The sequence below is a fragment of the Saccoglossus kowalevskii genome, chromosome 21, assembly GCF_978046115.1.
Source record: "Saccoglossus kowalevskii chromosome 21, keSacKowa6.1, whole genome shotgun sequence".
NCBI lineage: Eukaryota > Metazoa > Hemichordata > Enteropneusta > Harrimaniidae > Saccoglossus > Saccoglossus kowalevskii.
This window is the reverse complement of record NC_140661.1, coordinates 7,324,076-7,396,164: the sequence shown is the minus strand read 5'-3', so window position 1 is coordinate 7,396,164 and position 72,089 is coordinate 7,324,076. Positions and strand designations below refer to the sequence as shown.

The 72,089-nt window shown below is 35.3% G+C and overlaps 2 protein-coding genes across 2 annotated transcripts; one reads left to right on the top strand and one right to left on the bottom strand.

Moving 5' to 3' along the window:
* Positions 1-29,885: 29,885 nt before the first annotated feature.
* LOC100374439 (mitochondrial coenzyme A transporter SLC25A42-like) lies at positions 29,886-47,464 on the bottom strand. Its single transcript, XM_085494965.1, has 7 exons — positions 47,392-47,464; positions 45,449-45,845; positions 39,470-39,578; positions 36,787-36,970; positions 34,714-34,830; positions 34,156-34,307; positions 29,886-33,126 (listed from the first exon to the last, which is right to left on the bottom strand). Exons 2-7 carry the CDS (start codon positions 45,608-45,610, stop codon positions 32,807-32,809), a joined length of 1,044 nt encoding a protein of 347 aa, XP_085351091.1. The 5' UTR covers positions 45,611-45,845; positions 47,392-47,464; the 3' UTR covers positions 29,886-32,806.
* Positions 47,465-47,708: 244 nt separating this feature from the next.
* LOC100374593 (uncharacterized) lies at positions 47,709-62,146 on the top strand. The gene is made up of 4 exons (XM_085494828.1): positions 47,709-47,785; positions 55,370-55,510; positions 57,762-57,947; positions 61,850-62,146. The coding sequence occupies exons 2-4, from the start codon at positions 55,444-55,446 to the stop codon at positions 61,960-61,962; spliced, it is 366 nt and encodes a 121-aa protein (XP_085350954.1). The 5' UTR covers positions 47,709-47,785; positions 55,370-55,443; the 3' UTR covers positions 61,963-62,146.
* The last annotated feature ends 9,943 nt before the right edge of the window (positions 62,147-72,089 follow it).

The following is a 72,089-nucleotide window of genomic DNA, read 5'->3' as shown; positions in this document are numbered from 1 at the left end:
AGCTTTTAACTGTGGCACTTTTTAATATGATATCTCAGGTAACAATTCCAAATTAAACTAACAACTTTTCAATCGCTTTTCACAACTTTGTAAGCAGTTTGTTGTCGATTTTTCGGTTGGCTGTAGTGATAATCTGCTTATATATGATACATTCTCGATACATTTACTTAATATTTTGAAATTTAACTGCGGGGTTGTCATTACAATGACTTAGGTTAAATATACAAGCAACTCCGCCAACATTTCCTTTGCTTTTTCAAACTTTGTAGGCTGTTTTCTAACATTTAAAGTCAGCTCATGTGTGTATCTATGGGCTGTTTTCAACTGACTTTTATTAAAATTGTCGACTTTACAACTGCGCGTTTCTACATCCCAACTACTTAGGTCATATATATAAATACATAAACCAACTTTGTAATAACTTTACACAACTTTGCACTCACTTTGAACAACTTTGCTCGGTGATTTACAAGCCTAAAACCCACTGCGTGTCGACAGCATTTAACAACTTGTTATTGAAAATTAGAAGGAATGTGAAAACTTGTTTTTAATTAAAATAGCTACAAAAATCTACGATTTTCCACTATAAATGATTGACATCACAGTAAGAAATAATGCAGGAACGTTGCCTTATATATTTTCCATGTGTGTGATGAAACAAAAAAAATTCAACAGGTCGTTTACTCAGGTAGTCACCCGTTCAAGTACTAACCACGCCCGATAGAGCTTTACTTTAAACGTTTGCCGGTCACCAAACCAGACAGCTGCATGGATTATTTGAAAATAAGCCGACTTTGCGGCTATTTCATGTTTTTAACGTTTTGAAATCAATATCGCTGGCACAAGTACTCTCTAGAATTGACCTATGACCTTTGCATACGTGAAGTAACACTACGGTAATTTAACATCGATTTACGAAGTATTTATTCACATTTTCGAGCTTTTAACTGTGGCACTTTTTAATATGATATCTCAGGTAACAATCCCAAATTAAACTACCAACTTTTCAATCGCTTTTCACAACTTTGTAAGCAGTTTGTTGTCGATTTTTCGGTTGGCTGTAGTGATAATCTGCTTATATATGATACATTCTCGATACATTTACTTAATATTTTGAAATTTAACTGCGGGGTTGTCATTACAATGACTTAGGTTAAATATACAAGCAACTCCGCCAACATTTCCTTTGCTTTTTCAAACTTTGTACGCTGTTTTCTAACATTTAAAGTCAGCTCATGTGTATATCTATAGGCTGTTTTCAACTGGCTTTTATTAAAATTGTTGACTTTACAACTGCGCGTTTCTATATCCCAACTACTTAGGTCATATATATAAATACATAAACCAACTTTGTAATAACTTTACACAACTTTGCACTCACTTTGAACAACTTTGCTCGGTGATTTACCAGCCTAAAACCCACTGCGTGTCGACAGCATTTAACAACTTGTTATTGAAAATTAGAAGGAATGTGAAAACTTGTTTTTAAATAAAATAGCTACAAAAATTCTACGATTTTCCACTATCAATAATTGACATCACAGTAAGAATATGCGGGAACGTTTCCTTATATATTTTTCATGTGTGTGATGAAACAAAAAAAAATTCAACAGGTCGTTTACTCAGGTAGTCATCCATGCAAGTACTAACCACGCCCGATAGAGCTTTACTTTAAACATTTTTCGGTCACCAAACCAGACAGCTGCATGGATTATTTGAAAACTATCCGACTTTGCGGCTATTTCGTGTTTTTAACGTTTTGAAATCAATATCGCGAGCACAAGTACTCTCTAGAATTGACCTATGTCCTTAACATACGTGAAGTGACACTACGGTAATTTAACATCGATTTACAAAATATTTATTCACATTTTCGAACTTTTAATTGTGGGATTTTTAATATGATATCTCAGGTAACAATCCCGATTTAAACTACCAACTTTTCAATCGCTTTTCACAACTTTGTAAGCAGTTTGTTGTTGATTTTTCGATTGGCTGTAGTGATAATCTGCTTATATATGATACATACTCGATACATTTACTTAATGTTTTGAAATTTAACTGCGGGGTTGTCATTACAATGACTTAGGTTAAATATACAAGCAACTCTGCCAACATTTCCTTTGCTTTTTCCAACTTTGTACGCTGTTTTCTAACATTTAAAGTCAGCTCATGTGTAGGCTGTTTTCAACTGACTTTTATTAAATTTGTCGACATCACAACTGCGCGTTTCTATATCCAAACAACTTAGGTCATAGATACAAATACATCCACCAACTTTGCAATAACTTTACACAACTTTGCACTCACTTTGAACAACTTTGCACGGTGTTTTACCAGCCTAAAACCCACTGTGTGTCGACAGCATTAACAACTTGTTTTTGAAAATTAAAAGGGATTTGAAAACTTGTATTTCATTAAAATAGTTACAAGAATTCCATGAATTTCAACTAGAAAATGAATGACATCACAGTAAGAAATAATGCAGGAACGCTGCCTTATATATTTCCCATGTGTTTAAGGAAAAAAAAATTCAACAGGTCGTTTACTCAGGTAGTCACCCATGCAAGTACTACCCACGCACGATCGTGCTTTACTTTAAACATTTTTCGGTCACCAAACCACACAGCTGCATGGATTATTTGAAAATAAACCGACTTTGCGGCTATTTCATGTTTTTAACGTTTTGAAATCAATATCGCTGGCACAAGTACTCTCTAGAATTGACCTATGACCTTTGCATACGTGAAGTAACACTACGGTAATTTAAAATCGATTTACGAAGTATTTATTCACATTTTCGAGCTTTTAACTGTGGGACTTTTTAATATGATATCTCAGGTAACAATCCCAAATTAAACTACCAACTTTTCAATCGCTTTTCACAACTTTGTAAGCAGTTTGTTGTCGATTTTTCGGTTGGCTGTAGTGATACTCTGCTTATATATGATACATTCTCGATACATTTACTTAATGTTTTGAAATTTAACTGCGGGGTTGTCATTACAATGACTTAGGTTAAATATACAAGCAACTCCGCCAACATTTCCTTTGCTTTTTCAAACTTTGTAGGCTGTTTTCTAACATTTAAAGTCAGCTCATGTGTGTATCTATGGGCTGTTTTCAACTGACTTTTATTAAAATTGTCGACTTTACAACTGCGCGTTTCTACATCCCAACTACTTAGGTCATATATATAAATACATAAACCAACTTTGTAATAACTTTACACAACTTTGCACTTACTTTGAACAACTTTGCTCGGTGATTTACAAGCCTAAAACCCACTGCGTGTCGACAGCATTTAACAACTTGTTATTGAAAATTAGAAGGAATGTGAAAACTTGTTTTTAATTAAAATAGCTACAAAAATCTACGATTTTCCACTATAAATGATTGACATCACAGTAAGAAATAATGCAGGAACGTTGCCTTATATATTTTCCATGTGTGTGATGAAACAAAAAAAATTCAACAGGTCGTTTACTCAGGTAGTCACCCGTTCAAGTACTAACCACGCCCGATAGAGCTTTACTTTAAACGTTTGCCGGTCACCAAACCAGACAGCTGCATGGATTATTTGAAAATAAGCCGACTTTGCGGCTATTTCATGTTTTTAACGTTTTGAAATCAATATCGCTGGCACAAGTACTCTCTAGAATTGACCTATGACCTTTGCATACGTGAAGTAACACTACGGTAATTTAACATCGATTTACGAAGTATTTATTCACATTTTCGAGCTTTTAACTGTGGCACTTTTTAATATGATATCTCAGGTAACAATTCCAAATTAAACTAACAACTTTTCAATCGCTTTTCACAACTTTGTAAGCAGTTTGTTGTCGATTTTTCGGTTGGCTGTAGTGATAATCTGCTTATATATGATACATTCTCGATACATTTACTTAATATTTTGAAATTTAACTGCGGGGTTGTCATTACAATGACTTAGGTTAAATATACAAGCAACTCCGCCAACATTTCCTTTGCTTTTTCAAACTTTGTAGGCTGTTTTCTAACATTTAAAGTCAGCTCATGTGTGTATCTATGGGCTGTTTTCAACTGACTTTTATTAAAATTGTCGACTTTACAACTGCGCGTTTCTACATCCCAACTACTTAGGTCATATATATAAATACATAAACCAACTTTGTAATAACTTTACACAACTTTGCACTCACTTTGAACAACTTTGCTCGGTGATTTACAAGCCTAAAACCCACTGCGTGTCGACAGCATTTAACAACTTGTTATTGAAAATTAGAAGGAATGTGAAAACTTGTTTTTAATTAAAATAGCTACAAAAATCTACGATTTTCCACTATAAATGATTGACATCACAGTAAGAAATAATGCAGGAACGTTGTCTTATATATTTTCCATGTGTGTGATGAAACAAAAAAAATTCAACAGGTCGTTTACTCAGGTAGTCACCCGTTCAAGTACTAACCACGCCCGATAGAGCTTTACTTTAAACGTTTGCCGGTCACCAAACCAGACAGCTGCATGGATTATTTGGAAATAAGCCGACTTTGCGGCTATTTCATGTTTTTAACGTTTTGAAATCAATATCGCTGGCACAAGTACTCTCTAGAATTGACCTATGACCTTTGCATACGTGAAGTAACACTACGGTAATTTAACATCGATTTACGAAGTATTTATTCACATTTTCGAGCTTTTAACTGTGGCACTTTTTAATATGATATCTCAGGTAACAATTCCAAATTAAACTAACAACTTTTCAATCGCTTTTCACAACTTTGTAAGCAGTTTGTTGTCGATTTTTCGGTTGGCTGTAGTGATAATCTGCTTATATATGATACATTCTCGATACATTTACTTAATATTTTGAAATTTAACTGCGGGGTTGTCATTACAATGACTTAGGTTAAATATACAAGCAACTCCGCCAACATTTCCTTTGCTTTTTCAAACTTTGTACGCTGTTTTCTAACATTTAAAGTCAGCTCATGTGTATATCTATAGGCTGTTTTCAACTGGCTTTTATTAAAATTGTTGACTTTACAACTGCGCGTTTCTATATCCCAACTACTTAGGTCATATATATAAATACATAAACCAACTTTGTAATAACTTTACACAACTTTGCACTCACTTTGAACAACTTTGCTCGGTGATTTACCAGCCTAAAACCCACTGCGTGTCGACAGCATTTAACAACTTGTTATTGAAAATTAGAAGGAATGTGAAAACTTGTTTTTAAATAAAATAGCTACAAAAATTCTACGATTTTCCACTATCAATAATTGACATCACAGTAAGAATATGCGGGAACGTTTCCTTATATATTTTTCATGTGTGTGATGAAACAAAAAAAAATTCAACAGGTCGTTTACTCAGGTAGTCATCCATGCAAGTACTAACCACGCCCGATAGAGCTTTACTTTAAACATTTTTCGGTCACCAAACCAGACAGCTGCATGGATTATTTGAAAACTATCCGACTTTGCGGCTATTTCGTGTTTTTAACGTTTTGAAATCAATATCGCGAGCACAAGTACTCTCTAGAATTGACCTATGTCCTTAACATACGTGAAGTGACACTACGGTAATTTAACATCGATTTACAAAATATTTATTCACATTTTCGAACTTTTAATTGTGGGATTTTTAATATGATATCTCAGGTAACAATCCCGATTTAAACTACCAACTTTTCAATCGCTTTTCACAACTTTGTAAGCAGTTTGTTGTTGATTTTTCGATTGGCTGTAGTGATAATCTGCTTATATATGATACATACTCGATACATTTACTTAATGTTTTGAAATTTAACTGCGGGGTTGTCATTACAATGACTTAGGTTAAATATACAAGCAACTCTGCCAACATTTCCTTTGCTTTTTCCAACTTTGTACGCTGTTTTCTAACATTTAAAGTCAGCTCATGTGTAGGCTGTTTTCAACTGACTTTTATTAAATTTGTCGACATCACAACTGCGCGTTTCTATATCCAAACAACTTAGGTCATAGATACAAATACATCCACCAACTTTGCAATAACTTTACACAACTTTGCACTCACTTTGAACAACTTTGCACGGTGTTTTACCAGCCTAAAACCCACTGTGTGTCGACAGCATTAACAACTTGTTTTTGAAAATTAAAAGGGATTTGAAAACTTGTATTTCATTAAAATAGTTACAAGAATTCCATGAATTTCAACTAGAAAATGAATGACATCACAGTAAGAAATAATGCAGGAACGCTGCCTTATATATTTCCCATGTGTTTAAGGAAAAAAAAATTCAACAGGTCGTTTACTCAGGTAGTCACCCATGCAAGTACTACCCACGCACGATCGTGCTTTACTTTAAACATTTTTCGGTCACCAAACCACACAGCTGCATGGATTATTTGAAAATAAACCGACTTTGCGGCTATTTCATGTTTTTAACGTTTTGAAATCAATATCGCTGGCACAAGTACTCTCTAGAATTGACCTATGACCTTTGCATACGTGAAGTAACACTACGGTAATTTAAAATCGATTTACGAAGTATTTATTCACATTTTCGAGCTTTTAACTGTGGGACTTTTTAATATGATATCTCAGGTAACAATCCCAAATTAAACTACCAACTTTTCAATCGCTTTTCACAACTTTGTAAGCAGTTTGTTGTCGATTTTTCGGTTGGCTGTAGTGATACTCTGCTTATATATGATACATTCTCGATACATTTACTTAATGTTTTGAAATTTAACTGCGGGGTTGTCATTACAATGACTTAGGTTAAATATACAAGCAACTCCGCCAACATTTCCTTTGCTTTTTCAAACTTTGTAGGCTGTTTTCTAACATTTAAAGTCAGCTCATGTGTGTATCTATGGGCTGTTTTCAACTGACTTTTATTAAAATTGTCGACTTTACAACTGCGCGTTTCTACATCCCAACTACTTAGGTCATATATATAAATACATAAACCAACTTTGTAATAACTTTACACAACTTTGCACTTACTTTGAACAACTTTGCTCGGTGATTTACAAGCCTAAAACCCACTGCGTGTCGACAGCATTTAACAACTTGTTATTGAAAATTAGAAGGAATGTGAAAACTTGTTTTTAATTAAAATAGCTACAAAAATCTACGATTTTCCACTATAAATGATTGACATCACAGTAAGAAATAATGCAGGAACGTTGCCTTATATATTTTCCATGTGTGTGATGAAACAAAAAAAATTCAACAGGTCGTTTACTCAGGTAGTCACCCGTTCAAGTACTAACCACGCCCGATAGAGCTTTACTTTAAACGTTTGCCGGTCACCAAACCAGACAGCTGCATGGATTATTTGAAAATAAGCCGACTTTGCGGCTATTTCATGTTTTTAACGTTTTGAAATCAATATCGCTGGCACAAGTACTCTCTAGAATTGACCTATGACCTTTGCATACGTGAAGTAACACTACGGTAATTTAACATCGATTTACGAAGTATTTATTCACATTTTCGAGCTTTTAACTGTGGCACTTTTTAATATGATATCTCAGGTAACAATTCCAAATTAAACTAACAACTTTTCAATCGCTTTTCACAACTTTGTAAGCAGTTTGTTGTCGATTTTTCGGTTGGCTGTAGTGATAATCTGCTTATATATGATACATTCTCGATACATTTACTTAATATTTTGAAATTTAACTGCGGGGTTGTCATTACAATGACTTAGGTTAAATATACAAGCAACTCCGCCAACATTTCCTTTGCTTTTTCAAACTTTGTAGGCTGTTTTCTAACATTTAAAGTCAGCTCATGTGTGTATCTATGGGCTGTTTTCAACTGACTTTTATTAAAATTGTCGACTTTACAACTGCGCGTTTCTACATCCCAGCTACTTAGGTCATATATATAAATACATAAACCAACTTTGTAATAACTTTACACAACTTTGCACTCACTTTGAACAACTTTGCTCGGTGATTTACAAGCCTAAAACCCACTGCGTGTCGACAGCATTTAACAACTTGTTATTGAAAATTAGAAGGAATGTGAAAACTTGTTTTTAATTAAAATAGCTACAAAAATCTACGATTTTCCACTATAAATGATTGACATCACAGTAAGAAATAATGCAGGAACGTTGTCTTATATATTTTCCATGTGTGTGATGAAACAAAAAAAATTCAACAGGTCGTTTACTCAGGTAGTCACCCGTTCAAGTACTAACCACGCCCGATAGAGCTTTACTTTAAACGTTTGCCGGTCACCAAACCAGACAGCTGCATGGATTATTTGGAAATAAGCCGACTTTGCGGCTATTTCATGTTTTTAACGTTTTGAAATCAATATCGCTGGCACAAGTACTCTCTAGAATTGACCTATGACCTTTGCATACGTGAAGTAACACTACGGTAATTTAACATCGATTTACGAAGTATTTATTCACATTTTCGAGCTTTTAACTGTGGCACTTTTTAATATGATATCTCAGGTAACAATTCCAAATTAAACTAACAACTTTTCAATCGCTTTTCACAACTTTGTAAGCAGTTTGTTGTCGATTTTTCGGTTGGCTGTAGTGATAATCTGCTTATATATGATACATTCTCGATACATTTACTTAATATTTTGAAATTTAACTGCGGGGTTGTCATTACAATGACTTAGGTTAAATATACAAGCAACTCCGCCAACATTTCCTTTGCTTTTTCAAACTTTGTACGCTGTTTTCTAACATTTAAAGTCAGCTCATGTGTATATCTATAGGCTGTTTTCAACTGGCTTTTATTAAAATTGTTGACTTTACAACTGCGCGTTTCTATATCCCAACTACTTAGGTCATATATATAAATACATAAACCAACTTTGTAATAACTTTACACAACTTTGCACTCACTTTGAACAACTTTGCTCGGTGATTTACCAGCCTAAAACCCACTGCGTGTCGACAGCATTTAACAACTTGTTATTGAAAATTAGAAGGAATGTGAAAACTTGTTTTTAAATAAAATAGCTACAAAAATTCTACGATTTTCCACTATCAATAATTGACATCACAGTAAGAATATGCGGGAACGTTTCCTTATATATTTTTCATGTGTGTGATGAAACAAAAAAAAATTCAACAGGTCGTTTACTCAGGTAGTCATCCATGCAAGTACTAACCACGCCCGATAGAGCTTTACTTTAAACATTTTTCGGTCACCAAACCAGACAGCTGCATGGATTATTTGAAAACTATCCGACTTTGCGGCTATTTCGTGTTTTTAACGTTTTGAAATCAATATCGCGAGCACAAGTACTCTCTAGAATTGACCTATGTCCTTAACATACGTGAAGTGACACTACGGTAATTTAACATCGATTTACAAAATATTTATTCACATTTTCGAACTTTTAATTGTGGGATTTTTAATATGATATCTCAGGTAACAATCCCGATTTAAACTACCAACTTTTCAATCGCTTTTCACAACTTTGTAAGCAGTTTGTTGTTGATTTTTCGATTGGCTGTAGTGATAATCTGCTTATATATGATACATACTCGATACATTTACTTAATGTTTTGAAATTTAACTGCGGGGTTGTCATTACAATGACTTAGGTTAAATATACAAGCAACTCTGCCAACATTTCCTTTGCTTTTTCCAACTTTGTACGCTGTTTTCTAACATTTAAAGTCAGCTCATGTGTAGGCTGTTTTCAACTGACTTTTATTAAATTTGTCGACATCACAACTGCGCGTTTCTATATCCAAACAACTTAGGTCATAGATACAAATACATCCACCAACTTTGCAATAACTTTACACAACTTTGCACTCACTTTGAACAACTTTGCACGGTGTTTTACCAGCCTAAAACCCACTGTGTGTCGACAGCATTAACAACTTGTTTTTGAAAATTAAAAGGGATTTGAAAACTTGTATTTCATTAAAATAGTTACAAGAATTCCATGAATTTCAACTAGAAAATGAATGACATCACAGTAAGAAATAATGCAGGAACGCTGCCTTATATATTTCCCATGTGTTTAAGGAAAAAAAAATTCAACAGGTCGTTTACTCAGGTAGTCACCCATGCAAGTACTACCCACGCACGATCGTGCTTTACTTTAAACATTTTTCGGTCACCAAACCACACAGCTGCATGGATTATTTGAAAATAAACCGACTTTGCGGCTATTTCATGTTTTTAACGTTTTGAAATCAATATCGCTGGCACAAGTACTCTCTAGAATTGACCTATGACCTTTGCATACGTGAAGTAACACTACGGTAATTTAAAATCGATTTACGAAGTATTTATTCACATTTTCGAGCTTTTAACTGTGGGACTTTTTAATATGATATCTCAGGTAACAATCCCAAATTAAACTACCAACTTTTCAATCGCTTTTCACAACTTTGTAAGCAGTTTGTTGTCGATTTTTCGGTTGGCTGTAGTGATACTCTGCTTATATATGATACATTCTCGATACATTTACTTAATGTTTTGAAATTTAACTGCGGGGTTGTCATTACAATGACTTAGGTTAAATATACAAGCAACTCCGCCAACATTTCCTTTGCTTTTTCAAACTTTGTAGGCTGTTTTCTAACATTTAAAGTCAGCTCATGTGTGTATCTATGGGCTGTTTTCAACTGACTTTTATTAAAATTGTCGACTTTACAACTGCGCGTTTCTACATCCCAACTACTTAGGTCATATATATAAATACATAAACCAACTTTGTAATAACTTTACACAACTTTGCACTTACTTTGAACAACTTTGCTCGGTGATTTACAAGCCTAAAACCCACTGCGTGTCGACAGCATTTAACAACTTGTTATTGAAAATTAGAAGGAATGTGAAAACTTGTTTTTAATTAAAATAGCTACAAAAATCTACGATTTTCCACTATAAATGATTGACATCACAGTATGAAATAATGCAGGAACGTTGCCTTATATATTTTCCATGTGTGTGATGAAACAAAAAAAATTCAACAGGTCGTTTACTCAGGTAGTCACCCGTTCAAGTACTAACCACGCCCGATAGAGCTTTACTTTAAACGTTTGCCGGTCACCAAACCAGACAGCTGCATGGATTATTTGAAAATAAGCCGACTTTGCGGCTATTTCATGTTTTTAACGTTTTGAAATCAATATCGCTGGCACAAGTACTCTCTAGAATTGACCTATGACCTTTGCATACGTGAAGTAACACTACGGTAATTTAACATCGATTTACGAAGTATTTATTCACATTTTCGAGCTTTTAACTGTGGCACTTTTTAATATGATATCTCAGGTAACAATTCCAAATTAAACTAACAACTTTTCAATCGCTTTTCACAACTTTGTAAGCAGTTTGTTGTCGATTTTTCGGTTGGCTGTAGTGATAATCTGCTTATATATGATACATTCTCGATACATTTACTTAATATTTTGAAATTTAACTGCGGGGTTGTCATTACAATGACTTAGGTTAAATATACAAGCAACTCCGCCAACATTTCCTTTGCTTTTTCAAACTTTGTAGGCTGTTTTCTAACATTTAAAGTCAGCTCATGTGTGTATCTATGGGCTGTTTTCAACTGACTTTTATTAAAATTGTCGACTTTACAACTGCGCGTTTCTACATCCCAACTACTTAGGTCATATATATAAATACATAAACCAACTTTGTAATAACTTTACACAACTTTGCACTCACTTTGAACAACTTTGCTCGGTGATTTACAAGCCTAAAACCCACTGCGTGTCGACAGCATTTAACAACTTGTTATTGAAAATTAGAAGGAATGTGAAAACTTGTTTTTAATTAAAATAGCTACAAAAATCTACGATTTTCCACTATAAATGATTGACATCACAGTAAGAAATAATGCAGGAACGTTGTCTTATATATTTTCCATGTGTGTGATGAAACAAAAAAAATTCAACAGGTCGTTTACTCAGGTAGTCACCCGTTCAAGTACTAACCACGCCCGATAGAGCTTTACTTTAAACGTTTGCCGGTCACCAAACCAGACAGCTGCATGGATTATTTGGAAATAAGCCGACTTTGCGGCTATTTCATGTTTTTAACGTTTTGAAATCAATATCGCTGGCACAAGTACTCTCTAGAATTGACCTATGACCTTTGCATACGTGAAGTAACACTACGGTAATTTAACATCGATTTACGAAGTATTTATTCACATTTTCGAGCTTTTAACTGTGGCACTTTTTAATATGATATCTCAGGTAACAATTCCAAATTAAACTAACAACTTTTCAATCGCTTTTCACAACTTTGTAAGCAGTTTGTTGTCGATTTTTCGGTTGGCTGTAGTGATAATCTGCTTATATATGATACATTCTCGATACATTTACTTAATATTTTGAAATTTAACTGCGGGGTTGTCATTACAATGACTTAGGTTAAATATACAAGCAACTCCGCCAACATTTCCTTTGCTTTTTCAAACTTTGTACGCTGTTTTCTAACATTTAAAGTCAGCTCATGTGTATATCTATAGGCTGTTTTCAACTGGCTTTTATTAAAATTGTTGACTTTACAACTGCGCGTTTCTATATCCCAACTACTTAGGTCATATATATAAATACATAAACCAACTTTGTAATAACTTTACACAACTTTGCACTCACTTTGAACAACTTTGCTCGGTGATTTACCAGCCTAAAACCCACTGCGTGTCGACAGCATTTAACAACTTGTTATTGAAAATTAGAAGGAATGTGAAAACTTGTTTTTAAATAAAATAGCTACAAAAATTCTACGATTTTCCACTATCAATAATTGACATCACAGTAAGAATATGCGGGAACGTTTCCTTATATATTTTTCATGTGTGTGATGAAACAAAAAAAAATTCAACAGGTCGTTTACTCAGGTAGTCATCCATGCAAGTACTAACCACGCCCGATAGAGCTTTACTTTAAACATTTTTCGGTCACCAAACCAGACAGCTGCATGGATTATTTGAAAACTATCCGACTTTGCGGCTATTTCGTGTTTTTAACGTTTTGAAATCAATATCGCGAGCACAAGTACTCTCTAGAATTGACCTATGTCCTTAACATACGTGAAGTGACACTACGGTAATTTAACATCGATTTACAAAATATTTATTCACATTTTCGAACTTTTAATTGTGGGATTTTTAATATGATATCTCAGGTAACAATCCCGATTTAAACTACCAACTTTTCAATCGCTTTTCACAACTTTGTAAGCAGTTTGTTGTTGATTTTTCGATTGGCTGTAGTGATAATCTGCTTATATATGATACATACTCGATACATTTACTTAATGTTTTGAAATTTAACTGCGGGGTTGTCATTACAATGACTTAGGTTAAATATACAAGCAACTCTGCCAACATTTCCTTTGCTTTTTCCAACTTTGTACGTGTACGCTGTTTTCTAACATTTAAAGTCAGCTCATGTGTAGGCTGTTTTCAACTGACTTTTATTAAATTTGTCGACATCACAACTGCGCGTTTCTATATCCAAACAACTTAGGTCATAGATACAAATACATCCACCAACTTTGCAATAACTTTACACAACTTTGCACTCACTTTGAACAACTTTGCACGGTGTTTTACCAGCCTAAAACCCACTGTGTGTCGACAGCATTAACAACTTGTTTTTGAAAATTAAAAGGGATTTGAAAACTTGTATTTCATTAAAATAGTTACAAGAATTCCATGAATTTCAACTAGAAAATGAATGACATCACAGTAAGAAATAATGCAGGAACGCTGCCTTATATATTTCCCATGTGTTTAAGGAAAAAAAAATTCAACAGGTCGTTTACTCAGGTAGTCACCCATGCAAGTACTACCCACGCACGATCGTGCTTTACTTTAAACATTTTTCGGTCACCAAACCACACAGCTGCATGGATTATTTGAAAATAAACCGACTTTGCGGCTATTTCATGTTTTTAACGTTTTGAAATCAATATCGCTGGCACAAGTACTCTCTAGAATTGACCTATGACCTTTGCATACGTGAAGTAACACTACGGTAATTTAAAATCGATTTACGAAGTATTTATTCACATTTTCGAGCTTTTAACTGTGGGACTTTTTAATATGATATCTCAGGTAACAATCCCAAATTAAACTACCAACTTTTCAATCGCTTTTCACAACTTTGTAAGCAGTTTGTTGTCGATTTTTCGGTTGGCTGTAGTGATACTCTGCTTATATATGATACATTCTCGATACATTTACTTAATGTTTTGAAATTTAACTGCGGGGTTGTCATTACAATGACTTAGGTTAAATATACAAGCAACTCCGCCAACATTTCCTTTGCTTTTTCAAACTTTGTAGGCTGTTTTCTAACATTTAAAGTCAGCTCATGTGTATATCTATAGGCTGTTTTCAACTGGCTTTTATTAAAATTGTCGACTTTACAACTGCGCGTTTCTACATCCCAACTACTTAGGTCATATATATAAATACATAAACCAACTTTGTAATAACTTTACACAACTTTGCACTTACTTTGAACAACTTTGCTCGGTGATTTACAAGCCTAAAACCCACTGCGTGTCGACAGCATTTAACAACTTGTTATTGAAAATTAGAAGGAATGTGAAAACTTGTTTTTAATTAAAATAGCTACAAAAATCTACGATTTTCCACTATAAATGATTGACATCACAGTAAGAAATAATGCAGGAACGTTGCCTTATATATTTTCCATGTGTGTGATGAAACAAAAAAAATTCAACAGGTCGTTTACTCAGGTAGTCACCCGTTCAAGTACTAACCACGCCCGATAGAGCTTTACTTTAAACGTTTGCCGGTCACCAAACCAGACAGCTGCATGGATTATTTGAAAATAAGCCGACTTTGCGGCTATTTCATGTTTTTAACGTTTTGAAATCAATATCGCTGGCACAAGTACTCTCTAGAATTGACCTATGACCTTTGCATACGTGAAGTAACACTACGGTAATTTAACATCGATTTACGAAGTATTTATTCACATTTTCGAGCTTTTAACTGTGGCACTTTTTAATATGATATCTCAGGTAACAATTCCAAATTAAACTAACAACTTTTCAATCGCTTTTCACAACTTTGTAAGCAGTTTGTTGTCGATTTTTCGGTTGGCTGTAGTGATAATCTGCTTATATATGATACATTCTCGATACATTTACTTAATATTTTGAAATTTAACTGCGGGGTTGTCATTACAATGACTTAGGTTAAATATACAAGCAACTCCGCCAACATTTCCTTTGCTTTTTCAAACTTTGTAGGCTGTTTTCTAACATTTAAAGTCAGCTCATGTGTGTATCTATGGGCTGTTTTCAACTGACTTTTATTAAAATTGTCGACTTTACAACTGCGCGTTTCTACATCCCAACTACTTAGGTCATATATATAAATACATAAACCAACTTTGTAATAACTTTACACAACTTTGCACTCACTTTGAACAACTTTGCTCGGTGATTTACAAGCCTAAAACCCACTGCGTGTCGACAGCATTTAACAACTTGTTATTGAAAATTAGAAGGAATGTGAAAACTTGTTTTTAATTAAAATAGCTACAAAAATCTACGATTTTCCACTATAAATGATTGACATCACAGTAAGAAATAATGCAGGAACGTTGTCTTATATATTTTCCATGTGTGTGATGAAACAAAAAAAATTCAACAGGTCGTTTACTCAGGTAGTCACCCGTTCAAGTACTAACCACGCCCGATAGAGCTTTACTTTAAACGTTTGCCGGTCACCAAACCAGACAGCTGCATGGATTATTTGGAAATAAGCCGACTTTGCGGCTATTTCATGTTTTTAACGTTTTGAAATCAATATCGCTGGCACAAGTACTCTCTAGAATTGACCTATGACCTTTGCATACGTGAAGTAACACTACGGTAATTTAACATCGATTTACGAAGTATTTATTCACATTTTCGAGCTTTTAACTGTGGCACTTTTTAATATGATATCTCAGGTAACAATTCCAAATTAAACTAACAACTTTTCAATCGCTTTTCACAACTTTGTAAGCAGTTTGTTGTCGATTTTTCGGTTGGCTGTAGTGATAATCTGCTTATATATGATACATTCTCGATACATTTACTTAATATTTTGAAATTTAACTGCGGGGTTGTCATTACAATGACTTAGGTTAAATATACAAGCAACTCCGCCAACATTTCCTTTGCTTTTTCAAACTTTGTACGCTGTTTTCTAACATTTAAAGTCAGCTCATGTGTATATCTATAGGCTGTTTTCAACTGGCTTTTATTAAAATTGTTGACTTTACAACTGCGCGTTTCTATATCCCAACTACTTAGGTCATATATATAAATACATAAACCAACTTTGTAATAACTTTACACAACTTTGCACTCACTTTGAACAACTTTGCTCGGTGATTTACCAGCCTAAAACCCACTGCGTGTCGACAGCATTTAACAACTTGTTATTGAAAATTAGAAGGAATGTGAAAACTTGTTTTTAAATAAAATAGCTACAAAAATTCTACGATTTTCCACTATCAATAATTGACATCACAGTAAGAATATGCGGGAACGTTTCCTTATATATTTTTCATGTGTGTGATGAAACAAAAAAAAATTCAACAGGTCGTTTACTCAGGTAGTCATCCATGCAAGTACTAACCACGCCCGATAGAGCTTTACTTTAAACATTTTTCGGTCACCAAACCAGACAGCTGCATGGATTATTTGAAAACTATCCGACTTTGCGGCTATTTCGTGTTTTTAACGTTTTGAAATCAATATCGCGAGCACAAGTACTCTCTAGAATTGACCTATGTCCTTAACATACGTGAAGTGACACTACGGTAATTTAACATCGATTTACAAAATATTTATTCACATTTTCGAACTTTTAATTGTGGGATTTTTAATATGATATCTCAGGTAACAATCCCGATTTAAACTACCAACTTTTCAATCGCTTTTCACAACTTTGTAAGCAGTTTGTTGTTGATTTTTCGATTGGCTGTAGTGATAATCTGCTTATATATGATACATACTCGATACATTTACTTAATGTTTTGAAATTTAACTGCGGGGTTGTCATTACAATGACTTAGGTTAAATATACAAGCAACTCTGCCAACATTTCCTTTGCTTTTTCCAACTTTGTACGCTGTTTTCTAACATTTAAAGTCAGCTCATGTGTAGGCTGTTTTCAACTGACTTTTATTAAATTTGTCGACATCACAACTGCGCGTTTCTATATCCAAACAACTTAGGTCATAGATACAAATACATCCACCAACTTTGCAATAACTTTACACAACTTTGCACTCACTTTGAACAACTTTGCACGGTGTTTTACCAGCCTAAAACCCACTGTGTGTCGACAGCATTAACAACTTGTTTTTGAAAATTAAAAGGGATTTGAAAACTTGTATTTCATTAAAATAGTTACAAGAATTCCATGAATTTCAACTAGAAAATGAATGACATCACAGTAAGAAATAATGCAGGAACGCTGCCTTATATATTTCCCATGTGTTTAAGGAAAAAAAAATTCAACAGGTCGTTTACTCAGGTAGTCACCCATGCAAGTACTACCCACGCACGATCGTGCTTTACTTTAAACATTTTTCGGTCACCAAACCACACAGCTGCATGGATTATTTGAAAATAAACCGACTTTGCGGCTATTTCATGTTTTTAACGTTTTGAAATCAATATCGCTGGCACAAGTACTCTCTAGAATTGACCTATGACCTTTGCATACGTGAAGTAACACTACGGTAATTTAAAATCGATTTACGAAGTATTTATTCACATTTTCGAGCTTTTAACTGTGGGACTTTTTAATATGATATCTCAGGTAACAATCCCAAATTAAACTACCAACTTTTCAATCGCTTTTTACAACTTTGTAAGCAGTTTGTTTTCGATTTTTCGGTTGGCTGTAGTGATACTCTGCTTATATATGATACATTCTCGATACATTTACTTAATGTTTTGAAATTTAACTGCGGGGTTGTCATTACAATGACTTAGGTTAAATATACAAGCAACTCCGCCAACATTTCCTTTGCTTTTTCAAACTTTGTAGGCTGTTTTCTAACATTTAAAGTCAGCTCATGTGTGTATCTATGGGCTGTTTTCAACTGACTTTTATTAAAATTGTCGACTTTACAACTGCGCGTTTCTACATCCCAACTACTTAGGTCATATATATAAATACATAAACCAACTTTGTAATAACTTTACACAACTTTGCACTCACTTTGAACAACTTTGCTCGGTGATTTACAAGCCTAAAACCCACTGCGTGTCGACAGCATTTAACAACTTGTTATTGAAAATTAGAAGGAATGTGAAAACTTGTTTTTAATTAAAATAGCTACAAAAATCTACGATTTTCCACTATAAATGATTGACATCACAGTAAGAAATAATGCAGGAACGTTGCCTTATATATTTTCCATGTGTGTGATGAAACAAAAAAAATTCAACAGGTCGTTTACTCAGGTAGTCACCCGTTCAAGTACTAACCACGCCCGATAGAGCTTTACTTTAAACGTTTGCCGGTCACCAAACCAGACAGCTGCATGGATTATTTGAAAATAAGCCGACTTTGCGGCTATTTCATGTTTTTAACGTTTTGAAATCAATATCGCTGGCACAAGTACTCTCTAGAATTGACCTATGACCTTTGCATACGTGAAGTAACACTACGGTAATTTAACATCGATTTACGAAGTATTTATTCACATTTTCGAGCTTTTAACTGTGGGACTTTTTAATATGATATCTCAGGTAACAATCCCAAATTAAACTACCAACTTTTCAATCGCTTTTCACAACTTTGTAAGCAGTTTGTTGTCGATTTTTCGGTTGGCTGTAGTGATACTCTGCTTATATATGATACATTCTCGATACATTTACTTAATGTTTTGAAATTTAACTGCGGGGTTGTCATTACAATGACTTAGGTTAAATATACAAGCAACTCCGCCAACATTTCCTTTGCTTTTTCAAACTTTGTAGGCTGTTTTCTAACATTTAAAGTCAGCTCATGTGTGTATCTATGGGCTGTTTTCAACTGACTTTTATTAAAATTGTCGACTTTACAACTGCGCGTTTCTACATCCCAACTACTTAGGTCATATATATAAATACATAAACCAACTTTGTAATAACTTTACACAACTTTGCACTTACTTTGAACAACTTTGCTCGGTGATTTACAAGCCTAAAACCCACTGCGTGTCGACAGCATTTAACAACTTGTTATTGAAAATTAGAAGGAATGTGAAAACTTGTTTTTAATTAAAATAGCTACAAAAATCTACGATTTTCCACTATAAATGATTGACATCACAGTAAGAAATAATGCAGGAACGTTGCCTTATATATTTTCCATGTGTGTGATGAAACAAAAAAAATTCAACAGGTCGTTTACTCAGGTAGTCACCCGTTCAAGTACTAACCACGCCCGATAGAGCTTTACTTTAAACGTTTGCCGGTCACCAAACCAGACAGCTGCATGGATTATTTGAAAATAAGCCGACTTTGCGGCTATTTCATGTTTTTAACGTTTTGAAATCAATATCGCTGGCACAAGTACTCTCTAGAATTGACCTATGACCTTTGCATACGTGAAGTAACACTACGGTAATTTAACATCGATTTACGAAGTATTTATTCACATTTTCGAGCTTTTAACTGTGGCACTTTTTAATATGATATCTCAGGTAACAATTCCAAATTAAACTAACAACTTTTCAATCGCTTTTCACAACTTTGTAAGCAGTTTGTTGTCGATTTTTCGGTTGGCTGTAGTGATAATCTGCTTATATATGATACATTCTCGATACATTTACTTAATATTTTGAAATTTAACTGCGGGGTTGTCATTACAATGACTTAGGTTAAATATACAAGCAACTCCGCCAACATTTCCTTTGCTTTTTCAAACTTTGTAGGCTGTTTTCTAACATTTAAAGTCAGCTCATGTGTGTATCTATGGGCTGTTTTCAACTGACTTTTATTAAAATTGTCGACTTTACAACTGCGCGTTTCTACATCCCAACTACTTAGGTCATATATATAAATACATAAACCAACTTTGTAATAACTTTACACAACTTTGCACTTACTTTGAACAACTTTGCTCGGTGATTTACAAGCCTAAAACCCACTGCGTGTCGACAGCATTTAACAACTTGTTATTGAAAATTAGAAGGAATGTGAAAACTTGTTTTTAATTAAAATAGCTACAAAAATCTACGATTTTCCACTATAAATGATTGACATCACAGTAAGAAATAATGCAGGAACGTTGCCTTATATATTTTCCATGTGTGTGATGAAACAAAAAAAATTCAACAGGTCGTTTACTCAGGTAGTCACCCGTTCAAGTACTAACCACGCCCGATAGAGCTTTACTTTAAACGTTTGCCGGTCACCAAACCAGACAGCTGCATGGATTATTTGAAAATAAGCCGACTTTGCGGCTATTTCATGTTTTTAACGTTTTGAAATCAATATCGCTGGCACAAGTACTCTCTAGAATTGACCTATGACCTTTGCATACGTGAAGTAACACTACGGTAATTTAACATCGATTTACGAAGTATTTATTCACATTTTCGAGCTTTTAACTGTGGCACTTTTTAATATGATATCTCAGGTAACAATTCCAAATTAAACTAACAACTTTTCAATCGCTTTTCACAACTTTGTAAGCAGTTTGTTGTCGATTTTTCGGTTGGCTGTAGTGATAATCTGCTTATATATGATACATTCTCGATACATTTACTTAATATTTTGAAATTTAACTGCGGGGTTGTCATTACAATGACTTAGGTTAAATATACAAGCAACTCCGCCAACATTTCCTTTGCTTTTTCAAACTTTGTAGGCTGTTTTCTAACATTTAAAGTCAGCTCATGTGTGTATCTATGGGCTGTTTTCAACTGACTTTTATTAAAATTGTCGACTTTACAACTGCGCGTTTCTACATCCCAACTACTTAGGTCATATATATAAATACATAAACCAACTTTGTAATAACTTTACACAACTTTGCACTCACTTTGAACAACTTTGCTCGGTGATTTACAAGCCTAAAACCCACTGCGTGTCGACAGCATTTAACAACTTGTTATTGAAAATTAGAAGGAATGTGAAAACTTGTTTTTAATTAAAATAGCTACAAAAATCTACGATTTTCCACTATAAATGATTGACATCACAGTAAGAAATAATGCAGGAACGTTGCCTTATATATTTTCCATGTGTGTGATGAAACAAAAAAAATTCAACAGGTCGTTTACTCAGGTAGTCACCCGTTCAAGTACTAACCACGCCCGATAGAGCTTTACTTTAAACGTTTGCCGGTCACCAAACCAGACAGCTGCATGGATTATTTGAAAATAAGCCGACTTTGCGGCTATTTCATGTTTTTAACGTTTTGAAATCAATATCGCTGGCACAAGTACTCTCTAGAATTGACCTATGACCTTTGCATACGTGAAGTAACACTACGGTAATTTAACATCGATTTACGAAGTATTTATTCACATTTTCGAGCTTTTAACTGTGGCACTTTTTAATATGATATCTCAGGTAACAATTCCAAATTAAACTAACAACTTTTCAATCGCTTTTCACAACTTTGTAAGCAGTTTGTTGTCGATTTTTCGGTTGGCTGTAGTGATAATCTGCTTATATATGATACATTCTCGATACATTTACTTAATATTTTGAAATTTAACTGCGGGGTTGTCATTACAATGACTTAGGTTAAATATACAAGCAACTCCGCCAACATTTCCTTTGCTTTTTCAAACTTTGTAGGCTGTTTTCTAACATTTAAAGTCAGCTCATGTGTGTATCTATGGGCTGTTTTCAACTGACTTTTATTAAAATTGTCGACTTTACAACTGCGCGTTTCTACATCCCAACTACTTAGGTCATATATATAAATACATAAACCAACTTTGTAATAACTTTACACAACTTTGCACTTACTTTGAACAACTTTGCTCGGTGATTTACAAGCCTAAAACCCACTGCGTGTCGACAGCATTTAACAACTTGTTATTGAAAATTAGAAGGAATGTGAAAACTTGTTTTTAATTAAAATAGCTACAAAAATCTACGATTTTCCACTATAAATGATTGACATCACAGTAAGAAATAATGCAGGAACGTTGCCTTATATATTTTCCATGTGTGTGATGAAACAAAAAAAATTCAACAGGTCGTTTACTCAGGTAGTCACCCGTTCAAGTACTAACCACGCCCGATAGAGCTTTACTTTAAACGTTTGCCGGTCACCAAACCAGACAGCTGCATGGATTATTTGAAAATAAGCCGACTTTGCGGCTATTTCATGTTTTTAACGTTTTGAAATCAATATCGCTGGCACAAGTACTCTCTAGAATTGACCTATGACCTTTGCATACGTGAAGTAACACTACGGTAATTTAACATCGATTTACGAAGTATTTATTCACATTTTCGAGCTTTTAACTGTGGCACTTTTTAATATGATATCTCAGGTAACAATTCCAAATTAAACTAACAACTTTTCAATCGCTTTTCACAACTTTGTAAGCAGTTTGTTGTCGATTTTTCGGTTGGCTGTAGTGATAATCTGCTTATATATGATACATTCTCGATACATTTACTTAATATTTTGAAATTTAACTGCGGGGTTGTCATTACAATGACTTAGGTTAAATATACAAGCAACTCCGCCAACATTTCCTTTGCTTTTTCAAACTTTGTAGGCTGTTTTCTAACATTTAAAGTCAGCTCATGTGTGTATCTATGGGCTGTTTTCAACTGACTTTTATTAAAATTGTCGACTTTACAACTGCGCGTTTCTACATCCCAACTACTTAGGTCATATATATAAATACATAAACCAACTTTGTAATAACTTTACACAACTTTGCACTCACTTTGAACAACTTTGCTCGGTGATTTACAAGCCTAAAACCCACTGCGTGTCGACAGCATTTAACAACTTGTTATTGAAAATTAGAAGGAATGTGAAAACTTGTTTTTAATTAAAATAGCTACAAAAATCTACGATTTTCCACTATAAATGATTGACATCACAGTAAGAAATAATGCAGGAACGTTGCCTTATATATTTTTCATGTGTGAAACAAAATAAAAATTCAACTGATTGTTTACTCAGGTAGTCACCCATGCAAGTAATAACCACGCCCGATTGTGCTTTACTTTAAACGTATGTCGGTCACCAAACCAGACAGCTGCATGGATTATTTGAAAATAAGCCGACTTTGCGGCTATTTCATGTTTTTAACGTTTTGAAATCAATATCGCTGGCACAAGTACTTTCTAGAATTGACCTATGACCTTTACATACGTGCAGTAACACTACGGTAATTTAACATCGATTTACGAAATATTTATTCACATTTTCGAACTTTTAACTGTGGGACTTTTTAATATGATATGTCAGGTAACAATCCCGAATTAAACTACCAACTTTTCAATCGCTTTTCACAACTTTGTAAGCAGTTTGTTGTTGATTTTTCGGTTGGCTGTAGTGATAATCTGCTTATATATGATACATACTCGATACATTTACTTAATGTTTTGAAATTTAACTGCGGGATTGTCATTACAATGACTTAGGTTAAATATACAAGCACCTCCGCCAACATTTCCTTTGCTTTTTCCAACTTTGTATGCTGTTTTCTAACATTTAAAGTCAGCTCATGTGTATATCTATAGGCTGTTTTCAACTGACTTTTATTAAATTTGTCGACATCACAACTGCGCGTTTCTATATCCAAACAACTTCGGTCATATATACAAATACATCCACCAACTTTGCAATAACTTTACACAACTTTGCACTCACTTTGATCAACTTTGCACGGTGTTTTACCAGCCTAAAACCCACTGTGTGTCGACAGCATTAACAACTTGTTTTTGAAAATTAAAAGGGATTTGAAAACTTGTATTTCATTAAAATAGTTACAAGAATTCCATGAATTTCAACTAGAAATGAATGACATCACAGTAAGAAATAATGCAGGAACGCTGCCTTATATATTTCCCATGTGTGTAATGAAACAAAAAAAAATTCAGCAGGTCGATTACTCAGGTAGTCACCCATGCAAGTACTACCCACGCACGATCGTGCTTTACTTTAAACATTTTTCGGTCACCAAACCACACAGCTGCATGGATTGTTTGAAAATAAGCCGACTTTGCGGCTATTTCATGTTTTTTTAACGTTTTAAAATCAATATCGGTGGCACAAGTACTTTCACTTACTTGAACTAACACTACGGTAATTTAACATCGATTTACGTAATATTTATTCACATTTTCTAACTTTTAACTGTGGGACTTTTTAATATGATATCTCAGGTAACAATCCCAAATTAAACTACCAACTTTTCAATCGCTTTTCACAACTTTGTAAGCAGTTTGTTGTCGATTTTTCGGTTGGCTGTAGTGATACTCTGCTTATATATGATACATTCTTGATACATTTACTTAATGTTTTGAAATTTAACTGCGGGGTTGTCATTACAATGACTTAGGTTAAATATACAAGCAACTTCGCCAACATTTCCTTTGCTTTTTCCAACTTTGTACGCTGTTTTCTAACTGTTACATTTAAAGTCAGCTCATGTGTATATCTATAGGGCTGTTTTCAACTGACTTTTATTAAATTTGTCGACATCACAACTGCGCGTTTCTATATCCAAACAACTTAGGTCATATATACAAATACATCCACTAACTTTGCAATAACTTTACACAACTTTGCACTCACTTTGAACAACTTTACACGGGGTTTTACCAGCCTAAAACCCACTGTGTGTCGACAGCATTTAACAACTTGTTATTGAAAATTAGAAGGAATTTGAAAACTTGTTTTTAATTAAAATAGCTACAAAAATCTACGATTTTCCACTATAAATGATTGACATCACAGTAAGAAATAATGCAGGAACGTTGCCTTATATATTTTCCATGTGTGTGATGAAACAAAAAAAATTCAACAGGTCGTTTACTCAGGTAGTCACCCGTTCAAGTACTAACCACGCCCGATAGAGCTTTACTTTAAACATTTTTCGGTCACCAAACCAGACAGCTGCATGGATTATTTGAAAACTAGCCGACTTTGCGGCTATTTCATGTTTTTAACGTTTTAAAATCAATATCGCGAGCACAAGTACTCTCTAGAATTGACCTATGACCTTAACATACGTGAAGTGACATTACGGTAATTTAACATCGATTTACTAAATATTTATTCACATTTTCGAACTTTTAACTGTGGGATTTTTAATATGATATCTCAGGTAACAATCCCGATTTAAACTACCAACTTTTCAATCGCTTTTCACAACTTTGTAAGCAGTTTGTTGTCGATTTTTCGGTTGGCTGTAGTGATAATCTGCTTATATATGATGCATTCTCGATACATTTACTTAATGTTTTGAAATTTAACTGCGGGGTTGTCATTACAATGACTTAGGTTAAATATACAAGCAACTCCGCCAACATTTCCTTTGCTTTTTTCAATTTTGTACGCTGTTTTCTAACATTTAAAGTCAGCTAATGTGAATATCTATGGGCTGTTTTCAACTGGCTTTTATTAAATTTTTCGACTTTACAACTGCGGGTTTTTATATCCCAACAACTTCAAGGTCATATATACAAATACATCTACCAACTTTGCAATCGCTTTGCACAACTTCGCACGTGGTATTGATAGCTTCAAGCCACTATGTGCCGTCGGCATCAACAACTTGTTATTTGACCTTTCTAGCGAATTTTAAAACTTTCTTTGTACTTAAAAAAATACAAAAAAATCTTCTACTTTCTATTGTAAATGATTGATATCAAAGTAAGAAAGAATGCACGCACGAAAGTTGTCTCGCATCTTTTTCATGTCTCTGATGATACCCAAAAAAATCACCAGCTGGTTTTATCAAAGGGTCTCCCATGCGAGGACTAACCACGCCCCTTCAGCTTAAATTTAGACATCTAAATGTTGAAAAATTTGATATCGTTTGCACAAGTAACTTTTTTACTTGACCTTTGATCTCTAAGTGATTCGAGAGACACTGCGATAATTTAACGGCAATTTATGAAATAATTATTCACATTTTCTAGCTTTTAACTATGGGTCCCGCCAATATAATATCATATGACCCATTCCCAAATGAATCTAACAACTTTACAATCGCTTTGCACAACTTTGTAAGCAGATTGTCTCCCATTTTTCAGTTCACTGTTGATTTAATCTACATATATATTGGGCATTTTCTAGTCATTTAGGTAATGTTTTCGAAATTTAACTGCGAGGGTTGGCATGACAATGACTTAGCTAGAACGTGCAAGCACCTCCGTCAACTTTTCAATCGCTTTTCACAATTTTGCACCCAGTTTTTCAACATTTTACAATCACCTTATGTGACGATCCGCTAATATAAGCTGCTTTCCTCGGGCTTTTATTCATTTTTTTACGACTTTACAAGTGCAGGGTTTGATATGCCAGCAACTTAGGTCAAATATACAAATACATCAACCAACTTTGCAATCGCTTTGCACAACTTCGCACGTGATATTAATAGCTTCATGCCAATATGTGCCGTCGGTATCAACAACTTGTTATTTTATCATTCCAGGGATGTTAAAAACTTTCTTTGAACTTAAAAAAATACTAAAAATTCCACTACTTTATGTTATAAATGATTGACAACACAGTAAGAAAGAATGCACGCACGAAAGTTGCCTCATAACTTTTGCAAGTTACTACTGAAACCCAAAATAAATCACCAGCTGGATTTATCAAATAGTATCCCATGCATGTACTAACCAAGCCCGGTTGAGCTTTACTTTAAACATCGGTCAATCACCTAACCTGAATTGGCGAATATTGGTTTATTAATTTATTCGCTTTTGTTTCTTGTCGGTCGAGTGAATTGAAAGAATCTTGTGATAGTGTAGTTGAGAATTCTAAAAGTGACAAACTTATGCTTCAAAGTGGGTATGAGCTTTTTCTGTCCGATGAATTTGTTTCTGTTTCTGGAAATGATATGCGTGATATTGGCGCATCGCAATCATTGTTATAAGAGTGTAACCTTTGGATTCGAATAACACAAGGTATAGGAAATAAATTTATTAACGTGTCACTTTACTGGGTTGATATTTTTACTGATTTAGTATCTGGTCCAGTTATTGTGGGGAGTAGACCAACATTACCCATTGTGGGGATAGCTTTTCTGTTGGGCAATGATTTGGCAGGTGGGAAAGTTGTTGTAAATCCTAAGGTGACTGATAAACCAATCATTTCAGTCTACACAGAACGTATGAAAAAGGATATTCCTAGCCTTTTTCCTTCTTGCGTAATTACTCAGTCACAAAGGCAGAAAATAACAGAGAAAGCCAGCAGGCAGTCGAATTATTACACACCACGAGTGCTACCCAACATTGAAACAAGAAAAGCTTTTATTTTTATAATAACTTGAATTATATGAATCTAAGAATCAGACACGTGTTATAGCGCCCTCAATGTCAGTAATTAGTAGTTCAGAGCAATAATGGCACGTACGTAATCTTGGGGGGCAAGGGTTATTTTCGTTCAAAGTAATTGCAATATTTTTTTGTTCGTACAACGTAAATTGAAAAAATAAATTCCGTAATTCTGTAATCATAGGCTAGACGTACAACGTAATCAATCAAATATTTTGTTCGTACACTGTAAAAATGTGTAATTTTTCTCGGTACGTACAAGAATTTACATCCAAATAAAAAAGTCGTAAAGAATAATCCAGGGAAATTACATTTTCGAAACTGTAAAACGACAAGATGACACAATTCACTGCAAAATTCAAATTTCACTGTAAACTGTAAAAACGTCTTTTTTCCTTGTAAATTGTAAAAAGCCCTTTTTATTTCCCGTAAAACTGTACCAGCTACCCTCCTTGCCCACCTTCTAATCTTGTGTTTCACGCAAAATACTGATAGGAATATCAAACTGTTTAAAGCGGGGGGGGGGGGTCTTCACCTGCACACGCGTGGGAATTGAGTCCCAAGCGACGATAACAACACACGCTAAAAACGCAAAGGCTCATGGGTAGACGCTTGTTTGTAAACAATGACACACTATGGCCATCTGAAGCATGCGCGGGTGACGACTCCCCCGCTTTAACTAAACGGGAGTAAGTACAGTGTTCGTGGAATACTAAAATAGTAATACGTTATAAATATTCTTTAAAGTGCGGCAGACGTCGCGCTGCGCATGTGCGACATTTGTGTTGATAAACATTGATTTTCCCATAATCCAATGCGCTCTTTTAATGGAAATCACAAGTATGAGGTTTTACGTGGACGCGATTTGCACTACTTACCACTGGTGACTCCTTCCATACCTTACATTGAACCACCTAAAAATACTTAATTAAAGTTTCGTAACGTCTCAGTTTGTACTCGTTGATCTGCGCAACAGTCAAAGTCACCATCTTTGTTTATATGAGACCCATATATCTCTTGCATGCGTGGCGCGAAGATTACCGCCCTTTGAGGGAGTGAACGAATATATTAATGCGCGGTGGTCGTCGCGCAGCATGTGTTCGAATTTCATGTAAATAAACAATGTATTTTACACGCGTTGTATACGTCGCTATGGGTGCCATATTGAACAGAACGCGGCGCGACGACTGCCGCTCTTTAAGTTGGTGGTTGCTACAACTGATACAATGAATTAAAGTATGGTATGCCCGAAAACAAAGAACAATGTGTACAAAACAAACGTTCAAGGATTCAGAATGCAGAGATTGTGTGAATTATAATTTCGCCGAATACGTCACTGAGCAACTGATGTCCAGCGCGTCATAATCAGACAAACTACGTGCTTACATAGTTTACACGGCATACAGTATCGGGCTACCAATGCAGTGGTGGATCCAGAGGGGGGGGGGGGCAGGGGGGCCATGGCCCCTCCCAAACGCATGACGATTCATATCATCTGGATTACGCATAGCTTCTCTGCGATTTACGCTCCGTATATCTTAAGCGAAGCTTGGAAACCAATCGTAAATACAGGACAAGCAAAGGTTGTAGTAGCAACAAACCCTAAAGTATTTTGAGGGTATTTGTGCTATCATGGGGCGGACATCCGGGCATTTTCACCGCCTGCCAACCAGCGGCGGTGAAAACAAAGGCCCAAAACTCGCAGAAAACGGTACTTTGGGATGATTGTTGGGACTCCTCTGAACAGTGTAACAAGATTAGCCCTACGTGTGTAACATATATAAATTTGGTTGTTCGGGATTACTTCAAAGTTGAGTTTGTGTTCTTTTCTCGAATTTTCACTGGCCCGACCGTTAATGTCATACCCCTTCTGGAAGCTCGGCATTTCAATATTATAGAAATAAACTTTCAAATTTGATTTTTACAGCAGACGTTCGATCCACACATTTCACGTATTACGCAAAATCTCGCAGTGAATGAAAAATTAACTATTTAGTCCGACCCTGCCACATCTTCTAAAACATGTACCTGGCTGATGATTGCGAGTTTTACAAAGACAAGTTACATGAATGACTAACTATACATACTCACTTATGTTAGAAAGTAAGTGTTGGCCAACTCTTTGTGTGCCATTTGGATTTTTAACAAATCTATTAAGTACTTCCTGTGGGCCTTCAGAATGGATCTTGTAATATGGAGTACATTGCTTGTGTAGTTGGACTGAAGCCGGTTTCATCACCATCTACCACCATAAGCTGGTAATTGTATGGCAAAGTGAACTCTGTCAAACTGTCATTCTTTTTGGACAAATCAAATGATAATCACCAAAAATAAGGCTTCCATTATTTAGTAACAGTCTGAAGTACAATGTATGACTACATTGGGAAATAACATACAAGACATTGATTTCATTTAACTTTGAACTGATTTAATCAAAACAATTGCTTTTAATCATAGACCTTAAAAGTTCTATGTTTTAATGTACAAGATGCATATTAACAGTTACAAAATAAAGATTATATTGCATATTCAAGAAACTGTTATAGTAAAACAGAGAAACTTGCGCTAAAAAAGTGGAATACTCCAAATTAACACATTGACATTCAGAAAGTCAAAAATATTATACAAAAATACAAGGTTTAGGCCAGTGGCTGTGATAATCTTACAAAACTATGTTTCTACAATGTTGGTACTAAGAAGACAAACTGCTTATATCAAGATTACCACCGATTAAACTGAGCTAAACATACATTTGGTTTATTTTGGAAACCATGCAAGAGTGAAACTGCGACTTAGATACAGCATAAATGAAGAAATTAATTTTTTAGTGCATTAATCATTGATGTTATTTTGAGAATACATTGTATCAACAAAGTTGTACATGAAATCAGTACAGTGAGTGTAATGGATAGAAGAGGTTGATGGATTCCCATATTAAAAGATAACATAATTTGTGATAATTATACATCTTTTCCTTGTGTATAGTAATAATTTAGTGAGAGATACCAGCCTCAACACAAGCGAAAAAATATTTTACAAGATCCATGTTTTGAGTTTCACCTTGGAAATCCGCTCTGATGTAAAAATGCCCAAATTTCGTTTGTGTAGAGGAGGCTGATTTCGCCACATAAACATTTGATAGCTCATCAGAGTGCCGGAAACTAGCAAATATATTCTATTTCAAACGTGTACTACAACGTTTCTGCATCCAGCGTGTAAAGTTAGAAAGAAAGAAAACTGTTCAATTATTACACAAATAAAACATACATTTCTCAAATAAAAATGAAGCCTGTTGTATATTAAAACACATTTGTATACGTCTGTATAGATTTTTATGGATAATTAATGTTTGTTTTTACAGCCAAATGTACCGTATAATAATAATACCATTAATTACAATGAATATTAATATGCATTTATTAGAACAATTTATTTTCAATTATTTTGACTGGCTTTTATAATGTTAAAAAAAACAATCGTAACTTATAGAACACTTCTATTGGAAATAATCATTATAAAAATAAACATTTAATTTATTTGACCCCCCCCCCCAATATTGAAAAATTAAAAATTACCCTCACTGCCCATTATTTGTAAATCCATCCCTAGCCTCTGAAAGAATACTTTTAAAACAGGTCTTCTTAGTTAACATGTTATTTTAGCTAATCTTTAATTTCGCCAATTCAAGATGTCATGCTATATTAAAAAGAATTGTTCTCAAAATGAGAATGTTGCTATTGTCAATTAGGGAATGGAGTAAAATTGGCAAAAATGTCATATAGCCATTTTGAATATTATTAATTCAACTTGTATAAAAAGTTGCCCCCTCCATTTCAAAACAGTGTACCCTGCAAAATTTTTAAAAAAATAGGCACTAAGAAACATCTCTTTCAACAAATGATATTAAAAGTCTTCTGGGAAAGCCGAAATGAACAGAAAAAAATAACATCAAATGCACATGTCTCAAGGCGAAAAATTGTTTGAGGAAAACACAGGTTGGAAATACTTTCACAACATGCATCAGATCATTGCCTGACTCATTGCCGACTCCACCAATCAGGTGGACTCCATATAAATGTTGGTAACCTCCATAGAGAGGTGTGAAAAATTAACAAACTTGTATACAGACAGAGCTGCATTTGAAATCCGGATACTTCTTATGGTGGCTAGGAATGATTAACAAATTGGGCACAGATGTAGTTGGGGGGTTTGTAAATGAATGATTGGATCAAATCGACATGAGATGTGAAAAATACTTGACATGCCCTTGAAATTTGTCTTGATCCACGTTCATACTTTATGGAAGTAGTCTGTGGATGTTTGAAATGTAAGAAAAAATACAATTACTAGTAGCACATGTTAAGAATTTTTCACCCACATGTTTTTATAATGCTAATTCCACAAATGGACTGTACCGGTAATTAATTTTCTATACACATGTGTACTGTAAAATACTTTATTTTAGCTGGAATTAATTTTTACTGAAAGAACATTTTGGTTGCTTTGCATGAAGTGTATTTTCACTGATTTTTGATGAGTCAAAACATAAGAAAAAGGTATTTTCGCTGAATTATATTTTCACTTTTGCACTCCTACAGCAAATACAGTAGAAATAAATTCAGAGTAAAAATAAAGTAACAGTACAATTGTAGAGGTAGTTGTGAATCCAGAAAGAGGAAGTCCTCAGATTGCACTGTGTATGATATAATTAACTGTATGCACTGATTAATTGTGATTGTATCCACAAGTACATCTGACTGAAGAACACAATTTTCCTTAACAAAATAATCTGTCAATGTTTATGGAACACTGGTCATCATTATGTACATTTCCAATTTTAATACATGCTCATTTTGTTTGTTGGTTTACATACATATGTATTTACACTGTTTCAACATTCCTAAACCAAACAGATGCCACTTGGATAACTTTTAAAAACAACAAACTCAATTAACTATTCCCAGTGGGTCTAATGGTTACGTCACTCAGTTTATCTCAGCTAACAGTTACAATTTCTGAAAAGTGATGCGATTACTTCACTCATTCCAGCTCAGCTAACAGTTACGATTCTTGACAAGTGATGAGAAAACATAACTCATTCCAGCTCAGCTAACGGTTACAATTTCTGAGAGTGATGCGATTACTTCACTCATTCCAGCTCGCCTAACAGATACAATTCCTGACAAATGATGTGATAACTCCATTCATTAACAAGCAGCTAACGATTCTGGTTCCTGATGGTCTATCAATTACATTACTCAATCCATCTTAGCTAACACTTATGATTCCTGCCAGGCATGGTATTCTCAGATGCTATCACATCTTCATCAAGTGAATATTTCATATTTCCTGAGCATTCTTTGTGTCAGATCAAATGTTGTAAAACTAATCCCTACAGCAATTGGTCCTTTAATCCAGTTCATACTTAATCCTTTATACAATCCACCAACTAGTCCTTCTCGTTTTAAGACAAGTGAGATAGTGTTTACAATTGTATCATACAAATGTCCATAATCCTTCAAACCAGCAGTTTGCATTCTTCGCCTTACAATGTCCAATGGATAGGATGCAGACTGTCCAAATAATCCCGCTAAAGCACCAAAACACATTCTCTCTATTGGATGGGGATCTTTCCCTCCTGTATAATCTGTAATACAAGGTGGTATATTAAAAGTGAATCATGGAGTATTTGAGAGGTTGTCGGATTCACATGAATAACTAGTGGCAATACTGTTTTTTTAAATATATTTCAGACACAAATGTTGCAGCCTTTCTTCTTCTTGTACTTACAACAAAAGAATGAACAGCATTAATCTGCTCCCTTTTGTACAAGTGCCTGTACCAGTTCTACAATGCATATAATACACATAACATGTATGTTTACAAAACGTTAAACAAAATGGCTGCCATTGATGTACAAGAACACAAATGCCTCTGTACATTTGGATCTAACTGGACATTGAAAATTTTAGATACAAACAGAACTGGTGCAAATAAGATAAAAATAGTCGAACAACATAGCTAAAAGTCGGCCATCTTGGAAATTATGGCACAAATCAACTTGTCAAGATTAAATCAATCTGATGATAATAAGATCCTGTTTGGCTTAATTTTTTTTTGTATTTTATAGTAATTATATAAAAAAAAAATATAAAAAAAATTGAATAAACTTAGTGATTGCAAAGTTGTAAGCAAAAATTACCCAAAATTAGTATTTTTTTTTTGGACAATTTTGAACAAGTCATGAAAAATGATAGATACATGTACATGCAAATGGAGAACTGAGTAAAGTCAATATGTGTTAGCAATATATTAAGTTTGAACATATTTGGTCTGTGCAACTTGAGATAATGCTCTACATACATAAAATGTAGGCTTTTACGCCAAATATTTGGAACATAGACCAAGAAATAGATTGATTTTATATAAATTCTAATAATAGTAAAGCAATAAATATCAATATAAGTGGGATAATGATCCCTAATTTTAATTTCAAAATAAATCATGCAACAATACACAGTATCACCCAGTTCCATGATATCACATTGTTTTAGTACAGATACAATGTATGCCTATAGACAGTACTATGATATATCAACTTCAGGGTTTATGAATACAGCTTATGCACATATATCAAGCATAAAATGAGATTTCAGTGTGGTACAATCCATCTTACCTCCATGTAATTTCTTGAGTGTTTCATATGTAAAAAAACTAATACCACCATATGGAAGTACACCTATGACAGTCGGTAGAAATCCTCTGTAAAACGTTCGAACTCCTTCTTTCTTGTAAATCATCCAAAATACACTGGTTAATGTATTGTACCTTAGAAATAAAGTATACACCATATTCATCTTGTAATAGCATAATATTACAGCACCCTCTAAGGCCCAAAAGTGTTTTTTTTTTTCCTGATTTGTTTTTATTTTATCACAAATCAAATCACACAACAAAATCACAAGCATCAGTACCCAGTCATTTGTTATGTTCATACCAAGTTTGAATGACATCGACGAGGCCATACCATTGTCTTTGTACCAACTTTCAAATAAATTGATCCACGCATGCCTGAGAAATAATATCACACAGTGGGACAGAGACCAAAACAAAAGCCCCATTTCTGATTACACCATCATTTTTTTAATGGTACAAATGTACCTATCTAAGAACCATGTGCAGTGCAACGACAGTGACACTTTGACACTATAAAGTCTGTTTCTATAATACTTACATTTCTTTCTGTGTAACAGCCATTCTTGCTCTGGCTAAATCTAATGGATAGGTAAAGGAAACAGCAGTAGCACCCGCTAACGAACCAGCAACAAAACGTGGTAATGGATCTAAGGCTCTGTGGAGACAACACAGCAACAAATGAAGTCATAAAATATACATTTCAACATTAGGATTTAGAAAATAACTTTGATAACCATGTATGTGATTAAGATCTCAAAGAAAGCAAAATCTCACACTTTGTGAGCATGCACATCCAGAAAATGTAGCTCTAACTCGTGGCATCACAAAACACAGTTAATGTTTGAAAAGGCTTGTCTTCAAAAACAGTGTACTCTCTAACAAGACTGACATTGCAGGGATACAGAGTCAACCCACAGTTTGACTGTAGCATAACTAGTCGCAGCAAATCTGTGTCAGTGACTTGTCATACAGGCTTAAAGGCAACACTAGATCAAAGTATCACAGCCTCTCAGGACTGAAACAGGGCTTAAAATTAACAGTAGCCCAACGCACAGACAGTACTTTTGTTTTGAAAAAATCAGTCTTGTCTTCAAAACTAAGGGTATTAAACACAAAATGTATACAAAATAGTGGACCATCTAAGCGTCTACAAATGCTAATTTCTAGCTCTGACTCATCATCAAAAGTTAAAAGGTGTTACAACTCGATTCACTTCCAGGACCAATGAACAAACAGTCCTCAAAGGCGACGAGCTGCAATAGTTTAATATACGCACATATTAAAAGCATTGAAAGACATGGTGAGCGTCTACAATGCTGTACGAGTGTGCATCATGTATATTTATATGAAGTTATCAAATGATGATAAATCATTTTTCCATGGGGTTCTACACGTGTCATTTGAACAACTTTCTGACCAATAGCATGACAGCAACTCATCCAAAAACTCCAACAAGCAGCATGTTACTTTTGCCAGACGCTAGGAAATAGACATTCTACTTTTATTATTTGCATCATTTGATATAATGCACAGTGAGAGAATCGATCATCATTTTATATCATTTGACAAAAACATTGAGGACTACCACACAATGTCAGACTAGCAGCCATATTCTAACATTGGATTGTGGGAAGGTGACTAATCAGTAATCATTATGGTTGTTATCAGTTAAACTGACACTGTCAGAGCTGTGCATGTACAATCATACTGTTCTGCTATTGTTCTTCTGTTTCTGATTGGTCTTTAATGACATGCATAATATGTTATAAGCAGTTAAAGACAATAAACACTGCTCATGGTTATAAATATTGTACTTTATTGTCACAAAAGACCAATGGTGATAACTGTTTGAATTATAGTTTGCATATTGCTCTTTAGCCCATTTCTAAAAATTTGCTGCTAACAATATGTAAATATTTGTATGCATATGTACAATTCTGATGACAGTGGTGCTTAACCCCTTTTGAGTACCTGATTTTTTTTTTCAATTTAAAATTCAGTGCAAATATTTTCTCATTTTGTTAAATTTTCAGTAAATTTAATCAATATTTTGGACAATACAGACAGTTTCAGATATTGCTTTTAGTTTTTGATCAAAAGATTTGTTAATTTTTATCTACATTTCATATTGGGAAGGAGCAGACTGCATAAAAATATTTTGTAGATGGTACCAAAATTGCCAATGGCGTTCAAACGGTTAACAAGCAGCCTCTCGGCTGAGATAGCTCTGCTGTTAGCAATGCACATTTCAATTAAAGAACAGAAGACATCATTAGAAAATGAACAATATGCATAATATCAATGCAATGGGACTTGCTGTTTTCAACAAGAATTCAAAAATATAATTTTTCACCATAAATTATTGTGGTTTTTAACAAATATTCACCAAAATTAGAGAATTGAAGATATGATCATGAAATGAACAAATCTGAGAGAGGTCTACCCAAGGTACACATACACCAAGTATCAAAGCATTCAGGCTTGCAGTTTTCAAGAAGAAGTCGAAAAAGTAAAACATTGACACGGACGACGACAGACAATCACTCATATGATAAGCTCCGCTCGACAAAGTCGACAGCGGAGCTAAAAATTCATACAAATTCAAACTTACTTTCCATCTTTGGCACCGAATAACAGTTTATACTGTTCATGAGCTGCATACTGTATCGCTGCGTAAGGGATTATACGAGCCATCGTGGCTGTATTACCACGCCATAAATTGAAAAATCCTTCTTTTCTGTAAGTTTCACCGAGTACATTCATGGCTGCTTTGTAGGTAAATTCTTTTTGAGAAGCTGTCAAAATTAATATATGGTTAGAAAGGAAAACAATAAGTACACATGAAAACAATACACTGGGTATAACCACCGTAATAACCCAAATGAACTACCATAAAATCTGCATTAGAAGCTGTAGTCACACCCATTCTTTTTTAACAATTGAGAACCAAAAAATCACCATTTCTTATGAAACTGTACTACCTTTCTAAGTAAGAATTGCACTTCCTAAAAGGCCTTGAAGCCTGATCATTAACCTGTTGAATGTCACAAGCATTTTTCACAAAATAAATTTGCATAACTGTGGCTATAGAAGTTATGTCCACATGATCCAAAATGAACAAATTAAGAAATTATCTAAAAATCAATAAACAAAAGTGCAATAGGTATTAAAAAATGTTACAACTCGATTCACTTCCAGGACCAATGAACAAACAGTCCTCAAAGGCGACGAGCTGCAATAGTTTAATATACGCACATATTAAAAGCATTGAAAGACATGGTGAGCGTCTATAATGCTGTACGAGTGTGCATCATGTATATTTATATAAAGTTATCAAATGATGATAAATCATCTTTCCATGGGGTTCTACGCGTGTCATTTGAACAACTTTCTGACCAATAGCATGACAGCAACTCATCCATGTATAACAAATTATGATCTTTGGGAAAAAAATTAATAATATTTAGTAATTTTCATTGTTTTCACTTTAGTTCAAATATTCCTTCAAATCACTGAAGTATTACATGATAGTATAAATACGAGATCCACTGATCAATGTGTGTACCACCCGAATTTACGAGGTTAAAAATATTAGGCTGTTGGAACACGGTCAAAGTCAAAATTTTAATCATTATCTTCATTGCCGAATGTGTTGGATTGTATGCAAACTCAATGAAAATTCCCAAAGAGTTTCTGGTACTGTAAAATACTTTATTTTCATTTTGAATTAATTTTCGCTATTTTCGCTGAAGGAATGATTCAGTGAAAATAAAATTCAGCAAATATAACTTTTTTCCTATATTTTACATTCAACTCATCAAAAATCAGTGAAAACAAATTTCATACAAAACACCCAAAAAGTCTTTTCAGCGAAAACTATCGTAATTCCAGCTAGTATTTTACAGTATTTTACAAACATGCGACATATTTATGCAAATGGGCGCTTACAACGTGAACCCGGAAATAGAAATGCCCCAAAATGGGGGATGGGCGCTTAGCCAAGCATGGGCGCTAACGTGATCGAGTATGGTAATTGTATCCAATGGTTGCTTACATACTAAAAACAACAACCCATCAATTTCTTTTGTCTTATGCCTTGCTTGTTTTATTTTTAAACAGAAACATTGGTTAGGGAAATGACTAATATAGACTTTACATCATAAGTGAAGAAGATTCTGTTACAACATGTACCAACAGAAAAGTCAACTATGGAAATGGAAAAAAACATAGTGGTCACAGCGAGTTTAATAATAATGATACCGATAACACCCAAGAAAAGAACTTAAATTTGTGAAATCACAAGAATATCAGAAGTTCCATTTAATGTTGAATTTAATATGTTGGGTCTGTCCAGACTAAAAGCATTATGCAAGCTTTAAAAATTTACAATTTAAGTATAGAATGTGGGGACAAAAAAATCTTACAATGACACATATTGTGCAATATAACTCAGTAACAGGAAAACCTAAATTAAATTGAACACAATACCAGGACACTTACACCAGTACATGCATATAGTGATAACATTAAACTTTTGAACCAGTGACCTATATTTGCCTCTATTGCTGACTACACTGTGTGCCATCAACATGTTTTCCACTAGAGACACTGAACTACAGATTTTATTGATAGCATGTACATCTAAGCACATACATCTATTATATTTTCATTGTGACAAAGTTTTCAGTGCTTTAAAAAGGAGAAATTGTTTTGGTCAACAAACCTTCAGGGCATGCTTAAACCTGTAACTCATACCACATGTTATTTGACATGATTGTGACATTATAATTTCATTGTCTGAAACAGATCGTTCAAACAGGCAAGCTTCCTATAGGTGTGCACAGGGTCATGGGCCCAACCAAAAGTAGTGTTAAGCCAACCTTGGGTTTGCTCTGAGATGGCCTTGTGCCAATCAGCTCTGTGTGGGCTTTTAAGTAAAAGTGAGCATTGTACTGTGCACAGACGTTGTATTTAACAAAAAACAATTTTTAACATACAGTACATGTTAAAATGTTGGGAAATGGATGGACATATAGCCAAAATTAAATGTTGGACAAACATATTTGATATCAAAGTATTCATTATAGAAATTACTAAATCTGATTAAAATTTTGTGTACATGTAGGCTCTGGCAGCACCAAGTGTGAATCACCACTATATTAGACCAATCATGTATGTACACATTGGATGAGCAACCAATCAGAACTTACAGACTACTTTCCAGTGAGATGCTCTACAACTGGTTGAATGGCAGGAGGAGGTTCTACCTAAATAGGATTTTCAAAAGTACTTACTTTGAAATATAATTTTGGTTCTATCTAAAGGTGCAATAGTTGTCTTGGCAACAGCTCCAGCAATGGCTCCTCCAGTCAGTGATGTCAGTACCCGTTTTTTGGTGCTGAGCTATAATAAAAAAAGAATTTCATGAGAATAACATTTACCGTACTCGACCGTGTTAGCGCCCATGCCCGGGCAAGCGCCCACCCCCCACTTTTGCGCAATTTTTATATTTGGGGTCACATTCGGCAAAGCGCCCACCCCTTCAAAATGCAACTAATTTAAAACTTGGTCTTGCGTAACGAATCTTGGTAATCGTTTTTATATGATACAGCGTGGATATCGATCGCTGTGAACAGGTTGTGAATGCGTAGAACACGGTAACCGTGCGTAAATTACGCTTCGACAATGACCTGTTAATACAAGCAAAATGCGGTAAATATTTCATGCCATATTCAATCTACCTCTCAAAAATGGCTAGTTACTAGTTTTTTGGAAAAACAATGTCGTTTATTCGCTGAAATCAATTCCAACAGACCGTACTTCGACATCGATAATTCACTTCCGCATTGCGTTACCGGAAAGTTTGCGTCAGTACAACACAGCATTCTGATTGGCAAATAATCGACTTGACCCAATAGGTCAAAGGACGCTGCTTCAGGTCAAATGCATCATGGCGGAAAGTGATTTTCATCGAGAGTTTGCGTACGATCCAACACCTTCATCAGTGGAGGTAATATGACAATTTTGACTTCGACTGTGTTCCAACAGACTCAAATGTTTTTAATTTCGTAAATTCTGGTGGTACGTAATTAATATTGTAATAAAATGTGCATATTTTTTGTGATCATTTCTGTTTCTTCATTGTGAAAATCAATGACGACTCAACTAATTTCGTAATTTGATTTTCCCTCAAAGACGTAATCTGTCACTTGATGAATCAAATTTTTCATTTGCACTCTTTTTCGAGGAGGGTGCTCGGGTAAGCGCCCACCCCTAAAAAATCATGATTTTCTGAGTTGAGGCCCCTGGGCACTAACGCGGTCGAGTACGGTAATATTACAATATTTGTAGGAAAGGAGAATCTATCAAGGTAGTAATTTCACTTTAACATGTTGAGCGCCATCTTTTGCCACCATCTACAAAATGATAGTTAGTAATTTTTGTAAGGTGAAGTGAAAACGGAATGAAGTATTTACAGTCCTTGTGGGCTGTAATGGTCACTGTCACTGTTTACAAACGTTTACTGTGGCTGTCTAAGTATTTGCCCGATATATCATGGTCAATATCCACGCTGTATTATATAAATTTGATTGCTGGTAATTCAGAAAAGTCAAACAATGCCTAAAGACCAGGTTTTATGACATACAGTCACATTTGAAGGAATGGGCGCTTAACTGAATATGAACCCGACAACACTTAATTGATCATGGGTGCTCAATTGGATGAGTCCGGTAAAAGCAATATCTTAGCTGTCTGTATACCCAAAAAATAGGACAAAACATTTGTACTGAATTTTGGATACCATAATTTCCCTTGAATAATTTAGTGTAAGACAAGTGTTTTTTTATCATTGTTATACCCGTAAAATTCCTGTGAACCCAACGCAATCCACTTATCATTCAGAATTTGAATCCGATGCCATTTAAGACGTGTTCAAAACTTTTCCTGCACAATTACGACATTTGAATACTGTTGTTGCATGGAAATAGTTGCGCAGTAATCTTTAATGGCGAAGTCCAGTGTAGTCATGGTAACTGCTGTGAGAGTTCGATGATATGGAGCGTTTTTTGGTTTGGTACAGTGCACCAGCAAACAAGAAACCCAAAACAAAAGTCGAAGAAAGATAAAAAAAACATCAGCATGATTAGGAAGTTTTGTGTGCGTGGTTTCCAAATTGAATGGTTGTCATTCTTTATTATGAATGGAACAGGGAAATTAATGAGTTATATAAATCATTCTGATGAGGATGAAACTTTAGAAACCAGACGAAATCATAGAATGAATGCATATCACGATTTGCTACAGCCTATCACTGCGATTATGTAAATTTAAATACAAATCAAAAACAGGGTTTGATTGAGTAATAAACTTGCTAGTTGTACACAAACATTATTACCAGTTATTGCATTTGAATTTGATAATCAGAGAATTTTTCTAAGAAAGAACTGCAAGAAGGAGCACTGCAATTAAGCGGCGCCACTAAGTGGGGGAGACAGGGTTCTTCCTACATGTACCAGGGTGTGAAGTTTTGATAATTAAATTGGAGCATTCTATGGCTTCTTTAGGGCCAAAATTACTATCAGACAGGTCACAGTTGAAGACTGTGGCTACATGTGATTCCCGGTCATTCAGAATTTAATGGTTGACAGAGGATCTGCTCCCCAGGCGCATGGCCATGGCATGAGGGCGCTGTGGTCCTGTTTGAAAAATCACTGATAATAAAATAGTTCTCAATTACAACTACTCTTACAAAAGATAGCAGAACCAGTAAGATTCTATGTGGGATAGCATTTCTCTGCGTTCACTAGCCATATTGAATAGTGTTGAATTTTCTTAACTGTCTAACCTTGAACTGCCCAAGTAAAATTGGTCCACAGTAGACAAATGTACTCTCAATGCAATGTACATTGTATTACCCCGGTAAAACATGCTACACTTCCTACATGGCTTCTAAGGAAATGACAATCAATAAGTTCTTACTTCATAGCCAGTATTTTATGTCCCATTTGACATTACAGTGATGTTCCGGATTCAGGATAGAAGGGAATATGGTAAGAAATGCACAATACATTTGTACTGTACACATGTGATTATAATCTGGGGTTACCTCTATACAAATGGTGAAAAATGCTGGTTGGTGAATTGACCTACATTGTAAATGTATTACATACATGTACAACTGTTCTGTATGCAGGAATCAAATATCGCATTGTACAACGTATAGGCATAACTTCACTTCCAAGCTGACTTTGCCATAAAACTTGTAATTGTTAAAGTGATTATCATATTGTTATAAATGGTTTCAACTTATTCTTTGTAGTATTCACCTACTGTAGAATACTTTAGTTTCGCTAATTTTGCTAAAGGGATATGTCAGTGCAAATAAAATTCAGCAAATATCCCTTTTTAACTTTTTTACATTCAACTCATAAAAAATTAGTGAAAACAAATTGTATACAAAACAGCCAAAAAGCCTTTTGGCAGCAAAAATAATTTCAGCTAAAATAAAGTATTTTACAAACATGTGATACATGTATGTAAGCAGATTACTGTGCACAATTCAGATATGTAGCAGTGACAACATGCTATCTTTAAGCCAACTTAATACCAGCTAAATATTAAATTATGTCTGGATCATACTGTAGCTTATGTAGGACCTTGTGCTAACTCAAAGTCCCACTACAGTTAGAGGGATAAATAAATAAATTGTGCAGTTCTGATAACATGCACATGAAAATACCTTTTTATTTATTCCATTATGACATAGCCTTTTGTTTTCTAGTTCCATGTTTAATTATGTTTACAGTAAAAGTCTTTCTATTTCAGCTGAAATTCTAAACAACAGAATCAGTTTGTCAAGTCTCATTGAAATCTTGTGTGATCAGTTTTTCATGGTTGGCCAAAAAAAGTTCAGAGTAGGCAAGACATTTCAGATAGGGTTGGGGATATCAGAACCACATATATTTTTAGTTTGGCCTTATACAATGTAGATACTAAAGGATTGAAATTAAAATTAATTAATAGTAGTAAGCCCATTAAAAAAGCACAGACTACCAATGCCTGTCCTAATTGAAGAAATTCACAAAAAAATAAAACTTTGTTGATTATATTTGGTCTCCATTGCCTTGGGACATCCTATCCACCCAAATTATACAATAAATTGCGTACATTTAGTGGTACATGTATTCATACTTTTTAACATGGCAGCAAACAGACCTAAACTACATGTAAGGCCCACTTTACATTACGCTTTTCGCGACAGCAGAACCCCAGTGAAAGAGAATTCTCGCTGGAGGATTTCCGAGCGGTGGGTCTAAAGACGTTGCAACAGTGAAATCCCAACAGCAGAAAATGTCGTCATTGTCACGAAAAGCGCAATGTAAAGTGGATCTAAACCTGATGGACTACCCACTGGGTCTGCTACCACAACCAAGCAACAACAAAATAACCAAATTACAAGGCCTGGAACTATGGCAAGTTAAAGTGGCATCCAGCCTTCGTAATGTTGTTAGAACTCACTATATACATGTAGAGTCTATTGAGAGGTATTTGGCACACTGATGTACAGGAGAGTGTACTATATGCATGTACATTTCTGAAATTCACTTGACATTTTTTTCTGCATATTTACTGGTTGGTTAATCTGATAACAAGTAGAGGCATACATCCACTATATATAGACATACACTACTGATGGATACAGTGAAATGAAAAGGCTTATTTTCTCATATTTCACTGATAGTACTAAAAGAGTTTTACAGTATATACTTATACTGTACATACACAAAGTTATTCATAGGATCTACAAAACTAACTAACTAACTAACTAACTAGATAACTAACTAACTAACTAACTAAATAATAGTATCATAGAAGAAATGTTAGAGTTTTGGGGGGCTAATTTGCATAATTTTGGCAGATCGACTTCTCATGAACAAATTATCATCTCCACTCATCAAGGCATCCACACACCAAAAATCGAGTCAAACGGATTGATGGTTTTTGAGAAGAAGTCGTGCACAGACAGATAGACGAAAGACAGTCGCAGGACAGAAACCCATCCCATAGGTCCGTTGAGACAAAAATGGTAGGATTATAACAGAAATCAAATCAAATGGCATAACAAAAAATTCAGTGTTCAAAAGTACTTGGTGTGAAAATCTGGATCCACCCCTGGTAGTCCACATGCTAATCAAATTTGTGATAAATTATCAAGTTGACTCAATTTGTGCGATCCCTCTAAAATAAACATCAGCTAGTACATGTATACATGTAAATAAAAGAAAAGAGTTTGAAAATAGTAGATTTCCAGGTCGATCACACAGGCATGCAGTGCCATTTTGATTGTTAATTCACAAATTATGCTGTGTGAGACAGATAATTCATCTAAGCAAATCTTCAGACATGTGCTTCACTGACAAAGCTGTGTTTTTTGATAATTTAGGATGGGCCAAATTTTAGGTTTAAATGTTTGTTTCTAGTCATCTTGAAATATGCTAAACACATGTGTGAACAATTACAGTGAAGGAGTTGTCACCTGCACATACAGAAAAACAAGCACATTGTGTGGTTGTTTACAAACAAGTGTCTACCCATGAGCCTTTGCATTTTCATCGTGTGTTGTCATCGTCACTTGGGACTCAATTCCCGCATTTGTGCAGGTGACGATCCTTTCGCTTTAAATTTTGTTGTAGGCATTTCATTATTTGCATGGTTGGCTACATGTACATCAGTTCTATTTTTAGTAAATCTATCAGCATGAATATCAATAAATCACTAAGTAGTGCTTGTGGGTCAGCAAAACCTGTGTTATAATGACTACCGGCATATAGTGACCACTTTTTAAGAGTTCCGAAGCATAATGTACAATGTATAGTTCCTACATATTTACACATAGAAATAAAGAAAATGCTTATAAAATAGAAATAAGGTTAAATATGTATAAATTGAAAACAAAATCTGTTGGTAATCAACAATATTTTGAAAGAAAGAAGGTAATCAGTTGTTTTAATATTACAACATTCACAACAATTTAAAAGCGGGGCAGTCGTCACCTGCGCATGCGTCAGATGGCCATAGTGTGTCATTGTTTGCATTTTTAGCTTGTGTTGTTATTGTCGCTGGGGACTCAATTCCAGTGTGTGCCCAGGTGATGTCCTACCCGCTTTAATGACAAATTTTGGTGGTTTAGCCAACATCATTAATTTGAGGATTAGAAGATGCATTGTCCAATCTGTTAGAGCTCTCAGACAGAACATTGTTGCATTACATACCTGTAAATGTGGCTTTTCTTGTGATATTGCTATAGTTGTTTTACTGGATCCTGGTCTGACATCATCAATTTCTAAACTATGGGGATCCTCCTTCACTGTTGCTGACTCTATCATTTTTGTGGCTGGATAGCGGACTTTGCCAGACGGTCTCAGAGAATGCATTGGCGACGATTACAATGACAGAAAACATTGGTCGTTACCAGTTACATGTACCGACACATATTGGTGCGAATATCTTTTGTAACAAGGCGTGAAAATCCAGAATACAACCAAGCGCTTACAGAGTTTAATGCACTCTTCACAGAGCTAATAATACATGTATGATGGCTGTCAAAAAGTGTCTTGTGTCCATAACTGCATTGGGGAACTTATTGAATATTCTACAATCATATTCTCACTGTAACAAAAATTGATAAAAACAATTAAAAGCCATGGAACCAGGCCTTTCAAAAAAAGTGCCCCGATTGACATACAATATGAGCAAAGTCCAAAAAGCACCTTTGACCCTTTGATCGCACATGTCCTAAATGAATGGTAAGCCGGCTCACGTGAATTGCTGTGCATGCAGGTGAGCAAGCCTCCTCTCTTGGATTTGCTGCAGTTTTAGCTTTGATTAGTCAATGCTTGTATGGAGCTGCAGGTCCATGCTTAGAGTCACAGTTTGCCTCCCCACAAATCCCAGTGCGACGGTTATTCATGTCATTTCTAAATGTACGCAATCTTATAACTTTCTAAGATATCAAAGAGTGCAGAAATAATAGCATGCCTTGTGATCTATCAGAAACATCCACTATGCTGGACAATGGAAATAACACTACATGTATAATGTCAAAAACCAATCCTATTTCGAGAAGTCACAAAATACCAAAGCAGTGAACAATGCTTAGCCTCGCGCAAAAGGCATTCACATGTGAAGGCAGTGAAAATGGGGCTTACAGCATGGAGGTACATGTACAAATAGAATTTTACCTCCATGGTTACAGGTACATGTACATGCCGTAACTCCATCCCAACACTTCAGTGTGGTCTGGATTATGCAGTTGGCTAGCAAAAAAAAATTGTTTTTAATATGGAATGTAAGAAAATGAACACAGCACAAACAATAGATTCACGCTAAACTTTCTGTCTGAAGAATTTCATAACAGAATTAACATGTCAATTGTTCTGAAAAGGATTGTGAAGGTTAGCCATGTTTTGTTTGGTAACCATCTGATAGGATTATAACAGTATACATAATTTTAGGGAAGGTGAGGACATTTTCTTATTGAATATGCATGAATAGTAACGTGATGTTCACGCTATTCTGCTAATAATAATAATAATAATAAAATTATTATTATTATTATTATTATTATTATTAGCATTCTCTGTCGACCTACCGATTTATGTTTAGTATAGCCATGGTTTAGCCAAAGAAGATAAATGGTACTGGGCGAGCTATAAATAATACATGAAATGTTATTTTTCTCACCACTGATCTAGAATGATTATTGATTTCAACTTTTAACTAACATATAGGTCTCTAAATTAGTGGAAGCGATGTCACCTCCCAGCTTGCATGACGGCATTTTTAAGTGATATTTGCTGGGTCAGCTTCATCGCGCGTAATCTCGAAGTTGTATTCATATGCTGACTTAAAGAGTGGGAAAGTTGATACATAGATAAGTGACTCGGCAGTACGTATCACCAGTCAGCTGTGCGTTTACTCTGCGCATAACCTCCTTGACCGTAACGTAGCTCAACATATGCCAATCAGTGATGTTAAAACTGCAGTAAAACCTTGATGCGAAAACTTTGCACAGCAACACATCGACGTATATAGCTCGGTAAACAAATACTTGCCAATACAAATATAGAAACATTTCAGAAAATCGTTACATACTTAACTACCAGCGGTTGTAATCCTGTCATGAATACACCAATACACGCTATAATCAACTTACATTTCGAAATTCCGACCAAGGCAATGTTCTTCAGCATGCGAGCTGCCATGTTGAAAAAAGTACACTATCCTCGTACAGGATTTGTTTTATTCTCTTAGATTCTTCATTTTTATCTTAATTGTAAATTCTGAAATTCGATTCAATGGCCATGAAAATTATATAAAACTAATTTTCATGTTAATTTGAAGTACTTAATAAATTACAACCTATTTTTAAAAATAATCATATTATTGTCCCGGAAAAAGGATGGTGTCATTACTTATTCAAAATGGTGGGTATTGGGTGGGTTCTTCGAAAATACTTCTTTACTATTATCACACGAAACTTCGTTATATATAACAGTTTTCTTCTCTTACTTTTCAGGCACACGCACTAACACAGAGACAAATCGATGGTGAGTTACATATACTTTTTAACTGAACCATATCTTGATAATTTAGTTTTAATTTCGGCCACCCCACCTTGTTTTGCCCATTTTGCCGTGAATCATGGTTACTAAACTTCCGGGTCTTAGTGTTGTTGTAACAATATTTGACAATTACAAAATGCGTCTACGGTGTGATTGCAGGTATCTCTGACAAATATAAATCATTAATTCTCTACCATTCGTCAATGTATCGACTCCATCTCTTCGATAAAAATAATAACCGGCGAGTGTTTATGTGTGTACAGTACGATACGATACGCGCCATCAACGACGAATTCGTAAACTCCTAAACTACCTATACTTTACCACAAATACATGTACATGCACTGTATAACTCATTCAGTAATATTAGGTTATCACAGAAATACTGCACAAAAACAGTACTGTGATTGTTAATGACCATTAAAGGGATCTCGCCACGCTGGTCGGCGGTGGTCGGCCCGACCGGCACTCAAAATTAGCGACCACCACGAAAATGCTTCCGACCGAGACGATTGTCCGATTGTTATTTTAATTATGTACCGACCGACGCGCATCCTGCCAGTCGTGGATTATAATTTGTAAACAATAGACCTACATAGTCGCACGATTCGTAGTGGCTAATCAATTTTGTGAAATTAGCACCTCTTTGTTTGTAAGTAAATACTTTCTGCGATAGGCACCATCTTTAGATTGAAAGCTAAAAATCTTTCAAAATCAATCCCACCTCGAAATAACATTGTCAAAGCAGAGTTCACGATCAGTTTACGTTACGCGCTCAAGAAAAAAAAAACCCTGTTTATTGCGTGATTTGGTAAAATACATTTGAACTGTTATCATTGCGAATCATGTAAAAACTCTCCTTTCACAACTATTTTACCTTTTAAAAATTGCTAATCACCTCTTTCGAAAACCATCATGAAGTTTTCAACTGAAATCGATCGATGTGCTACGACATCGCTTTACTTCCGCAATGTAATTTTTATGATCACTACCATTCGGAAAACTTTGGATTCTACCGGCATTACCATGCGGCATTCTGATTGGTTAATAGCATTCTTGACCCATCGGGTCAAAGGACACATGCCGGTCAACTAATACATCACAAACATCATGGCGGGTGTGCGTTTTTCACCGAAGGGATAGAGTGATCAAAAATAAACACTCCCGATAAAACGTCAAAATTTTACTTTTATTTCATATATAAATAAAAAAAAAAGTAACATTTTTTGCATGGCATCATGACTGAGTAAGAGAAATTATTGGTATAATCGGTGTATAACATCGCGAAGTAAGTTATGTCACGTCGTAACTTTGAAAGTTTTATTTGTTCGTTCATTACTGTGAATATATATGTTTTAGAAGTTGATGGTACGAATAATAAATTACAACAATACTCCAAATAATTACGTGGTCGTTTTTTTGAAGGAGAACATATTCCTGGCTGAAACGTTTCAAATGCGTTTCATTTTACTTTTTACAATAAACATTAATATTGCAACAATAATTTATTTGTTTCTGTTTTAGTCTGCAGCATTCGCATTTCGAATATATTTCATTTTTAAATTCAAACTCTTCTAAAATTGTGAAACATGTCTTAATTTCAATAATATTTGCACTGCGACCGAACTCATTAATATTCATTACTAATTAATATTCATATAGCTCATTAATATTCAAGACCGACCGGCACTCACGTTGAGCTGGCGAGTTCCCTGCCATTATGTAGCAGAGGTCAATGTAAACCCTGTACTGTCTGCTTCTTACTACTGTTAAAGGGTTAATTATTAACTGGGTTTTAATTTTGCTCATTTCGCTGACTGGAAGATGCACTAAATTAAAACCCAGTGATATGTAAAATTTAGCATAGAACACATTATCTAAAAGATAAAACCGTGAATTTAAAACCTACTGAATATGCCTGAAATGGTAAATCAGCGAAATTTAAACCCACTGAAAATTAGTCATTTTTTCCCTGCTTGTAGTACAAATGTACATGTAATAATTTAATGAGATATCAGCCCGAACTGTTTTGAACTGTTTGTGTTCAGTAACAAACTTCTGTTTTTGTTACTTCTGTGTTCAATGTTCAGTAGATTACTGTAACGTTGATTGCCTGACAGTTGTTAATTTTGCCTCATGTGATACAGTGTGTACTGTAAATCACTTTAATTAAGGGGGAACCGCTCAATCCGATGGATTGCACCACGTGCTCATGGATAATTAACTCAGTCTCTGTCCACTAAGCAAATGAATGCTTATTATGCTCGCTTACCCAAACTGTGATTGACAGGCATTTTGCATACATTAGCCGCCATTTTGAACTTTTCTTTTTTTAGCTCCGCTGTCGACTTTGTCAAGCAGAGCTTATCATATGAGTGATTGTCCGTCGTCCGTGTCAATGTTTTACTTTTTTGACTTCTTCTTGAAAACTACAAGCCTGAATGTTTTGATACTTGGTGTATATGTACCAGATTTGTTCATTTCATGATGATATCTTCAATTCTCTAATTTTGGTGAATATTTTTGTCATTTTTAATAAAAAGTGATATTTTCGACTTCTTGTTAAAAACCGCGAGTCCAATTGCTTTGATATTACATATACAGGTACAACATGTGGATCTCTCTCAGATTTGTTTATTTTGTAATGATATCTTCAATTCTCTAATTTTGGTGAATATTTTTGTCATTTTTGGTAAAAAGTGATATTTTCGACTTCTTGTTAAAAACGACAAGTCCAATTGCTTTGATATTACATATATAGGTACTACATGTGGACCTCTCTCAGATTTGTTCATTTTGTAATGATATCTTCAATTCTCTAATTTTGATGAATATTTTTGTCATTTTTGGTAAAAAGTGATATTTTCTTCTTGTTAAAAACCACAATCATTTATGGTGAAAAATGATAATTTTGAATTTTGAATATTGTTCATTTTCTAATGATATCTTCTGTTTTTTAATTGAAATGTGCATTGCTAACAGCGGAGCTATCTCAGCCGAGAGGCTGCTTGTTTTATTTTTCTTGTCGCGACACGTTTCGACTGAAAACAACAACATTAATACATCAAAAGCCCAACCAGATGAGTGTAATCGCTAGCACACATATTCAAGCCCCATAGAAATGTATTTGGAATCACAGCTTGACCTCTAAACATCGTAAATGGCACATTTTCCGGAGCTCCCGCCACGATGTGAGCGGTTTTGTTTTCGGATTAGCATACTAATTTTGGTGGCCATTTTGCCCCTATTTATAGTATCAGTTCGCTTTTAAGTAAATGAAAATTTGTAGCAGTCAAAATTTCTTCTTGGTCCTACAACTTCTATCTCAGTTACTTGGTCTTCATGAATGATGTACCGGTACAATCCTAAAATCAGGAACATTTCTAGAAGTGAAAATCAAACTGTTTACATTATTGAGTGATACAGTACAGTTCTCGCGGAAGCTTTGGCTTTTGTGGCATCATTGTCGCCTACGCATGGCTCAGTGTTCTCCCCAGGCCTTTCAAGCACTGCGGGCCCGCGTCGCTTAGACAAACAGCCGCGTCGCTTTTGTTTCGCCCGCGATCCTTGAAATCCTGCCCGCAATGCTTATTCACGTTGTATTGTTTACAAGTGTCAGCCTCGTCTAGCACATCTTTAAAACAATAACATGTATTGATCGAAAGGTAATCCCGCCTTTGTACATAGTTACATTTGTAGCCTTACAAAAACAGTGATAAAAACGGAAGTCTACAAGAAGTTACCAAGTCTATCAAGGGTGCAGAGCTGGCAAACCCAAAATACTAGGGTAGTAATAATTTTCCCATTGCGTCGGGATGGTCTATCCCGAGTTGCTGCACTGCGATTAATTGCGTTTTTACTACTTCATCGCCAGTGACACTAATTACCAAGAATTAAAAAAAACAAGTGAAATTAATTCGCATCGAAAAAAACAACTGTAAATAAATCGAAATAAAAATTATTCAACTGCAGACGAGACGGACGAGGAAAAAACGAACCCTGACCTCTAGAAATACCTCATTCATAGTGCGTCATTACCGAGGAACGCCACCCTAAGGCGACGTAACGCATGTAGTGACATCACAACCGATGCATGCTGGGTTACAACGGAGATTTTGATTGAGGTAACAAAGATGGCGGCGCAGAGTGCATGTTTTTCCGCGATGTTTAAAAACAACATTTCGTTGGCGATTTTGATGTAATTTCTAAGTTAATCATCAATGAATCGTTTTAATTAAGCAAACATTCTAAGTTTGTGTATTTTTAAACAAAAAAGTCAGGGACCGATGATCGCAACAGCAGCGGTGAATACCTGTTCAACGCAATGCCGTCAGCTGACAATGTTACGGTGATCGTAGCGTTACACAAATAATAGATAGACCAATGAAAAATCGCTGACTTTAGTTTTGAAATGCCGTTGTAGAAAAAAAAATGTCATTATTGATTTATTAATTTCTTCATACAGATTTTACAAATTTAACAAACAAATCCCCCCCCTCCCCCGTCGTATGAACTGACAGTAACATTGGCACTAAAACTGACTGTACTTGTACACAAAATAATGATGAACCAGTTACCTCCACGGATAAACAATATATTTACTGACTGGCTATAAGTATTTCCATTTCTTTCCTGTTCTATTTCAAACTGTATTTGACTTGATGCACACATAAAACACAATGAATGTAAATGATAAAAAATATATGAGATATGTATCTCTTCTTTATTTCAGTTATAATGTTTGTTGGGGAAACTAATTATTATGCAAACAAAATTATGCAAATAAGATGTATTGTTATGTAAATTAGCTGCGATGCTTGGCTTAGGGTCTGGGGAGAACACTGTCCAGGCTTCATTGTCGCCTCAGCATCGCATCATTGTGGCATCAGCTTCGCGTCATTGAAAATTGAAGCTGTGTTCGCCTCGCTATTTTGTGGCATCATCGTGGCCTCAGCTTCGCAGTCTCATGGCATCAACATGGCATCAGCTTCAAAGTATTGTGACATGAGTATGACCTCATTATTTGCACGCAGAAGGGCAGTAGACAAAAACATGTACAGAAGTTCGATATGTAATCGATTTGAAATTCAAGGCGAATAAAATAATATGATCAAGAGTAAAATGACATTTTAAAAAGATATCTTGTTTAATTATTTTAGTGTTGCGAGTATTGGGCACCAAAAACTTTGCGAAGTACATTACAATCGGCAAGGTGACGAGTTTCATATTGACTGGAAGGAAAATCGTGATAAATTCAAATCACACGATGCAATCGTCGTTCTGATACAACACAATTTGCTGTATACGAAGTGAAACTTTTCTTGTTATAAAATTTACCTTTTTTCGCTCATTTTATTTGCTGCTAGAAGAGCAGATTCAGATTCCTCATTTCGGTGGTATTTTTCTGTGTTTCGTTTAGTTTTAGCCGAGTCCGACCCCATGCCCGGACTACTAAAACATGCAACACACACGTACGCCGCCGGGTGCGTCGGCGTCGTCGCCAGTCATCTTGATACAAAGTTCCAAAACAAGTGCGTACATTTCCAACATATGATTGGATGGTTGTGGTGGCGTCGGTCTGGTAAAATTTGACAACCAATTCTCAAAATTAAGTCACGATCAGTGATCTGAGCTCGATCTATACGTACTTTAAAAGTATTCTCACAAACATATTTTCGAATGAAAACGAGCCATGCCCTGTAAAAAATCGAATAGCACTTGACATGCAGAAATAATTTATTGGGCTTCAGAAAAAAAACGTGTCCATTTAGTGTGGCCGTAAATATTTGGTCACCAGCCGATGAACAATTTGAAAATCATGATTCACACGGAAGTCCTTCGATACTGAAAATCATCGACCCCAGTCTGGTTTACCTTATTTTCCAACTTGCAAAACTGATTTGTATCTCAGCCCTGTTTTTTTTTTTTTTTGAACTGAGGTAAAATCCCATCCGTTTGTCAAAATATACCGATGTTTTCCAGTGAATAATTGCGAAGCCTGTCACAGCACAAAAAAAAACTTTGTGAATCGACGATGGAGATTGGATGGTACGACGACCCTTCAATTTGCGTTAAATATGTTTTGTTACAACATCATTGATTGGCTGAGAGTCACCTGATCGGAGCATGACCTGGGTCACAGAACCATATTAGTCCGTATTATCAACAGGACTTTGCGAGAAAACCACACCCACATTTTCAACCATTTTAGCGCGGAAGTTGCCAACAAATGTCGAAAACTCATGAATTTTATAAATTCGAATAAAATAAAGCTAGCGATTCGTAAGACTGGTTAATAATATATCCCCCGATGCTCTTCGATTTTTTTATTTCAAGGTGAGAAATGGATACTAGTAGTTGAAGTTCCATCGTTTTCAAGGCGACTATTTAACCGCGACAACTCTACGCTCTGTTGTAGTTTCGCGAGGTAAAACAAAAATACAATAAATAGTACTTGTTTAATTATTTGGTTTTACAGCCCGCAAATTACGGGACATGATCCCCATGAATTGCGATAAATAAATGCTGATTGTGTTGAATGACGGACGTCGGGACCGTTTGGAGAAACAAATTACGGTCGGTAGACATTTCAAACAAATGAAATTATTAACGAAAGACGAGATTTTTCTAGGTATTTACGATCGTTCGGTCATACCAAATATATACAAAATTGATAAATACACAAAGATGTGTAATAGTAGGTCATTTTTATTTTAGCCTTAGAAATATTTTCTTTCACTCAGTCCACGTCCATGCGTGGGAATTCTATTTAGCTTCATGGTCCTTCGGCTTGTCTTCTGCTTGGGGGGAAACAACAATAATTATACAAATCGTAAACTCAACACAATCAGGAAAAGAAACCCAGACAACCATGTTGTACTTCTGTTGAATACATTTTGTAGCAGTGAGTCACGTCGGAATATTGTCTAAAATAAAATATTCAATCCCAGCCAAATCTAGGTCAAAGGGTCAGATTGCGTGCATATAATTATAGATAGTTAAAACAAAAAGTATTTGAACTTTTGACGGTTGTTCAACATCTATGCACGGTTACTAAACTAGTAACCGTGATCTATGAAAACCAGAAAATTTTTAGTAGTCCGAATTGTTGCACGGTCGTTAAATAAAACGGAAATTGACCGGTCAAAAGCGGAAGCGGTCAAGAGGTTTGGGGGAAATGAGTACAGTACTTCTTTGTTTGATGAAGCGATGCTGATGCCACATTGTCGCCATAATGAGGCCACAATGAAGCGAAGCGATAATCGCCTAACTTTTTAATGTCGCGACATTGAAGCGATGCTGAAGCCATAACAATGCCATAATGATGCGATGCTGAAGCGAAGGTGAAGCTGAAGTGAAGCCAAAGCTTCCGCGAGAACTGTACTGTAAATACCGCAAAAAGAGGATGAATACCCCAGTCTTTGTGATATTAGAATTATAAAATACCCGGTTAAAATCTAGACAAACATTCTAGACAGTTGTAGACAATCCATAGACCCACAAACAACATGTACATATTCATCTCACACAGCTAAACCAATTAAAGTAGGAAATTTTGTATTTTTGCAGAATACAAGGAATGTTTTTCCTTATATGACAGGACAGGTAAAGGGATTATCAACAAAAATGATTTACTTACTGTAATGCGATCACTAGGAACACATCCGACTACCGTTGAATTGAATGCATATCTTAAACAGTATGACAAAGGTAAGTAAATTCAGTCGTACTATTTAACTCATCTGATGTCAGCATAGTAGCATAACATACTATAAAAACACTGAGAATTTATCAAATTTCTGATCAGCTCTCCCATAAGTATATAATATCTGGCTTTACCCTTTTGAACGTACAACCATGTCAATTTAAATTTTCGCTGCTGGAAATAATTTGGTTTCCATGATTGAACCAAAAGTGTTTGTTATTGATATGCCTAGATGTTGTTTGTATGTTGTGGACATACATCTATTAGTCTTTGTCCAAGGACTTTTGGATTGGGTTTCATTCATTGGTCACATTTTCTCAGAATTTCATAGATTTATTTTTCCCAAACTTGATACAAAGGATGATATACATATGTGTCTGGTGGCCATATTTGACCCAAAAATTGCCTAAAAACCTACATTTTATACATCTTGAGCGTTATTTCTACATGCAAGTTGTGCTGGCCAATTCTGTTTCGACTAATTACTTAGTGTATTGGTGGCATACTGGGGCACATCCATTATTTTTCTGGATGTCTTTTTAGAATTGGCCATCTGTATATTATAAATACTTTTTCATCATTTCTGCTTATAACTTTTTTTTTTTCCCTTGGCCTTATGAATATTCATGATCCATTTTAAACATAAAAACAAATGATTGACATCCAAATCATATAGGTCAAAGTGCAAAGGTCAAGGCCTGAATGAGTTTGAGCCTAACTACTGCCGTTCCTGTGTATTAATTGCTAAAATTGGCAAGGGTATTTTCACAATATCAAAACTGTCACATGATCCTCTACAAAAGATTCTTTACAAACTATTAACTTTGCATGCAATTTTGCAAAAGTGATTTTATAAAAATATTCAAAAATCTTCAGGATACTTTCTGACGCATTAAAGTAAAGCCATTTACAGTTTAATGTCTGTTTGCAGGAGAACAGCCCATCAACAGAGTATTTTGATTGGCTGAGAATAATACAGTATGTATTTGCTGTATTAAAATCAGGAATATAAGCATACAGATACATGCATTTAGAGTATGCTGGATCATTAAAATATTTTGACTATGAACACTGTCATTCAGGTATTAGCATATGCGATTCTAATAGAATAAATATGCTACATTGTACATGTATGTAGATTTTGAATGTTGCAGTTCACCAGTATTTAGTATGAGTATATTACATTATAATATTGTGCCTACTAACATATAATGATCACCTAAACATTACATCATTCGCATTGCAGGCATCATGAATCCAAAAAAAAACTTCAAAATAGATTATTTGACTGTAATCCGATTTGGTGTTGTCAGCATTACAAGTCAGTGATTAATATTGTTAGTCTGCGTACTTTGTCTGATATTTCACCAACAATAGATTTCTGGTATGATTAATGATGTTTTCACTCAATAGTTCGAAAGTCACCATGATTAGTGACAAAACAAATCAACCAAAACAAACATTCGATTGAAACTACATTTAATATTCTGTGAATTCGCCATGAAAAAGAAGCAACAAATTTCTGTTTGTTTTTCAAAGTTAACATGCATATGTGGCTTTTAATTTGCATTCTCAAATTTTCTTTCAATTTGTAACTTACAGTAACTTAATTTATCGGATGACACAGTACTGTGAGTGATTAGGGGAGTTATGCTATTAAATTTTCTTTGGGAAATTTCACGGATTGAGAGAGTGATAATTAGATTTTTCGGGAAACGAATTGGCCTAGTGATCACTCGTCTTTACACTCTCACCCCCTGACCTTTTTGCCAAGACCAAATTATCCAGGAATAGTTGTTTGATCTAATAATAGTGCATTCAACTCTAATGTCTAATGTGGCAAATGTAATTCCATGATACTATACATGTATGATTGTTTCATGTTTAAGATTCCGACAAATCTCAGTTACTAAACTACAAATATTACCTTTATTATTGACTCCTGTGGGTAAATTTAGCCAGTGTGTATGTACATGTGTCTGTTCCACAGATATCTCAAGAACCATTTGTCAGATTTCAATGAAACTAGGTACATGAATGCCCTTGGACTATGCGCAGACCTGATTTGTTTGTGGTTGAAAAATCGTACATTTTAATAACCTAATTTTCATAATATTTATTTCTAGTGGTAAATTTTAATACAAGATTGATTTAACATTGTGCAACTCAAGAAGCAAAGTTATATTACCTAATTTTAAAAATTCCCTATTTTACTCTATTTACTCCAAGATTTCTTTGATTGTTTTGGTATTACAGGTGACGGTAAGATCCACTTTGATGATTTCCTGGTAATGATGCATAAGCAGCTGAAGTCAGAAGATCCTGCCAGAGAGATACTGGATGCTTTCAGAAAAACAGACAGACAGAACAGAGGGTTTATAATGGCTAAAGAGTTCAAACATATTATGAAAAGTTTTGGAGAGAAATTAACAACTAGAGAAGGTGTGTATCTTTCTTTTTAGGTTTTTTTTGTTATCTAATACAGTGACCCCATCGCTAAGTCGTGCTTCAGTAAGTCGTTATTTTGGCTAAGTCGCGGGTAGTTGGATGGCTCCAAAAAAAAAGTGTTTTGCCCACAGTTTTTAAGTAAAAGAACTAATGTTTTGTTGCATTGTGTATTCAATTTACTATTAAAGGACTAGAGGAGACAACATAACATCTACTGTCTGTCAATTACTGAGATACAAAGTATGACAGCAGCCTGACTCAAGGGGTGTCAAGTCGTGACTTTACGTACTTCTCAGCAGGCTCCCTTTTGATATACATGCACTTTATAAAACTCGCTACAAAGAGTTCAATCTATCTATCTGATCTTCAGCTCTCAGCTACGCAGCATGTCGAAGCCAACGCTATCCCATCTGTTTGTACGTACAAAACTTGCAGCGATCGATGTGTCAAGAAAAGTGTCAAGGGTTGCACCTGATCTGACAGTTTGCAAGTCCACTAAAAAATGAAGAAAAGCTGAGAAAATTTGTTTTTTAAGTTGACAAAGAGACGGGACTAAATAGAAAACGTGCAAAATTATCTGACAATGATGACATCAATAAAGCTGTGATCTTTTTTGATAAAGCAGACATACTATAAATAAACCCTTGTGGGTCTATGTGCTTTTTTTATTTTCAATGCAGGCCCCTCAGCAAGTCGCAACCTTTTATAAGTTGCAGCTTTTGTATGAATCCTAACACCCATGTCTTAGCGAGAGATCACTGTACATGTATTGTGAGTTTCTGCTTTTCCTGATTTTATCACTGGTGTTTAGATGTGAAATTTGTATGTCCTAAAGTCCCCTCATTGCTACATTTGTTGCTAAATTTTTGGTGTTACTTTTTTATATTAAAAATTACTAACCTCTGCTTTGAAAAATCGCTCTCTGCAAAAACCCTAAGATCAACTTATTCTTTGGTATCTGACCTTATTCAACACTTTTAGGTCAACCAAACATGAAAAACTGGCAGTTTATTTGGAACAACCATGAAAATGATATGTACCGGTAATACTGAATTCTTAATTTTAACTATCGAGTATACATTCTATTAGAAGCACATCTCCTGTAGATGTTCAAACCAAAGATTGCATGTATTGTTTACCTATAATATACAGTATATTTTATTTTTCACAGTACAGCTACATTTTCAATCAAAAATAATACAGTTCAGACATTTTTGATTCCCGTGTGCGAAGCACAAAATGGAGTCTTTGCAGTTACCAGGGGTCTGTATGTCTGTATGTATGTATGTCACTTTTTTTGTTCCACCGTTATCTCAAGAACCGCTAATCAAATTTTGATGAAACTTGGTACATAGATGCTCTGGGATAATGCGCAGAGTTGATTAGGTTTTGGTAAAAATCTATGAATATTAATTACCTAATTTGCATGATAATTAGCTGATTTTTAGCTGTTCCAAGACTGTTCCACTGATATCTGAAGAACCACTCATTGGATTTTGATGAAATTTGGCACATGGATGCTCTGAACTAGTGCACAGATTTGATTAGTTTTGGGTAAAAATCTATGAATATTAATTACCTAATTTGAATGATAATTAACTGATTTCAAGCTGTTCCATGACTGTTCCACGACTGTTCCACTGATATTTGAAGAACCACTCATTGGATTTTGATGAAACTTGGCACATGGATGCTCTGAACTAATGCACAGATTTGATTAGTTTTGGGTAAAAATCTGTTAATATTATTAATTACCTAATTTACATAATGATTAATCAATTTTCGGCTTTTCCACTGATATCTCAATTACTAATCATAACATTTCAATAAAACTTGGTACATAGGTGTCCTATGACACTGCACAGACCTGATGGTTTTTAGGGTAATATCAGTACATATTAATTACCTAATTTGCATAATTAATTAACTTTCAGCTTTTGATATTTCGAGTAGTAATGATCACGTTTCAATGAAACTTGGTACATAGTTACTTGAGGACTGTGCAGGGACCTAATTAGTTTTTTGGTAAATGTTTGTGCATATTAATCACCTTATTAGCATAATTAGTTAATTTTCAGCTTTTCACCTGATATCTCAAGTACTAATCATCACATTTCAATGAGACTTGCGACATAGATATTCTAGGACTATGCAGAGACCTGATTAATTTTGAGATAAAATATTGTGCCTATTAATTACCTAATTTGCATAATTAGTTAATTTTTTGCTGTTGTATGGCTGTTGCACTGATGTCTAAAAACCACTCATTGGATTTCAATGAAACTTTTAAATAGTACCCATCGCATTTCAATGAACCTAAGACTATGCACCATATTAGTTTTTGGTAAATATTTATGCTTCTTAATCACCTAATTAACATAATTAATTAATACTAATATCTCAAGTATGGATCATCACGTTTGAATAAAACTTGGTACATAAATGCTCTAGGACAATAGACAGCCTGATTAATTTTGGGTTAAAATCTGTTCATATTAATTCTCTAATTAGCATAATAATTAATATTTTTTTGGTTCTAATCACATTCCAATGAAACTTGGTACATTGTGCAGACCTTATTAGTTTTACACCTAAATCTGTTCATATTAGTTACCTTATTTGCATAATTAGTTTTCAGCTATTCCATCAATATCCCAAGTATAAGTAATTTTGAATTAATTTTTAATGTGTCTCCAAAACTCTCAGCACACGGGATTTCTTTCTAAGCTTTCTTTGATTTAAGCCGTTGTTTTGAAAAGCAACTGATATTGTAGCCACAACAAAATTACTCAGATGTATTTTGTTATTAAATTAAAAACTTTATTGAGTAAACTTATTTTCATATGAACAACTGTTTTTAGCTCCGCTGTCGACTTTGTCGAGCGGAGCTTATCATATGAGTGATTGTCCGTCGTCCGTGTCAATGTTTTACTTTTTCGACTTCTTCTTGAAAACTACAAGTCTGAATGCTTTGATACTTGGTGTATATGTACCTTGGGTAGACCTCTCTTAGTTTTGTTCATTTCATGTTGATATCTTCAATTCTCTAATTTTGGTGAATATTTTTGTCATTTTTGGTAAAAAGTGATATTTTCGACTTCTTGTTAAAAACAGCAAGTGCAATTGCTTTGATATTACATATATAGGTACTACATGTGGACCTCTCTCTGATTTGTTCATTTCGTGATGATATCTTCAATTCTCTAATTTTGGTGAATATTTTTGTCATTTTTGGTAAAAAGTGATATTTTCGACTTCTTGTTAAAAACCGCAAGTCCGATTGCTTTGATATTACATATATAGATACTACATGTGGACCTCTCTCAGATTTGTTCATTTTGTGATGATATCTTCAATTCTCTAATTTTGGTGAATATTTTTGTCATTTTTGGTAAAAAGTTGTATTTTCGACTTCTTGTTAAAAACCAATAGTTCAATTGCTTTGATATTACATATATAGGTACTACATGTGGACCTCTCTCAGATTTGTTCATTTTGTGATATCTTCAATTCTCTAATTTATTTTGGTGAATATTTTTGTAATTTTTGGTAAAAAGTGATATTTTCGACTTCTTGTTAAAAACTGTAAGTCCGATTGCTTTGATACTATTCATATTGTTCATTTTCTAAAGATGTCTTCAGTTCTTTAATTGAAATGTGCATTGCTAACAGCGGAGCTATCTCAGCCGATAGGCTGCTTGTTTTTAAATGTGTTGCCCCTTATTTTTTCTTTTTTTAATTTCAATCTTTATGTTGGCACTGTTTTGTATTTTTATGCTTGCGTTTTTTTTTATGATATGTATGTATATGAATTGTTTGTTAAGTTTGTCATAATAAATTTTTAGCTTGACAGTTATAATATTTAAATTAATTATCTATTGTTTTATTATTTGCAGTGGACGAAATTCTCAGAGAGGCTGGAATTCCACAAAATGGATTTGTTAAATATGAAGAATTTGTACGGATATTTTTGAGACCTATTCCAGACTCAATCCTCCCACCTGCTTGATGATTAGGAATTCATTTTACTATGTACATTGACTGTGACACTGCTACATTTGATACAATTCTATTCTGGATAAATATACTGTAAAATACTTTGTTTTAGCTGGAATTAATTTTTACTGAAAAGACTTTTTGGGTGTTCGATATGGAATTTATTTTCACTGATTTTTGACAGGCTGAATGTAAAATATAGGAAAAAAGGTATATTTGCTGGATTTTATTTTCACTGAATTATTCTTTCAACGAAAATAGCGAAAATCAATTCCAAGTGAAAGTATTTTACAGTACACCCCTTTCCCTTTTAGTTTTTTAGGCGCCCCTTTGTGGTGAACACTTTATAGGGATTATAAGAAAATAAATTCACCGTTTCACTCTATAATAGTCTACAGGCAAAAATGTAATGTTCTGTCCTATATGTTCTGTACATATTACATTTATCGTTCACTGCTATGTGCATGTTTTATTTGACTCTTCTTGGGAACAGCTTGTTTTGATGTAACATGTCTTCATCCAGGTTTTGATACTGACTAAAACTAGCCTTGTAGTCTTCTGAACCAGTACACCAATGTGGTTAACTTCTTGAATACTAAACTTGAATAATAATTTTAAACCAAATTTGAAAGTACATGAACCAAAATTGCAGATTAGGTCTGAACAATGTAGACAGAGTTAAAATGTGTTATCTGCCTTTGTTCCATCGCCTTCTCTCAACAGTATTGTAGTGGTGCTCAGTGAATGGCAAATGATTGTCAACATTATACATACCTGTATGTTTAATTTGTGGTTAAATGATGAAATAAAAAAAATAAGACCATCGAACCACCATTGTAAACAATCATATTGTTCATCACAAAAATATACTTTTATTTGACCTGCCTTGTTTCTATGTAAAATAAACCAGGAAAAATGAACAAAATTATACAAATTTCAGATTATAGGTTGTTTGTATTTTTCCCTGATAGTTTGTCAGCATTAATGGTAAACCCTATGATCTGTCATTGTTATCGTACTTCTGTAATATATTCAACAATGTAATATTTTGTCTTTATCTACATCTTCTGGCTCTTTGCTTTTATGACGGTGTGATGTAATCAAGCTATTCTTATTAATGAACAACGAATCTATTTTATTAATAAACTATTTATACCATTCTGTCATGTGTAGTTTTTGTTGCAGAAGACAAATATCTTTCAGACCAGTACTGTATTTTATTATAAAATGGGACTTTATCGGCCATAGACTCACTTCTGATCAAATTGAAACAATATCGCACTTGATTAATTCTACAATACAGAAGTTTTTGGGGGAGGGAGTATATTTTTAGCTCCGCTGTCGACTTTGTCGAGCGGAGCTTATCATATGAGTGATTGTCCGTCGTCGTCGTCCGTGTCAATGTTTTACTTTTTCGACTTCTTCTTGAAAACTACAAGCCTGAATGCTTTGATACTTGGTGTATATGTACCTTGGGTAGACCTCTCTTAGATTTGTTCTTTTCATGTTGATATCTTCAATTCTGTAATTTTGGTGAATATTTTTGTCATTTTTGGTAAAAAGTGATATTTTCGACTTCTTGTTAAAAACCGCAAGTCCGATTGCTTTGATATTACATATATAGGTACTACATGTGGACCTCTCTCAGATTTGTTCATTTTGTGATGATATTTTCAATTCTCTAATTTTGGTAAATATTTTTGTAATTTTTGGTAAAAAGTGATATTTTCGACTTCTTGTTAAAAACCAATAGTCCGATTGCTTTGATATTACATATATAGGTACTACATGTGGACCTCTCTCAGATTTGTTTGTTTTGTGATGATATCTTCAATTCTCTATTTATTTTGGTGAATATTTTTGTAATTTTTGGTAAAAAGTGATATTTTCGACTTCTTGTTAAAAACTGTAAGTCCGATTGCTTTGATACTATTCATATTGTTCATTTTCTAATGATGTCTTCAGTTTTTTAATTGAAATGTGCATTGCTAACAGCGGAGCTTTCTCAGCCGATAGGCTGCTTGTTTATGTGTACCATGGCATGATGGTTAATATACCTATTATACAGTGGACATTGGTTATTTGGGAAGATAGTGTGTTATCTAATGAAAACAATGCCATTAGGTCAATTCATAGTTGTGCCAAAGGTAAAAATCTGTTTGCATTGACCAGCTAAATATAGTAAAGGGTAGGTAGGAATTCTATATTTTTTTTTTGCCAAAATTCTTTGCATGTTTTATTTGATGCATTGCATAATTTGAGTAGGTTGAAGTATACAAATATCAAGCGATCAGGAAAATTATCTTATTTAATATGCAAAATATGTAATTTTGGCTGTTATTTAAAACTTATATTGACACTTTGGAACTGTGACATGATTGCTAATTCAATTCAAGTGATGAAATTATTTTGTCCAATATGTCAGGACCATTTCACTGATACCAAACAGTTCCATGCAGTGTGCACCCCCCCCCCCCCATTAACCTGTTGCATTTTGTGATGCAAATTTTGTATTTCTTTACTCAACTGAACACAATTTTCATGTGATGACGCACATAAAGATATGCAAAAAAGCTTATCACATGATGTCAAGCTTGATGAAAAATGCAATCGGCTTCTGCCCGTGGATAAATACCCAACCAGCTATATGCACTTTCAGGAAGATTCCCCATGGATACATTACACAATTTCAACTGATTTTTTGAAACTCGTGCTGCCAACTATGATAACACATCTACCACTATCGATCTACAAAAATGAGTGAACATATGGCAGACACCACGACAAATGCCTTATACTAGTTTTGGGCTCATGGCTATTCTGATCATGCCGTCTTTTCTCTAGAATCGGTCAGCTTCCTCGCTGGGAGCTATTCGGCTTTACACTTAAATTAGATAGTTTGATAGTTTCCTTGTTTTACTGGTTGACCAGACAGTTTCTGACGGAAGTTGTTCTCTTATGATCAACGTGCGTTAAACTTGTAGTGCCACTTACATCTTTCTTTTTGAAAAAAAACTTGTGTATTCTCTAGCGGCAAAACCCGGGACTTGAACTACGTTCATTCTGATCAGCCAAGCGGGTAGTCAGTCTATCAACTGGTCGATGAGGGAATGCAATCAACGGCTGAGATTACACATGTTCGTATCATGTGCGCAGCATACAACCGATCCGAGTCGTGATTTTTTCTACACGATGAGTCTTAACCGATCCGAGGCTGTTTTTTTTCTTCTAGTCAATCAGTCTTGCATAAAAAAATACGAACAACAATGGTGGTCGAACAACGCGACACATGACCAAAACGTTTGATAGATAATATCAGATTTATTGGAAATAAGTCGTGTAACTGATTCGTTGGATTGACTGTTAACATTACAAATTATCTTTCAAAAATGCAAAAAACCAAACTTCGCCGTAACACTTTTATAAAAACAGCACGAAAGCTAGATACACCTTAAAGTCTCATCAAAACTACATAATCGAGGGCTTATATCTTGTTTTGTTTGCTTTCCTGTTAATCTAATAATTTGGAAATGTAGACAATCCGTAATAGTGTGTAATTCATCCCTGACTGAATGAATGCATTTTTACACGTTCTCTGTAAACAATGTATATATTCAATCGAATATTCTCAACTGACAGGCAATGTGAAGCCATTTTAATTGTTGTTAAATTGTTATTATTTTTCCGATTGAGAGATTTTTGAAATCAACAATTGTCTGATTAACCCAAATTCAACTTGAAGCTTTAAGAAGTCCAATACGTGAAACACAGTTGATGCGTTCGCGCACAGCTCCTTAGCACGGGCTAGAAGGTCAAAACGTTAACACTTGCTAAGACAACTTGCGCAAACGGTAATCGAGGGCCAAGAAACGCTAAGTACGGGTTAAATCAGGCTCGGCGCCCAAAATGCCAGATTCAGAAGATTTACTATTATATTCATAACTATTCATTCGGTATGCCATTTCCGACATGGCATCCAACGCGGGTACATCCATATAGTGACAGTTCTCGAGAAAAAAATGAACTTACAATGAGAACAACTTCCGAGTCCTGTTATTCTGCAATCTGCACTGTCTGAATTTGCTTTGATATTGTTTTATAACCGTAGAACTAACGTGTATACCTTCCTAGTTACTTCACTGGGTAATCATAGTTTAAAAGAACTGAAGATTTCTATATTGTGGGTGTTCCTTGGCCCGTGCTAACCGCTGTTACCTTCCGTGCGTGAACGCAATTGGGTGTAGTCGGTATGTAAACACATGAAATTAGGTTAAATCTCAGACTAATATTAATCTGAGGTTAAATCTTAGTCCGTACTTGGCGTAGCCAAAACTCGACCAATGGATCGCTGTTTTTAATTGTAGTAGCGATTTGTAGCTAATCTGGACTTAGCAATTCGATAATTAATTAATCAATAATTAACTTTAGAAACACAGCGTGTTCGATTGTTGCTTTAAAACACTCATCTTACATTCAACGACTTCAACTACTCAATGCATTCAGGTAAGATTCACGTAATTAAGTTGATTATAGACCCGTTCGGTAATGCATAAACAGTCAAAGTTACTGTAGAGAGGAGACGCGGTGTCAGTGAATATTCGTGATCACGCCCATTGATTTCAGTCTGGGCTTGGGCCTGGATTTGAGCTATTGGTCCGCCATTTTCAACTCCTGCTTTAATGCGTTTTATTCTGATTGTGCATATATTTTGTTGCGTTCGCTAATGATTACTAGTATACTCAATGAAAATTATATCTGTCAAAAATAATAACTCTGAGCATCGAGCAAGAATAACAGTTACTCGTCCTAACAATACCAATAAAGTCAGTAAGTAGTTAAGTATTGCACAAAACACTTTTCACAGACGTTCTTTTATTTACCTAAATTCTTAACTGATTCTAGCCCATATATATCTACATTTCCGTCTCCTTGTAATATTATGGATGATGGAAACGGCATAAGAGGGGATAATCGCCATGGCAAAAGCAAACTGCAATTTAAGGGTTACCGGCGCATCTCTGTACAAAGGCGGCTGCACGAAATATTTCATGGGGCAAGATCTGCTGTACTAGAAAGTCCGGGGCATGCTTCCCCTTAAAAATTCTGAAATCTAGGACCTCTGAAACGCTATTTCCTGCATTTTGAGGGGCAGATTCTTCTATCACAAAGGGTTTATGCATGATTTTGGAGGGGAGACGCCCCCCCAATTTTTTTTCGAGGGGCGACCGTCCCATCTGCCCCCTGTGCCACCGCCACTTTTGTAGCAAATCGTATTTAGTCAATCCAAAAACAGTTATGTATGCTTATGGGATGCCATATTACACATAGATGGGAAATATGTTATCTATTTCGCCATTGATACTGTAGCCATCAGCATTTCCAATGTAAAATCAACAGACATGAAGGCAAATATGTTTGTTAAACGATATTTATTTAATAGTCGGTCCCACGTTGCAGGATAAATGTAAAACTAATCGTCGTTATTCAAACCGAGGTTCGTACACTGCGACACAAACGTACAATTTGGAACAAATTAATATATAAAATATTAATATAAAAAAATACGTCTTCAACTGGGCAAACTATTAGTGAAGACCACAATGTAGTGAAAGTGTATGAAAGTGCGGTATTTATGTTAACAATTTTTTCTATATTCTGTTTATATCTGCTTGGCTGACTCAAATTCGGGCAAAGATCAATAAATATACAATAGGGCAAATAATGACGGTGATTCATGGTTTGTGTCATGCCGTGACCCACCCACAGGTCGTGACAGATAACCCGGTTTGTGATTTGTGGTGTCTGGCGTGTTACGCTCCATTCAACACACACGCACATATTGATTACTTAAAAATAATCAAAATCGGGCACCAACCTTTAGGTGTAAACAATTACGGTGTTGAAGGCCGTGATTATGTTAATTATTAATAGTCACTATGCTGAGATGTTATCTGTCATTATACAGGACAAGACTGATGTCGTGCATATTGATTTGAAGTCTCCAAATTTAAATAAATATGAATAATACCTTTGATACATATTTATATAGTTTTACACAAAGCTTAAAATGTTCCAATAACAGTCGAACTGTATAGGCGCTTTGAATACATATTACATGTATATATGTATTAAATTTATGAATTGTATTTGGCGAGCAAATCTGTCACAACTCCCATATAGTATTAGAGTATGAGATTGATGTACACGTATCTTCTTATTTCAGGCATGGAACCTTTCCGACTTGCTGCTATCATGAAGCCAAGTCTCCATATTGAGGTAGACGCTGTTGTTTCCATATTTCGCCGCATCTCAGTGGCGTTCTGTTGGAAGCTGTGACGTTAATTGGCCGCGGGCATTTCGTTTAATAACGTTACCTTACATGTGCGCAGTTGAATACTTATTACACTGTTTTCCGAACTGTTCTTAAATTTAGTGATTTGTTCGTACCGTGTGAAAGCTTACAACACTTTAAGCAAGTGTGTATAGTCACATCACATAATCCTAGGCCTATTAAAGGGGAACCTTCCAAACCCAGGGATTGCACCAAAGAATCATGGGACACTATTGTTTATGTTGTTTACAATGTCAATCTATCTTTTGTTATTCATTGTAATTTTAATCCAGAATGTAAATTTGTTGTGAGATTAGGCTTAACTGGAGGTGCCCCTTTAAAGCATTTTGGGAATTAATTCTGATATCGATGAGATCGGAGATATAACGAATTCTGTCATTGCTTAATGCTAATGTGCCTCTCATACTCAATAGCGAATGGATTCTTGGATAACATGGATAATATCACATTTACTCACAGACATTGGCAATACGCCACCTAATTGTTCGGATATATTGACAGCTGTCCTTTTTTCGCCCAGGCATGCCTCGTATATTTGGTGAACCTGATTATTAGCTGTAATGCGTTCAATGTTCAAGATACTATTGTTGAAGAAGGATGGTATATCTGCATGGCGTTGCTGGCAATTGTGTTCTTTGTTGTTAGGTATGTAAATTCTTTTTGCAATGCAATGACAGAGAATATCTTTGCCGCTAGAAAATGCGACTTCAAGGAAAACTTTATTGAAGAATAATATACACAATATAAACAAGCTATTACATTTTCCACAAATAAGACTTTTACTGCATAATTATAATAAAACAATCTCTCTTTTTAGTTACGTGTTAGTTACCCGTTCAACAGAGATGTTTCGTATGGTTAAAGGGGAAAACAGAACAAAAGAACATGAAGTGAGTTTAATAATTGTAGTTATTTGTTATAAGTTTATAGCTGAGTATTAAACGCATGTCGCCATTTATCAAGTTTTACTCATAGAGTATCATTACATACACTATAAAGTAGAAGCATGATATAACATATACTCTATCAAATAAAACATTATATAATTTAATTTAATTTACAATGTATGTGCATATAGATATAGATATACATAAAGCACTAGACACTGATTCTAAGTACAGCATATCTGACTGACACTCACTCACTCACTCACTCACTCACTCACTCACTCACTCACTCACTCACTCACTCACTCACTCACTCACTCACTCACTCACTCACTCACTCACTCACTCACTCACTCACTTACTTACTTACTTACTTACTCACTCACTTACTTACTTGCTTAACTCATTTATTTGTTATATTTAATATGTGATATTTATCTTGTTAAGGCCTATGAAAGTCCTGTGCCGGATGGCAAACAGCAAGCCACTTTGGAAAATGGCGAACAACCATTAACTATGGGAGAAGGCGAACAGCCAGTTACTGTGGGAGATGGTGAACAGCCAGTCACTGTAGGAGATAGCGAACAGCTAGTCACTATGGCAGATTGCAAACAGCCAGTCACTGAGGGAGATGGTAAACAACCAGTCACTGTAGAAGATGGCGAACAACTGGACACTGTGGTAGATGGCATGCAGCCAGTCACTGTGGGAGATGGCAAACAGCAAGTCACTGTGAGAGATAGTGAAAAGCGAGTCGCTGTAGGAGATTGTAAACAGCCAGTCACTGTAGGAGACAGAGACCAAACAGCCACTATGGGAGATGGCGAAAAGCCAGTCACTGTGGGAGATGGTGAACAACGAGTCACTGTGGGTGATGACGAACAGGCAGTCGCTGTAGGAGATAGCAGACAACTAGTCCCTGTGGGAGATAGAGAACAACCAGCCACTATGGGACATGGTGAACAGCCAGTCGCTATGGCAGATGGTAAACATCCAGTTACTGCGGGAGATGACAAACAGCCAGTCATTGTAGGCGATGTCAAACAGCCAGTCACTGTGGGAGATGGCGAACAGCCAGTCGCTGTGGGAGATGGTGAACAGCCAATCACTGTGGGAGATGGCGAACAGTCAGTCAATGTGGGAAATGATGAACAGCCAGTCACAGTGGGAGATGATGAACAGCCAGTCACTGTGGGAGATGGCGAACAGCCAGTCACTATGGGAGATGGTGAACAGCCAGTCAATGTGGGAGATGATGAACAGCTAGTCACTGTGGGAAATGGCGAACAGCCAGTCACTGTGAGAAATGGTAAACAACAAGTCACTTTGGGAGATGATAAACAAACAGTCACTGTGAGCGATAGTGAACAACCAGTCACTGTGGGAGATGGCAAACAGCCAGTCACTGTGGGAGATGGTGACCAGCCAGTCACCTTGGGAGATGGTAAACAGACAGTTACTGTGGGAGATCGTGAACAACCAATCACTGTGGGTGATGGCGAACAGCCAGTCCCTGTAGGAGATGACGAAAAGCAAGTCGTTGTGGGAGATTGTAAACAGCCAGTCACTGTGGAAGATAGAGGACAACCAGCCACTATGGGAGATGGCGAACAGCCAGTCACTGTAGAAGATGATGAGCAGCCAGTCGCTATGGAAGATGGCGACAAGCCAGTCACTGAAGGAGATGGTAAACAACCAGTCATTGTAGGAGATGGCGCACACCCGGTCACTGTGGGAGATAGCAAACTGCCAGTCACTGTGGGAGATAGTGAAAAGCGAGTCGCTGTAGGAGATTTTAAACAGCCAGTCACTGTAGGAGACAGAGACCAAACAGCCACTATGGGAGATGGCGAAAAGCCAGTCACTGTGGGAGATGGTGAACAACGAGTCACTGTGGGTGATGACGAACAGGCAGTCGCTGTAGGAGATAGCAGACAACTAGTCCCTGTGGGAGATAGAGAACTACCAGCCACTATGGGACATAGTGGACAGCCAGTCGCTATGGCAGATGGTAAACATCCAGTTACTGCGGGAGATGACAAACAGCCAGTCATTGTAGGCGATGTCAAACAGCCAGTCACTGTGGGAGATGGCGAACAGCCAGTCGCTGTGGGAGATGGTGAACAGCCAATCACTGTGGGAGATGGCGAACAGTCAGTCAATGTGGGAAATGATGAACAGCCAGTCACAGTGGGAGATGATGAACAGCCAGTCACTGTGGGAGATGGCGAACAGCCAGTCACTATGGGAGATGGTGAACAGCCAGTCAATGTGGGAGATGATGAACAGCTAGTCACTGTGGGAAATGGCGAACAGCCAGTCACTGTGAGAAATGGTAAACAACAAGTCACTTTGGGAGATGGTAAACAAACAGTCACTGTGAGCGATAGTGAACAACCAGTCACTGTGGGAGATGGCAAACAGCCAGTCACTGTGGGAGATGGTGACCAGCCAGTCACCTTGGGAGATGGTAAACAGACAGTTACTGTGGGAGATCGTGAACAACCAATCACTGTGGGTGATGGCGAACAGCCAGTCCCTGTAAGAGATGACGAAAAGCAAGTCGTTGTGGGAGATTGTAAACAGCCAGTCACTGTGGAAGATAGAGGACAACCAGCCACTATGGGAGATGGCGAACAGCCAGTCACTGTAGAAGATGATGAGCAGCCAGTCGCTATGGAAGATGGCGACAAGCCAGTCACTGAAGGAGATGGTAAACAACCAGTCACTGTAGGAGATGGCGCACACCCGGTCACTGTGGGAGATAGCAAACTGCCAGTCACTGTGGGAGATGGTGAACAGCCTCTCACTGTGGGAGATAGCGAACAACAAAGTACTGTAGGAGATGGCAAGCAGCCAGTCACTATGGGAGATGGTAAACCGCTAGTCACTGTGGGAGAT

Coding starts and splice junctions, on each gene's coding strand:
- LOC100374593 (XM_085494828.1), top strand. CDS start 55,444: ATGCGATCACTAGGAACACATCCGACTACCGTTGAATTGAATGCATAT. Junction 55,511..57,761: donor TCTTAAACAGTATGACAAAG/GTAAGTAAATTC, acceptor TTGGTATTACAG/GTGACGGTAAGATCCACTTT. Junction 57,948..61,849: donor GAAATTAACAACTAGAGAAG/GTGTGTATCTTT, acceptor TATTATTTGCAG/TGGACGAAATTCTCAGAGAG.
- LOC100374439 (XM_085494965.1), bottom strand. CDS start 45,610: ATGCATTCTCTGAGACCGTCTGGCAAAGTCCGCTATCCAGCCACAAAA. Junction 34,831..36,786: donor TTCGGTGCCAAAGATGGAAA/GTAAGTTTGAAT, acceptor TTGTCTCCACAG/AGCCTTAGATCCATTACCAC. Junction 33,127..34,155: donor ACTCAAGAAATTACATGGAG/GTAAGATGGATT, acceptor CTTGTATTACAG/ATTATACAGGAGGGAAAGAT.